Source organism: Solanum dulcamara, chromosome 10 (assembly GCF_947179165.1).
Source record: "Solanum dulcamara chromosome 10, daSolDulc1.2, whole genome shotgun sequence".
Classification (NCBI taxonomy): domain Eukaryota; kingdom Viridiplantae; phylum Streptophyta; class Magnoliopsida; order Solanales; family Solanaceae; genus Solanum; species Solanum dulcamara.
Window position 1 is genome coordinate 44694165 of NC_077246.1, and position 72089 is coordinate 44766253.

Consider the following 72089-nt stretch of genomic DNA (forward strand, 5'->3'; position numbering starts at 1 on the left):
ATAAATTCTCACTTATTTTGTTCTTGTTGATTAACCATATTTTGTTGGCTGATTTGGCTCCCAGAAACAGTGATATTGGAAAATGAATGAATTGAATTATTGGATATATATTTTTTCCACATATTTTGCTGGCCAAGTTGAAATATACTTAATACTTGAAAATTTGTTTCTCAGCATCTTCTTTAATAAATTACAGTTGTTGAAGTAACAATATTTTACAATTTCATAAATACTTTTCCAAAAAAAATTATTCAAGTAGGATCCGTAGTGTATTTGAAGCCAAGTCGTCTGCTTAAGGACATGGCCATGTGATTCACTCTTTCTTTCTCAGGAACTTCCTCTTTTTAATAATTCACAGAAGCATTCTCTTTCATTTTTTTTCTCTGTCTTCATCTTATCAACATCCATGGCATCATCTTCCTCTTTTCTGAGTAATTCACAAGACTGTCTTCCATGGAAGTATGATATCCTTGTAAGTTTTAGAGGAGAAGATTCTCGCAAAACATTTATGGGTCACTTGTATGAAGGTTTGAAAAACAGAGGAATATTCACCTTTCAAGATGATAAAAGGCTAGAGCATGACGATTTGATCCCAGAAGAACTCTTGAATGCTATCAAAGAGTCAGTCTCAAGTTACCCTCGTCATTTTCTCAAAGAATAATGCTACATTAAGGCGGTGCTTGAATAAACTAGTGAAGATCATGAAATGCAAGGACTAAAATGGACAAACAGTTATACCAGTCTTCTATGACATGGATCCATCACATGTTTGAAACCAAAGTGAGAGCTTAGAGGAAGCATTTGGCGAACATGAATTTAAATATAAGGATGATGTTGAGGGTGTTAAATATGACAAGATTCTAGATATATTAATTTGAATATATGGTAGGAAGATAATTCTTCATTCGTACAAAATGTCAAGGTAGTAACTTTGTAGGTGAAAGTTTGGTAAACCATAATTTGGTTTCACAAGTTAAACCTTGACATTTTCATACATAGTGATGTCATGAATGACATCAAGAAGAAGAATGCATTCCTATAAATAGGTGGATCTTGATTCATTTTTAACACACCTCTCACTTGCCTTCTCATCTTCTAAAGAATTTGATCTTCTTTCTCTCTTGTAGTATTTCACTTGTATTCTTTTGGAGTAAAATAAATATTGGCTGATTGTATCCATGGATTAAACAAAAGAAAATAAACTTTTACCGAACCTCGTAAATTCCTAGTGTTCTTTTTATTAATGTCTCATTTACTATTTATTAGCTATATTTAGATATAGCAGTTGTGATTTTATCACTCTCTATAAATTCGGTTCCACAACTCTTGGTATCAAAGTCAAGATTTTATCTGAGTGTGCTCTATGGTTACAGCACAATCCGAAATTCCACATCAAAAAAGATTTACTTTGATCTTTTACATTGTTAACTAACAAATAGTATTTGTAGAAAAAATGGAAGATAATAAAAATGATGATTCCACATCGAATGTCAATAATACGCCATCGTTGGCATCTTTGCTTATGATAAGAATTGTGTCAAATGAAAAATTTGCAATTGAAATTTTTGACGGGTTAGGACATTTTAGAATGTGGCAAGGTGAGGTCCTAAATGTTCTTTTCCAACAAGGGCTAGACATTGCCATAGAAGAAAAGAAGTCAGACGGTGTAAGAGAAAAAGATTAGAAGATTATCGATCGTGTTGCTTGCGGTATCATTCGATCTTACCTTGCAAAAGAAAAAAAGTATCTATACACAAAGGAAACTTCTATAAGTAAATTGTGGAATGCACTGGAGGATAAATTCTTAAAGAAAAATAGTCAAAATAAATTTTACATGAAAAAGAGACTGTTGCGCTTCACGTATATCACCGTAGAACAATGAATGATTGTATTGCCAACTTTAATAAGTTGGCGAAAGATTTACAGAATATGGACGTAACTTTTACTAATGGAGATATGGACTTAATGTTATTCCACAAGTAGGTGGAGACCTGGAGTTGTTAAGTTCACTTCCCAATGAGTTCGAGCACCTTGAAACTATTCTACTTCATGGGAATGATGAAGTATCTCTCAAAGAAGTTTGTTCTGCTTTGTATAGTTATGAACAAAGGAAGAGAGAAAAACAAAAAGGTGGAGAAGAAGAAGCATTGTTTTTGAGATATTATTCTCAAAATCAAACGAGAACAAAGAAAGAAAGATCCAAGTCAAGATCCAGACCCAGCAAAGATGAATGTGCCTTTGTCGAGAAAAAGGGCACCAGAAGAAAGACTATCCAAAGTTGAAAACTAAGGCCAAACCAAACAATGGAAAGTATGTCATGGATTCAAATGTAGTTGATTGTGATGACTCTGATTTCTTGTTGGTTACACTGGAGCCATCCAAATCATCTTATGTATGGTTGATGGACTCAGCTTGTAGCTATCATATTGTCCCAATCGGGACTAGTTTGTTGATTTACAAGAAAGAGAATGTGGAGTTATTCACACAGCAAATAATAATCCTCTTACCGCATATGGTGTTGGTTCAATCCGATTAAGAAATCAGGATTGATTGAGCAGAACATTAACAGATGTTCGATACATATCGGATTTGAAGAAAAATCTCATTTCTATAGGAGCCCTAGAGTCAAAGGTGTTCAAAATTATTACAGATAATGGGGTAATGAGAATATGCTCCAGTGCACTGGTGGTAATGAAGGCGATTCGAAGAAATAATAATATGTACCACTATCAACGTAGTACAATTATTGGAACAGCAGCAACAATATCCAGTGAGGACAAAGTGGCAGAAATGATTAGGCTATGGCATATGTTCTTGGGACTTACTGGAGGAAAATCATTAAAAACTTTATTAGATCAAGGGTTGTTGAAAGGAGTAAAAACTTGCAACTTGGAATTTTGTGAGCATTCTATCAAGGGAAAACAGACAAGAGTTAAATTTGGAACAGTTATCCATAATACTAAAGGTATTTTGGATTATGTTCACTCTGATGTTTAGGGTACTTCCAAAACACCTTCATTAGGTGGGAAACACTATTTTGTAACCTTTGTTGATGACTTTTCCTGAAGACTATGGGTGTATACGATGAAAACTAAAGATGTAGTTTTGAGAATTTTCTCAAATGGAAGACAATGACAGAGACTCAAAGTGACAGAAAGATCAAGTGTCTTTGTACAGAAAATAGTGGAGAATACAAAAGTGATATTTTTTAGAAAATTTGTGAATATAATGGCATCGTCAGACATTTCACCGTCAAAAATACACTACAACAGAATGGAGTGGCAGAACGCATAAATTGAACTTTATTAGAGAAAGTTCGGTGTATGTTGTCCAATGCTGTCTTGGGCAAAGAATTTTGGGATCAGGAAATAAAATATGCATTTTACCTCATTAACATTGTCACAACCCGATTTCTCAGGTCATGATGGCGCCTACTATGACCCTTCAATAGGCAAGCCAATCCATTATCTGGAACTGTAAGTAATGGGATGTCAGGATAGAAGACCAACTAATTAATCTAAATTAGTAAAGCAACAATAGGACCACACAATGAACAGGCGAAAATAACTAAATATATATATACAATAAAAGGATTCCTCCCAGAACCTGGAAGTCACATGTACAGAGTTGCTAATAAAAGAGTACAAGTCATAAAAGTGGACCACGAAAACAGAGTTATCTCAAAAAGAAAAAGACAGAAAAAATATATATGCAGAAGGATACGGGTAAATCCAGAAGCAGTGTGCTCACCCTCGTCTTCGATCATGACTACAGCTGGCTCAAATCAACACTGGAAGTTAGTACTCGGACCTGCATCACAAAAATAGATGCAGAATGTAGTATGAGTACTAAAACAACAGGTACCCAGTAGGCATCATAGGCCGACTGAGCAAGATAAGAAAAAGTAAAATGAAATGCGAATAAAAGATCATGACCAAGATAGGGCAAAAAGTAAATGTGGATATGTACACGAGCATACTAGCAAACAAAGAGAAAGAATTTAACTAACTCCATCGAGCTCCCATAAACCCAATAGTTACGCTCGTGCACAAATAAATAGTAACCACCGGTACGGAGTCCCATAATCCCAACAGATGCAAGATAGATTAAAGAAAATGAATGGAACTAAAAAGATTTCAATAATATCACCATTTCCCGGACTTGAACCGAACTATTTCCAAACTCTAACACCTCAACCCACAGCCGAGAGTAGATAAAGACTTAACCAAAAATTCATCAGAGAATCAAAAATTTTGTAACACCCCAATTTTCTTTTTATAGTTTTTTTAAAAGATTGCAAGGTGATTCATGTTATCTATGAAGTTCTACGTGAGTAGTGACGATTGAAAATAGATCTAGAGGGATTTGAAGGAGTTGGATGCCAAGTAATGAGTCGTGGTGATCAACCTACTTGCGTAAGCTATTGATTGGGATGTCTTACATAACAAAGCTACTTGAGTACACGTCGAGCTTAAGTAGCAAGCACTACATAGGTTCTTAAAGTGAGATGAGATTATGAACCCACGGAAGAGGGAAAAAGAGGCGTAGCACCTACTTGAAACAAGTAGGTGATGCACCTACTTAGACTAAGTAGGTGATGCACCTACTTGGACCAAGTAGGTGACACACCTACTTGGGGTGGATCCTACGCTGCCACATGGCAGCTTTAGATTGGGTGTATGGATGAGATGGCGCCCTAGGGGCTGGACATGTGTCACCCCTAGGGGATACCATGTGTCACACTTTAAGGGAGCATATATATACATGTTAAGATGACTAAGAAGTCATTTTTCAGCCTTAAACTTAGAAAGAATTGAGAGAAAAATCAAGAGAAAAGAGAAAGGGAGCTATGGGTTTGGCCAATTAAGGTAAGCCCTCCGATTTCATTCCATCAATTAATTGTCTAAAGTATTCTTTGGTTAAGTAGTGGTGTTTAACAATGTAAAATTTATAGTTGGGGCAGCGAGGAGGTTTTTGTTCTTGGTAGCAAACCCGGTTTTGGATATGACTGTCGTTAGTAAAATTAGTATAACTACTTGCATAAAGCTTCGTTTTGAGTGATTCAAGATGTTTTGGAAATATATTTCATAGGGATATAATTTTCATTTAGGCTCGAAAACCCAGTTTTGCTTTTAGCTTCTCAAAAAAGGGTGATGATGTATAGGGGAGGTGCTGCCCAGAGTTTATTTTGGAAATCCTACATGGACAGCTGTTGGTATTTTGGGCATATCGTTTTGTATAGAATTATTGTAGGTATGATTCGAAATTGTATGCGACCCTAAGACACATGTATATAACTTTCATTGAGGCCAAAAAGCCTACCTCCCCCATTTACCCCTTTGAAACTAAGCAACACTACAGGACAGTAGGCTGTCTAGAATTCCGGTTTGAATAGTTTGGGCTGATTTTTATTAATTTCATGTTTAGTTTCGATATGATGAGACTCTTAAACTTAAGTAGATATTTGATTGTATATTTAAGGTGTATATGTGCTTATACAAGCTAAGAGGAATTGTTTGATGAATTGGATTTTGGTTGGTCTATGGCGGAGAGGAATTGAGCTCCTCGAGTTGTGGTAGAACCTGTTGGATGCTAAAATGCCAAGGTTCATATATAAACTTGCACTTGGAATATTTTATTTTCTGAAATTTGAAGTATTTTGATGGGTTATTTCCTTGCTCCTTATTTTATATTTTGGTATGACTATTATCTCAAGTATTGCAAAACTTTTGCTATATCGCCCACTTGTACGAATTGCTTGATCATTTTGCATTTTGATGAGACTTTGTCCTTCTTATTATGGTGACTTGTCATTAATATTGGCATGCCTCCCGATTTGGATCTTGCCCATCTTGACTTTGGATTTACATTTTGTCTTGACGATGGGATTTTCGTTTATTTTTTAGTACGAGTGGAAAGCCACTTTCAACGTAGTTCTTGATTCTCTTGATATTGGGTGACGACCCTTGTTGATATGGGCTTTGGTCCTTCTTGATTTCTACACTTCGGTACATCTTGATATTGATTTTGCTTAGTGTGAAGGCATGACGTACCTATTGGGCGAAATTAATTATTTGACAACTCTTTCGAATTGAATTATAAGTTTCTTGATAATTGAGCCTTCGAATATTGATATTGATTTTAAAACACTTTAAGGTTTGTATTCAATACTTTGATATACTTGTTCACTTGGGCTTACTTTTACCTTATTAAGCCACCTGCCACGAACAAGGAAATTGAAAAATTTAATGGCTCCAAGCCCAAAGTTTTTACACCACTAAGCTTTATGCTTAGCGATAGTTGTTTTCTATCGTAGGTAATGTGTGGGACGATGTATGAAGATGGACATTTGGAGTAGATTTTTTGGAGCCCTTGTGAAGATCACATCTGCATATGCATCTAGTTTTTGTAAATATTTTGGAGAACTTGTACATGATACATGTGGCACTTATGTATGAAATTTTGAAGGCTTGTGAAAACAAAACTGTATGCTTGTAACTTGAACAGGGTGACTAGTTTTGCTATTTTGGAGTGTGCTTTTAACTCAAGTAATGCTTGTACTGCATTTATATTTTGGCTTGTCATTTTGCACAAAGAAAGATAATAGTTTTGTGATAATTACTAGTTTGCATTTTATGTGTTTTATGGACCCGCAATAGTGTTGAATTGGAACTAAAATTCCAAAACAAGTTTTCTAAAGGTGTTGACTATTTGTGATTTAAAAAAAACTATCTTTTATTTCGTAAGTGGCATCCTCTCAAAGGGGGTGCTACAAGTGTTGGTATCAAAGCCTAGGTGTATGATTCTAGGACTTTTATTGTGACTTATTGGTATACTGTTTGTTTTGTTACATGTTGTTTTTGTATATAGTGCATATACATCATGTACATGTCCCTAATGCAATGTGATCTTCCCTTATGAAGGAATTAAGTCGTGGCATCTTTTACTTCCAATAGACTTATGGAAGCAGCTCGTGAGGATTTAAATACCATTAATGCCCAACTTTACCTACAAGAAGGGGTTGGAGAACATTTGTTTAATTCTAATCCTCCTAGTACAAGGGGATCTGAAGCGGGAAGTGATCAGGGTACGAGAGTTGGGCCACACCCTCCAATGAGTCATGTGCCCCCACTGTTGATCCCCCTTTTCAATAAATGGCCAATTTCTTTCGTGTTGACTAGAAGGATGCCTTCCCCTGATGAAATGAACTTTGAGAAAATGAGAAAAATGGGTGGAGTTGAGTTTGAAGGCACTGTTGACCCTACAGATGCCTAGCAGTGGTTGAAACGGATTGAAAGAGTGTTCGAGCAGTTAGAGTATTTTGCTGCTACCAAATTTAAGTATATTGTCTCACTGTTACAAAAAGATGACTATGATTGGTGGGTAAGTGTACCGAATGACAGGGCAAAACCTCCTGTTCTTACTTGAAATGATTTTGTAAAAGAATTTCATAAGAAGTATGTCCCACCTGCTTATCATGATGCAAAGAAAAAGGAGTTCTTAAATTTAGAGAAAGAAAGTATGTCTATCGCTGAATATCAGCAGAAGTTTCTCAGGCTGTTCCACTATACTGGGGGTATTATTAATAACGAAAAAGATAAGTGCAGGTGATTCGAAGATGGTTTGAATGATTCTATCAGAAAATTTGTAGCGGTCCTACAACATAAAAACTTTTGTAAATTAGTTTCAGCTGCTCTTACTTGGGAAAGGATCGACAAGGAACAAGCCAGTAGAAATGAACTGAAGTTCAGGAAAGCTTATGCAGATTCGGGAGGTCCATCAAAAAGGGAGAGGTTTGACAGTTCCCAAGCTAATACTTTTTGCAAGTTAGCCCAATATAAGCAGAATAGATCAAGTTCCTTTACTGCCAGCACTCCAAGCTCTGGCCAAGGCAAGACTCGTATACCTACTTGTGCACAATATGGAAGGAATCACATTGGTATATGTAAAAGATCTTCTAGCACTTGTTTTAATTATAGGAGCTTTGATCATAAGGTGAGAAATTGTCCTAATCCTAACACCCACTTCTTCTCCGCATACAGAAGGCTCAGTTCAAAAACCTGTTACCACTTCCTCTCAAGGGAATAGAGGTGCAAGATCTAGGAACACACAAGCAATAGGTGCAGGTGCAGCCAATCCAGCTGGTGGGTCAAAAGCTACAGCACGAGCTTATGCAATGAGATAGAAGGATGACTAGGATGGAGCAGATGTGGTTGTTGGTAAATTTCCCTTATTCGACTTATGTGTTGTTACATTATTTGATCCTAGTTCTACACATTCATATGTTTGCTCATCATTGACTTTTCCTTAAAATGTGAAATCTGTGAGACTCGATTGTGGGGTGTTTGTCCAAAGTCCTTTGGGGCAATAAGTTGTTTGCAATCAAATCTATCAAGGTTATCCCTCTTCCCTGCTGATTTAATTAAAATGCCTTTCCAAGACTATGATGTCATTATCGGTATGGATTGGCTTTATAGATACCATGTGGTAGTTGATTGTAGTTCAAAGCATGTGACCTTTAGAGCTCTTCCACTTTCACACATCATTAATCAAGGTGAAAGATCATTGACGTCTAATATCATCTTCCCGGTAGTGGCAAGGAAGATGGTTAGACAAGGGTGTGAAGCATATCTTGCTCATATATTTGATATATGCCTAGAAGGTCCAAGCCTTGAGGATATACCTATGGTGTGTGAATTTCCTGATGTCTTTCCTGAAAATCTTTCTGGACTACCCCTAGAAAGGGAGGTTGAATTTCCCATAGAGGTTGTTCCTGGAACAACTCCTATCTCTATGACGCCTTATCGAATGGCTCCAAAAAAACTGAAAGAGTTTAAAAATCAATTGCAAGAACTCCTTAAGAAAGGTTTTGTTCTCCCGAGTGTTTCCCCTTAGGGAGCTCCTGTGCTATTTGTAAAGAAGAAAGATGGACTTTTAGGCTTTGTGTTGATAACCGGTAACTGAACAAAGTAACCATTAAGAATAAATACCCACTACCTAGGATTGATGATTTATTTGACCAGTTAAAAGGTGCTAGTTTGTTCTCAAAAATTAACTTAAGGTCTGGGTATTACCAACTGTGGATAAGGGAACATGATGTCCCTAAAACTACTTTTAGGACTCTGTATGGCCATTATGAATTTTTGGGTGATGCCATTTGGGTTGACGAATGCTCCCGCAGTATTTATGGATATGATGAATCGCATGTTTAAACCTTATCTTGATCAATTTGTAGTGGTTTTTATAGATGATATTTTTATATATTCCAAGAATAGTAAAGATCATAGAAAGCATCTTCGAATTTTTTTGCAAATTTTGCAAGAGAAGAACTTTATGCCAAGCTGTCTAAATGTGAATTTTGGCTCGGTGAAGTGGCCTTTCTGGGACATATTGTGTCGGCAGCAGGTGTGAAAGTGGATCCTAGTAAAATTCACGCTATTGTTGAATGGAAACCACCCAAAAGTCCAACTGAAGTAAAGAGTTTCTTGGGTTTAGCGGGATACTATAGAAGGTTTGTTAAGGACTTCTCCATTAAAGCCTCCCTTTTAACTAAACTCTTGAGGAAGGATGTCAAGTTTGTATGGGATGATAAATGTCAGGAGAGTTTTGAGAAGCTCAAATCCTTATTAACAAAAGCACCTATACTTACTCCACCAACTGAAGGGAAGAAAGATGTGATATATAGTGATGCCTCTCATTGTAGTTTGGTTTGTGTCTTGATGCAAGAAGGGAAAGTGGTTGCGTACACTTCCCGAAAAATTAAAACCACATGAGCTGAACTATCCTACTCATGACCTTGAGCTCGTTGCCATAGTGTTTGCCTTGAAAATTTAGAGGCATTACTTATATGGCAAAAAGTGTCACATATTTATTGATCACAAGAGTTTGAAGTACTTGGGTACACAGAAAGAGTTAAATTTGAGGCAACATAGATGGCTTGAACTCATTAAGGATTATGACTGCACGATCGATTCTTATCCAGGTAAAGCCAATGTGGTAGCAGATGCGCTAAGTCGTAAAGCCCTTGCTAGTTTATCGCTAAGCCACTTGCCTTCGTTTCTTAAATTAAGAGCCATGAATGCTTGTCTTGCATTTAACTCTGATGGCTCTATTGCGGTCGGTTTGCAAGTCAAATCAATTCTACTTGAATAGGTGAAAGAAGCACAGAAGTTAGATGAGAAGCTGGTGAAATTAATTAAAGAAGCTCAAATTGGAGAAAAGCTTGATTTTAAATTAAGGGAGGATGGTGTTCTACTTTATCAAAATAGGTTATGTGTCCCTAAAGATGACAATTTGAGAAAGAAAATTTTGAATAAAGCACATACTTCACCATATGCAATGCATCTTGGAGGTACTAAAATGTACCAAACCATTAAAGAACACTACTGGTGGAATGGTATGAAGAAGGACGTTGTGGAGTTTACTTCTATATGCTTAGTTTGTCAACAGATAAAGGTCAAGCATCAAGTCCCGAGTGGTTTATTACAACTTTTGTCGATACTGAGTGGAAATAGGAAAGAATAACTATGGACTTTGTTTTTGGGCTTCCACACACCCAAAGAAATCATGATCCAATCTGGGTTATAATTGATAGGCTAACCAAAAGTGCTTATTTCTTGCCATCTAGGTGGACTACCCACTTGAACGTCTAGCAGAATTGTATGTTGAGGAGATTGTGAGGTTACATGGAGTTTCTGTTTCTATTATATCTGACCGAGACCCAAGGTTTACATCTAGATTCTGGACTAGATTGCAAAGACGCTTTGGGCACTAGGTTGGACTTTAGTACATATTTCCATCCTCAAACAAACGGTTAATCCGAGAGGGTGATTCCAATCTTAGAAGATATGCTTCGAGCTTGCATTATGGAATTTGAAGGTAGTTGGGACAGACGCCTAGCCTTGATAGAATTTACTTATAAATAAATATGCATAAATACATTGAAATTCATTAATTAAAAATGATCCTTTAACCAACCCACCATGAATTTCAAGAACCTTTAAAGAGATAAATAGATAAATTACTTGCAATCCATCAATTCATACATATGAAATCATGTTGCATCAAAATAGACCAATAATCATTAGTTTAACCATGATTCATGCTATTAAGAATAAATAAGAATTACCCATAAGAAAATATTACTTGAAATCAAGAGATTTAATTAAAAGAGTTTTTGGACTACATGGGTGGAAGAACCCATGGATAAATACCCACATAACTTAGAGTAAAACTTAAAGAAAATAAACATAATTTATCATATAATTAAAATACTTTAGGCATGAGAGTGGAAGGAATACTCTCATTGAAGCCTTACATACCTGGAATCTGAAGCGTTACTCAGAATCGAAGGACTTAATGAAAACTCTTGAATCCTAGCCTTTTCTCCTCACCGGAGTGTTTTGTGTACTAGCCAGAGTATATGAATCACTAAAATAGTATTTCTACACTATTAAGAACTAAAATTATATTTTGAGAATGAGTAAAGGAGTGAATAGAGAGAAGAGTTGCTTGAGATAGCTTGATGAACAAAATGATGAAATAAGGTGGGTATTTATAGGTGTGAAGGGGGGACCTAACAATAATTAAAATAATTATAAAGAAAATTTTGAAAATTTAATGGAAGATTGTGATGTCATGGGTGATGTCAAATAGAGGACTATTGATGTCATGAATGATGTCAAATGGATCTAGATCTTTCCATGGTTGGTGAGATGAATCTTCTTTTAACGGAATACCCTTTTTCGGTGCTGTGTTTAAACAAGATAACTTCCTCATTAGGATTTAGAGTCTTATATGAATTGTTTCTCTAGAAATTTAGTTTCATGTCGTTTAAGAATCAACCAATTTGAAGTAACCTACAGTGAGATATAATATTTCTTCTACAAACACTCTATTTCGTCATAACACCCTATCTTACAACAATTAATTTATTTGACCTTCTTAACCTCTAAAAATTAAAATATAGTCTTCACCAAAGGTGTAGGTAATGATGTTGGGGTTATTCAGAAATTTGAATCACCTAATTTGGACCACTATATGAAAAGTTATGCCCAAAATACTGAAGTTGTATCATTTTCATCGAGAATTGGAACATCATATACAACGTTTTTAGGGGGTGTTACATTATGACACTAAAATTATCGAATTCAGAGACAGACCAATTTCAGAGTCTAAAACGGAAATTATGGGACCCATGACCAAAATTCCAAAATTGACCCCAAAATAGGTTCTAAACATTTTTCCAAGCTCACAAATCAATTTGATAAACAGTATAAGGTTGGGAGACGACGCGAAACGAGCATGCAATGGAAATTCATGAAATTTGAACTAAAAGATGAAAAACCACCAACTTTGACCAACTATTTCTCATAAACGACACCCCCACGACCCAAACTAAACATACCACAATGATCCTTATGAAAAATCTAACAATCTAGCCTTACATATCACTAAAAATGAAGCTAAATTGGCCAAGTTACAATTCTCCAAAGTTCTATAAATATTCATTCTGAAAATCACTAAATTAGTAGCTAATTATGAATTCTTACCTCATACGAAGCTTTCCCTCGAGTTTCCGATCTCACCACTAGATTCCCCACTAAATTTTATTGAATTTGGACCTTTGAATCGCCTAAATTGAGCTTGAAACAGAGCAGAAATTGATGTTGGAAATAAAGCACTATGGTTGAGTTCGAGTTTCTGGTCTTACTTAAAAGAACAGGTAGTTGCTCTTCACGATCATGGGGACACGTGTCGCGATTCTGACTAGCTCCCAGAAAGACCATTGCGATCACGAGGGTAAGGTCTCGCGATTGCGAAGACAATAGGATCAAACCCTAGTCAACTCTTCATCGCGATCGCGATGGAGGCGTCACGAACCCGATGAAGAAAGCCACTTGCACTAGATATCAGCTAAAATTTGAGTTTTCACAAGTTCAGATACTCCGACAGGGTGCTCGATATTCGTTTGGAATTTTGTTCGCACAAATAAGATATGCTACCCTACCAAATTCGATATTCTAGACTCAATAGCACAGTTAAAATTTTCATATGAGGTCGTTATGACTAAAAATGGGTCTATACCCAATGGTCATTTTGATCCAAATTCAACAATGGGACTCGAGATTTGACCGAAAGCCTCAAAAAGCAAACAAATGGTCATTTTAGACTAAACTCGACATTCCAGAACTAACCACACTATCAAAACATTTATCTGAGTGCGTTTTCTAAGAATGTTGACCAAAGTCAACCATAGGCCAAATTTCGAAGGCAAAAGTGTCAAATGGTCCTAAACTCATATCGATTGCCTCTGTACTCTTGCTGACTATGTTACTAACCTAATTTGGCTATTCCAGAGCTGATGGAATCGTTAGAATTCCGTTCTGAGGTCATTTTATTGAAGTTATGATCATAGTCAACTTTTTAAGTTATAAAAGCTCCAAAATAGAGAAACGGGCCTAAAATCCAAATGAAGGACCAGGCGATCAAACAGTTAGGTCCAGCAAATCATAAATGACTTAGTTTCACTACAAAAATGATCTAAACAATGAAATAAATGCTTAAATTCAAAAATAACTTGGAGGGTCATTACAACATCCACTATTAAAAAAAATTCATCCGCTAAAGTAAGAGTCAAGAAGTACCAGAAGGCTCAAATAAGTCAGGGAACTGTGCCCGCATCTCATGCTCGGTCTCCCAGGTAGCCTCCTAGACTGGACGATACCTCTAATGGACCTTAACCACAGAAATGGCTCTAGAACGCAACTGTCTAACATTTCTGGCCAAAATAGCAACTGGCTCTTCAATATAGCTCAAACGATTATCCAAGTTAACCACGTCATACTGAAGCACATAGGACTCATCTGGAATATAACGGCGCAGCATCAAAATATGAAAAACAAGATGAATAGATGAAAAGGTCGGTTTCAAAGCTAACTCATATGCAACCTTGCCAACTGTCCTCAATATCTCAAAAGGACTAATATACCTAGGGCTAAGCTTGCCCCGCCTCCCAAATCTCATCACGTCCTTTATGGGTGATACACGGAGGAATACTTTGTCACCAACAACAAACCTCAACGGTCGACGCCTATAATCCGCATAACTCTAGTGTCTGCTCTGAGCTGTCCTGAGCCTATCCTGAATCACCCTTACATGATCTAAGGCCTCCTGCATCAAGTCTATACTGCGTGGCTTAGGCTCCGTAGACTCAAACCAACCAACTGAAGAGCGATAACTCTTACCATATAAGGCCTCAAACAGGGCCATCTAAATACTAGAGTGGTAGTTGTTGTTGTATGCAAACTCTGCCTAAGGCAAAAATTGATCCCAATGACCCCTAAAATCTATAACACAAGCCCGTAACAAATCCTCGAGAACCTGAATTATGTGCTCTAACTGACCATCAGTCTACAGGTGAAAAGTTATGCTAAGGTCGACATGGTGTCACGACCCAATTCCTTAGATCATGATGGCACCTACCATAATCCACCAGTAGATAAGCCAACCCGTCAACACGGAACTTCAAGTAATGAATTTGAGGGCAGAAACTAAATAATAGTGGTGAATTATAAAGATAAGCAAAAAGAATAAGCGGAAGTACAAAACTTGATATAAACAACTAAAGATCCTTTCCAGAACATAGAAGTCACAAGTACAGAGCTGCTACAAAATAAAAGATGAGTACAAGTCCCAAAAGTGGACCGGGCATATATATACAACAACTGGCTAGTCTCAAAAGGCAAAAGATAGGTCATCCATACTGAAGGAGACAAAAGTGATCCATAAATGCCAATTGTTCACCCTAGTCTCCGAATCTGACTGCAACAAGCTCAATCTATTCGCGGCGGTAGCTAATGCTTGGTCGTACATCATGAAAGTAAATGCAGAGTGTAGTATGAGTACCAAGACAACAGGTACCCAGTAGGCATCATAGGCCAACTAAGTAGAAAAGGTAAAAATAATATAAAAAAGAGGAATAAGCCTAAATAGGAGTCAACATAAGCATCTAAAGTGAAAAGAGTACTATCTACGAGAGCTACAACTAACTATACCCAACTGGGACCTATAAGCCCAGCTGGAACACTCATGCGCAAGTTAAATAAAAACTAAAATGAACCCCCATAAGCCTGCCGAGTACACAGAATAGCTACAACTACCAAGGCTAGGAACCAAGAATCTGCGATATCAGAAGCCGAAGTACTGTATCATTTCCAAACCCAGAATCTCTAAGAGTCAATCGATCTAGGGGTGAGTTAGGGGTCGAGGCTGGGACGGGGACCCAGATGCTCACTCGAATGTTCAAAGTGGCCAAGCAATAGAGGTCGAGGCTGAGTACCCGGATGCTCCCGCTAATTCAGAACGGAGGCCAGGACTTGGTACTCAGATGCTCACAGATAATTTATCCTATGATACCAAACATTCTACTTCCCAACTAGAATACAACAGTACCAAAAATCTTTTCCCAAATGAGTAAACCGATATGCCGCCAAAACCAAAACTGGAGCCAAAGTCAATGATCATGAAATCTAGTGTGGCCCACGCATCACAAAAGTCATGATTATATCGATTTATGGATGAGGATATTTTTAAGAGCAAGGGTAATGCCTAACTAAGGACAAACTTCAGGCACTAGCCCGCTACACCATTCTACAAGGATTCAAGTCCATTGGAGAGACGCCGGGGCATCTAGAGCAAGTTTACCTGCTATACTAAGGCCAACATACTCCGCAGTATCAAAACATGCTCATTCAACTCTCTTTATAATACTAATAAATAACGACAAGATACATATACTTCTAAATATCCAAAACCCGATAACAAGCCTAAAGCATGATTTCTAACACCAAAAATATACAATCAAACTACCCAACCTAAATTCAAACTATTTCGACATGCTTTCACACATTCTAGCTCAATCTAAAGAAAGGTACCGTAGCCTACCTGTAGGCTAAACACGAGAGCTTCAAATCACTGTGCTGGAGCTTTTTCCTTTTGAATGACCTCGGAACACTGCCATGCTGTCAAAAACAGAACAACAACATCGATACGGTCGTTTAGACACTAATTTCATAATTTTTGGAGATGAACCAATTTTAGAGTCTAAAACAGAAAATATGAGACCCACATACAGAATTATGGATTTGACTCCCAAAATAGGTTCTAAACGTCACCTCAAACTCACAAATAAGATTTATAACAAAATTTGGGGTGGAAAAATAACGCAAGACGATCAAACAATCAATTCTCACATTTTCAACTAAGAAAAAAAATAAGGCAGCCTCTTTACGCGTTAATTTCTCAAAAATAAAAATCTCTCAATCAAAAAAAAATTACACCATGACGTTCCTTGCAAAAAACCGAATAATCTAGCCTTAAGAATCACTCAAAACAGTGTTATATTGACCAAGATACACTCTTCTAAAATTCCACAAAATTTCATTTCGAAAATGACTAAATCAGTAACTAAAAATACATTTTTACCTCAAACGAAGCTTCCCATCGCATTTCTGAGATACCACGAGATTCCTCACAAAATTCTCTTGAATTTAGACCCTTGAATCACCAAAATTGGGTTTATATAGGTCAAAAAATAATTACTCAAAGTTCTTCAAAAACTCAATCCGAAAATGGACACAGCTGCAAATAAAATCATAATATTTACCAGAATCAAATGCTCTAAATCAGTTTTCAATCTCTCCAATGCGTTTTCCACGAAATATCTCACAAGTTTACCTTTTGAATCACCCAATTTGGAGTCATAATGCTCAAGTTATGGGGTTTTAAAGTTAGAGAAAAAACCCAAAAAAAAAACAAAAGGGGCTGCTTCTACTGCATTTTTTTTCAGATTTTGGATAATCCAAAATCTCCAATGGGGTGCTCGAAATTCGTTCAGAATCCGATAAAAATAAACCAGAAATGCTACCCTACTAAATTCGACGTTCTAGACTCAATGGCACATTCAAAATTCCCATACAAGATTATTTTAATAGAAAGTGGGTTCCACACACAAGAGTTACTTTAAGCCACATTCCACAACGGGCCTCAATATTAGTCTGAAAGCCTCAAAAGGCGAACGAAGGATCGTTCTAGACAAAAATCGATATTTCAGAACTAACCGCACTGTCAGAATTTTTATTTGAGCACGTTTTCCAAGAACGTTGACCAAAGTCAACCATAGGTTAACTTTCAGAGTCAAAAGCGCCAAATGGCCCCAAACTTGTATTGATTGTCTTGATAGTCATTCCACTAGTGCTACTAGTCTAATTTGGTCATTCCGGAGTTGATGAAACCATCAGAATTTGAATTTGAGATCTTGTTGACCCATAACTCAAAAATTCGCAACTAAACCAACTTAGGCCTTCAAAATACCAAAACGGACTCGGGACCTCTAAAAATTCAACCAACACTTCTTCTAAATCAAAAACCATCTCTCGAATCCAAAGGATTTGTCGGAATTCCATTCCTAGTATCGGAACTCCAAAAGTTGACCAAAGTCAAATCTTGGCTTAAAATTCCTCAATTTCTCAACTCAAGGCCTCAAAACTGTATTACAACTCCAAACTTGATTTCGTAAAGTCTCCCAATCCAATTTCGACATTCAGAGCTGCTGGAATCGAGGAATTCCATTCCGAGACCTGCAACTCCGATTGACCCCAAATACCATTTTTTTAATACTTAAAACTTATGAAGACTCAAAATTTACAAGGACTTAGCTTTTTATAGGAATTTCTAAAAATCAACATCCGGTACCGATCAAAAATGATTCGGGGCAACTAATGGGAGGGGTAAAATGGTCATTTTACAAAAAATCCAAAAATGACCTTTAGGGTCATTACAACACGGGTACCCAGCTCTTCCTGAAAAGTCCTCCAAAAGCTAGTAAACTGTGAGCCCCAATCTGAGATGATAGAAACAGGCACACCGTGAAGGCGAATTATCTCCCGAATGTAAATATGGACACTGTAGGAAGTATGAATGGGAAGGAAGTGCACTGACTTGGTCAATCGATCCACGATGACCCAAATGCTATCAAGACCACGAGAAGTGTGAGGCAACCCCACAATGAAATCCATGGTGATCCACTCCCATTTCTACTTGGGAATAGGTAATCTCTAAAGCTCGCCAGCAGGCCTCAAGTGCTCAGCATTAACCTGCTGATAACTCAAACAACGCGACACATAATCTACAATATCTCTCCTCATGCTGCTCCACTATTAGTGTTACCTCAAAGCATAATACATCATAGCGGTGCCCAGATGCATAGAATATCTGGAGTCATAGGCCTCACTCAAGATCATTTGAACCAAACCCCAACTCTTAAAACACAAAGACGACCACCAAACTTCAAAACCCCATCTAAGTCTAAGATAGCCAGACTGGTGTCACCTCCCAAAACTCGATCTCGCAGTGCAACTAACTCCCCATCCTCAAACTGACGGCTACCAATCCGATCTAATAGAGATGACTAAGCTCCCACATAAGCTAACACACACCGGGGAATAGAAATATCACGTCAAATTATCCAATTAGCTACGGACTGGATGTCTAGAGCTAAGGGTCACTCCATAGTAGAAAAGAAGGCTAGATTACTCATACTCACCGCCCTCCGACTCAAGGCGTTCGCTACTACATTTGCCATGCTTGGATGGTAGAGAATAGAGAGGTCATACTCTTTCAGGAGCTCAATCCAGCGGCCCTACCTCAAATTAAGATCCTTCTGGCTCTTAATGTACTAAAGGCTCCTATGATCAGTGTAGATCCCACATCGAACTTAATAGTAGTGCCTCTAAATCTTAAGCATAAAAAATATTATTGCCAACTCTATGTCATAAGTGGGTAGTTGCACTTGTGCAGCTTAAGCTGCCTCGATGCATAAGCAATAAATGGACCTACTGCATTAGCACACAACCCAAATCAACACTGGATGCATCAAAACAAATGATGAATGCCTCGCCCTCAACTAGATGAGTCAATATAGGAGTGGTGGTCGGCAAATCTGTTACACCCCACATCTTTGAACTCGGAAGGTCCCTTAAGTTATTTAGAAGCTAGTATGTGAGCCACTTAAGTTATGACCCTATTAAACAACTCTAAGGAAAGAGGATAGTCATACCTCGTGAGAAGGAAGGTTGGAAATAGAGTTATACTAATATGGAAAGAGTTGGAGGCTAAGGACTCGAGTTACCTACGTAAGCTACTAACTTGGAAGTCTTACATACTTAAGCTATTGGAGTACGTACCAAGCTTGCGAAGCATGGATTACATAGGCTCTTAAAATGAGATGAGATTACGAACTCACAAGGAAAAGGAGAAGATGACATGTGGCAGCCAATAAGGAGGTGCCACGTGGCAGCACCTCAAGCAAGTAGGTGATCCACCTACTTGAGGGTCAAGTAGGTGACCCACCTACTTGAAGGTAGACCCCACTGCCACATGGCAGCACCCCATTGGCCGCATAGTTGAGGTGGCCTAATAAGGGCCTGACACGTGTCACCCTTAGGGGCTGACATGTGTCACCTTATATATATATATGTATATATGACTCTTCATTTGTTCAATTATCCAAAAACATCATCCTAGCATGGAGAAAAAAATGTGAGAGAGAGAGATAGAGAGGCAGCCGTGCTTTTTGAAGTTTGAAGGTAAGTTTCTCACTTTTCTTCCGTGAATTAATTATCTACGGTATTCCTCAATTATGTGGAGGTGTATTTATGTATATTACAATGCCTACGGAACCATATATTCAGTTCTTTACTTGGAAAACTAAGAGAAAATGCTAGGGCATAGACCCATTTTTAGAGGGGACAGTTGTTAGTAATATTGGTATAACTTCTTGTGTATAGCTTAGTTTCGGGTGATTCAATATGTTTTGTAAATATATTTCATAGGTATATAACTTTTATTTAGACTTTCAAATCCATTTCTGCTTTTAGCTTCACGAAAAAGGGTGATGAAGTGTAGAGGAGGGGTAATTCAAAATATTTTCATACAAAATTGTTGTAGGGGTAATTCAAATTTTTTTGCGACCTTGATACACATGTCTATAACTTTCATTGAGGCCACAAATCATTTTTCCTTCAATTACCCCTTCGAAACTAAGCAACAATATAAGACGGTAGGCTGTCCAGAATTCACGTTTTGATAGGTTTGGCGAGTTTTGGCCAATTTTGGGAAAGGTAAGGTTGTTTATTTCAATTTGAATCTTATGGTGTTGTTATATGGTGTATTACACCCCTTGTATGCTACTGAAAGTTTAAAAATGTCATAGAAATGCTCGACGTTTGAAATAAACTAAATTGGAATTGCTATAGTTAAATTGTCGTCGAAGGATAGTGTTGTTCGTGTGAGGTGCTGTTGCAGGGGTTTGATGTGTTGTTTCAGGGCCTAAATATGTTCTAATGTGGGTTAGGGTGCTGCTTGTTGAATCCACACGACCCCTCGTTGCGTATAATGAAAGGCGTTACAAAATAAAGGCTAGACGCCCTATTGTGCTACCGTATTTTTGAATAAGTCATTTGGAGTTTATGTTGTATATTGTTGGTGTGAATCGCTGCAGGTTGTTGTTGTTGGTTGGCTGTAGGTCTTAGGGACCTAATTGGAAATTTGGATAGGGCACATTATAGGGGAGGTGCTGCCCAATTTTCGTCGACGCCTTAGCGAATAACAAAACTAGTCGGGGAAACGACTAAGGAAATAGATTCCATTAATACTAAGACGTAATCTAGGGTGTTGGAAAGTAAAAAGGGGTTGATATTCATACTACTTTCATGTTGAATAGGTTCAAAGGACGGCGAGGCAAGCAGGATAAGGAATAATTCAGATAAGGTATGTGAAGCTTTCTCTTGGCATGTTGTTGACATAGTGCGTAAAGCTATCTTTCTTTCCTGTTGGCATGTCATAGACTTAGGTGGTTTGTGGATGAAATGTGGGAATAATTCCATTCCCTGAACTCCAAGTATGCCTCCTAATCCCCATCCACCATTTGATAATAGAACCCCTATAAAGATTGAGTATTGCCTGTTAAGGCTTCTACGTGTTAAAGAGTAGTTTATGAAAAGCTATCTCTCCTTTCTCTTGATATGTACTTGGCATGAAAATGAGTTTATGATGCCATGGTTGTTCATCGAGCCCTAGAATGGGACGGGTACAAAATATCCACATAAAGGAAAGTACAGACTATATATAGTTTATTCTCTTTCTTCTTCTGGCATGTCTTAGTTGTAGGTTAAACATGATATGAGTTCCGGGATAACTCCATTCTTAGAATCTCTTATTTACGTCTGAATATCGGACTTTTATAATAATTGAACTATTTCCCTGAAAACTTCTCTATGCTAAAGAGATAACAAATGTACAGGGTCCAAGTCTTCAGATTATATGTTAACAAATGTTTCTGGTTCCATAAGCGATTTGGCTTTACTTTAGTACATGTCTAGGAGCCCCGAGATTATAATTGATATTGCCCATAATGGCATTTAGAAGTCACTCGAGATGACTACACTACTACTCGAGTCCTCCGACAAAATTTTAATCTTCTTATACGGTCAAGTCTCTAATAATGATTTAAATTGCATATAGTTACTCACTACTCTACTCGTGTATATTGTAACATTTCTTTCCCTGAGTCCCGGGCCAGGATATATTCTCATGCACAGTTCACTGCATTATTCCCTGAGTCCCTCAATAGAGGGCCAGGATACGTGTATAGATATATGATGATGTGTTGTAATAAGGTGGTGATGGCACTGGGGCCATGATGGTTTTACAGAGGTGATTCACCGGACCCCCGAAAGGGCCGGCTATATGATATGATTCAAACATGCATGTTTTTGTAATTCACAAAGTACAGGTACAAGTTTCTGAATTGATATCTTATCCCCTGTTTCTCTATTTCGAATATACCTCCAGTGTATTATGTTACATTTTACATACTCAGTACATATGTCGTACTGACCCCCTTTCCCAGGGGGCTGCGTTCATGCCCACAGGTACAGATACAGATTTTGGGAGTTCGTCAGCTTAGGATTCCATGCAACTCAGTTGGAAGAGGCTCCATTGTATCGGGGCCTAGTTTTTGATATTGTCCACGGATGTATAAAAATTATTTTATCCATTCAGGGGTACGCCGGGGGCCCTGTCCCGCCATATGTTGTCATTTATATGTTTAGAGGTCTGCAGACATGTATATGTGGGTTGTATATGTCAGTTTGGTTCAGCTGGGTCTATATGATATATTGTACATGTTGTTATATTATGGCAGCCTTGTCGGCTTGCGTGCCCTGTCAAGTTGTGAGACAAACAAAAAGGGCTACAGGTATGTGTAAATGTTATCGCCCAGTGGGGCTCTGTTACATGATATTATTTTATTTACAGTTCAATGTGACCACAGCTGATAGATATGTGTACAAGGGATCCAGGTCGGACCCCAGTCATGACCTATGGAGTTGGGTCGTGACAAAATCCTTGAGACTCAAAAGCCTCCTCTCACACTCCTCCAACCACAGAAATGGGACATAGTCAACCGAGTCAGAGGTGCCACTATAGTAGAAAATTCCTCACCAAAATACTTGTAGTACCCTGCTAATCCGATGAAGCTACGAATCTCAATCGTAGAGATGGGCCTGGCCCAATCATGAATAGTCTCAAACTTCATCGAAACCACCATAATGCCATCCTTGGATACCACGTGCCCAAAGAATGCTATGGACCCAAGCCAAAACTCACACTTTGAGAACTTGGCATAAAGTCGCTGATATCTCAAAGTCTGGAGCACTCCTCTTAAATGTTGCTCATGCTCCTCCCAGCTCTGCAAGTATACCAGAATATTATCTATGAAGACTATGATAAATGAGTCCAAGTACGGCCTAAATACTCGGGTTATCAAGTCTATGAATGTGACTGGGGAGTTAGTCAACCCAAAAGATATCACCAAGAACTTATAGTGGCTATAACGATTCTTGAATGCGGTCTTAGGGACGTCCGCTACCCTAATCCTAAACTGGTGGTAGCCAAATCTCAAATCAATCTTAGAAAACACCACGGCACCCTGAAGCTGGTCGAATAGGTCATCAATCCTAGGCATGGGGTAACGATTCTTCACCGTCACCTTGTTCAACTACATATAATCGATGCACATCCGCATAGTACCGTCCTTCTTCTTAACGAACAGGACTGGAGCACCCTAAGACAATACACTAGGCTGAATGAATCCCTTATCTAAGAGATCCTGAAGCTGAACACTAAGCTCCTTGAGCTCTATGAGGTCCATACGATATGATGGGATGGAAATAGGATGAGTACCCGGCTCTACATCAATAGCAAAGTTAATATCACAGTCAGGAGGGAGGCTAGGCAGATCGATAGGAAATACATCAGCAAACTCTCGAATGGTAGGTACTGAATCAACTATAGAGTCCTCCCTACTCACATCTCTAACATAAAAAAAGTATGCCAAACACCCGCTAGCTACTAACCTCTAGGCCCAAACAAAAGATATCACCCTAACCGGCGTGCGATTATAAGAGCCCTACCAGACTACCATCGAAATACTAGGCATGCCTAAGGTAATGGTCTTGGCATAGAAATCCAAGACCACACAGTGAGGGGATAACCATTCCATGCCCAGAATTAAATCAAAATCCACCATATCAAGTAAAATAAGATCAACTCTAGTATCACGCTCCTGAATAGTCATCACACAAGATCTAAAGACCATCACACTACTAAAGAATCACTTACCGAGGTCAAAACATGCAGGCTCCGATCTCATACTCAGCCAAGGGCCACAATAAATAGATATATAAGAATATATGGATCCTGGATCAAATAATGTGGATACGGGCTGATGGCATAATAAAATCGTACATGTGATACATCATCCGAGGCCTCAGCCTCTACTCTAGCTAAAATTGCATAAAAATAGGTATGGGCTCCTTTACCCTGCGTATCAACTGTGCCTCTTGACCTACCTCCCTGGGGACCTCTCCTTGAACCCTGATGACCACCTCTATGGTCCTGGCCCTGGCTTACACCTCTAACTAGAGGTGTTGATGCTGGCGTAGGTCTACCTGACTGTGGAGCTAGTAAGGCTAGCCTACCCTGAGGGAACTTGAAGGACCAATGATCTAGTTCCCCACACTCATAGCATCCCTGGTGATATCGGCTGAAAGTTGGAGGTCGGCCACCCCACCCTGAAGAACCCATATGCGAACCACCTCGGCCTAACTCGAATCGACACTAAAACTAATCTAACGGTGCTGATCACCCTTTGAAGTTGAAGAAAGGCATGAAAGGGGCAGTTGGACTAACCCGACTAAAATCTCTGGTGAGATCTATCATAGGACTTACAGGGTTTAAAGAGGTGCCCATCATGGCTATCCTCTTGTCTAGCTCTCTTGCCACTGCCCCCTTAGGCCTCGCGATGGAGCTTCTTGAGCGTGCGGTTATGGTCTACCACCTCCAAAAATGAGCAGCTCACTGAGACTAAACACTGAGTCTCAATCCATAGCTAGATCCCCAATCCCCTAACAAAGCATCAAACTCTCTCCTTTTTAGTAGGTAATATCATAGCAGCATGCTTGGAGAGCTCATGGAATCGGGCCTCATACTCAGATACTGTCATGGAACCCTACTCTAACCATGAAAACTAATCCCAAAGTTGATCTCTGATGCTCCTGGGATAAACCGAGCCAAGAAGGCCTCTAAAATCTAAACTTATATGATTGGTGGGAAACCAGTTGACCTGGTCTCTAGGTAGGTATGCCACCACTGCCTGGCGAGACCATCTAACAGATAATCAGTGAAGTCATCCCCTCTCAACTCTACTAAACCCAAGGTCTGTAGCCGCTCACAGCAAGTAAGTAGAAACTCATAGGCATCCTCACCCACAACCCTAAAATATCTCAACAGTGATAGTCTAACGAACACCCCGAGCATCTTCTACTCCTAGAGTGGCATGACACCCTCCAAATTATCAGGCTGAGCGGTCGTTGCCTATGGCTACTGAACAACTGATGTCGTTGGTGCAGGCTGGTCTTGTGGTACTTGAGCGGTGGGAAATGGGGCCTGTTGCATACCTCCAATGGCAACTAAAATCTGGGTGAACATTACTTGTAAGCTTGGATCTGCAGCTGGCTCGGGCCGTGGCTGGGATGGTCCCGAGCCCACCGACTACTGATGTATTGGTGCTACTGGTAGCTCTACCTCCAGCTCCAGAGTCTTCTCTCGGTCCCAGGCTGGTGTTACAGCCCTAGCACGACCCTGTGGTCTCCCTCTACCTCCATCACGCATGCGAGCCATCCTATAAAAGAGTGGAACAAGTGAGATTTCCATAAACCAACAAGACACACACTGCAAGACAGGGATACAAAAGAGACACATTCCTAAAGACATCCTACAGCCTCCCGAGGATAAATTACGGATGTCTCCGCATCGATCCGCAGGACTCTACTAGATGTTAGTGTTGTACAAGTGAAATCGGTGAACCTGTGGCTCTGATACCAACTTTTCATGACCCGATTTATCAGTTCATAATGTCACCTACTATGACCTACCAGTAGGCAAGCCGACCCATATCCCTAAAATATAAGTAATGGGATGTCAGGGTATAAGACCAACTAATCAATCTAAACCAGTAAAGCAACAATAGGAGCATACAATAAATGGGCAGAAGCAACTATATATATATATATATATATACACAACAAAAGTATCCCTCCTAGAACCTAGAAGTCATAAGTACAGAGCTGTTAATAAAAGAGTACAAGTCTCAAAAGTGGATCATGAAAATAGAGCGGTCTTAAAGACAAGAAAAATATATGTTCAGAAGGAGACAGATAAATCCAGAACGCAGTATGCTTACCCTCATCGCTGATCACGACCGTATCTAGCTCAAATTAATACCAGTAGGTAGTACTCAGACCTGCATCATGAAACAAATACAAATTGTAGTATGAATACCAAAACAACAGGTACCCAATAGGCATCATAGGCCGACTGAGCAAGCTAAGAAAAAGGAAACTGAAATGCGAGTAAAATATCACTACCTAAATAGGGCAAAAAGTAAATGTGGACTATACACGAATGTACTAGCAAACAAAGAGAAAGAATCTAACTAACTCCGTTGGGCTCCCATAAACTCGACGGGTATGCTCATGTATAAATAAAGAGTAACCACCTGCACGGACTCTCGTATGCCCGACAGATGCAAGAATAGATGAAAGAAAATGAACAGAACCATATTGATTTCAATAATATCACCATTTCCCAGACTTGAACCGAATCATTTCCAAACTCTAACACCTCAACCCAAAGTCGAGAGTAGATGAAGACATAATCAAAAATTCATCAGGGAATTAGGAATTTAACCCCGTGCAAGCTGGACCACGGACTGCAATCAGGTAATTATCGCTAATGAGTCGACATGAGTAGTCTAGACCAAGGAATTTAACCGGGTAACTGTAGCCAAAGGTCTAGCACGAGTAAGCTAGAATGCGGACTTTAACTAGATAACTATAGCTAGGAAGCCTGGACACAAGTAAGATGGACTACGGACTTTAACCAGGTATATGTAGCTAAAGAGCTGAACATAAGTAAGCTGGACCACAGATTTTAATCGAGTATCTGTTGCTAAGGGATTAGACCAAATTAAAATCAGCGACCAACCATGCATCACAGGGAGTACGCCCAGACCGAGTGTCATCAATGCACTGCTCCAGCCCGAACCAAATATAACCCGAATCAATGAGAAAACATTCAAAAATTAAGAACCGAGAGATATAGGACTATCAGACTAAGTTACTACCTAGGTAAGGCTCAAACTGAGTTACTGCCCAGCTAAGGCTCAGGGCATTATAGAGGTAAGGTCACAAGCTGAGTTACTGTCTATCTAAGGCTCAGACTATCAGACTCCGGTCTACTATATCAGTCTACAGGGAGCTAACCAACGAAAAATGACGTTAGATAAGTTCTAAGGACCAACGACACCAAAATTGCGCAAGTCTAAGGCAACACTAGTCTAAGCATAGACTAAGGTCAAACATGCTTGTAAACATATAAACTACAGGCACAGTATTCATCACAGGATAGGAACAACCAAAACCACAAGAGTCAAACTTACATAGTCCAACAATTTCCCAAACCCCTAAAAACTCATACAAATCAATAAACAATTGCCAAAACATGCTCAGTCTTATGAGGGGAAAAATAGTAGCCTACCGGTAAGTCGACCACGCACGCTCTAACTCACAAAATTAGAGGTTTTTCCTTTTGAGCAGCCTCTAAATGTTGCCACGCTATCAACAATAGAATTAAAATGTTAATACGATCGTTATGACACTAAAATTATCGAATTCGAAGACAGACCAATTTTGGGGTCTAAAATGGGAAATGTGCGACCCGCATCCAGAATTCTTGAATTGACCCCAAAAATAGGTTTTAAACGTCTCCTCAAGCTCACAAATAAACTTGATAAATAGTACGGGGTTGGGAGACGACGCAAAACGAGCATGCTACGGAAATTTATAAAATTCGAAATAAAAGATGAAAATGGCAGCAACTTTGATTAGATATTTCTCACAAACAACACCCTCACTACCCAAACCAAATATACTACGATGATCCTTACAAAAACAAACACCACAATCTAGCCTCAAAAATCACTAAAAATAGAGCTAAAATAGCCAAGTTACAATTCTCAAAAGTTCAACAAATACTTACTCCAAAAATAACTAAATCAGTAGAAAATTATGAATTCTTACCTTACATGAAGTTTCCCCTCAAGTTTCTGAGCTCACCACTGGATTCCTCACAAAATTCTCTTAAATTTGGACCTTTGAATCGCCTAAATTGAGCTTGAAACTGAGGAGAAATCGATGTTGGAAATAAAGAATTATGGCTGAGTTCGAGTTTCTGTGACCAGGCAGTTTCTCTTTGCGATCACGGGGACACGTGTCGCGATCGCAACTAGCTTCCTAAAATACCATCGCGATCGTGAGGGTAAGGTCTTGAGATCGCAAAGACCAACTGGGTCAAACCCTAATCAACTTTTCATCGCGATTGCAATGGCTTCTTTGAGAATGCGATGAAGAAAGCCACCTGCACCAGATATCAACTAAAAGTTGAGTTTTCACCAAGTTCAGATACTCTAATGGGGTTCTCAAAATTTGTTTGGAATCTCGTGTGCACAAATGAGATATACTACCCTACCAAATTTGATATTTTAAACTCAATGACGCAGTCGAAATTTTCATATGAGTCGTTATGACTGAAAGTGGGTCCCACAACCTAGGGCCATTTTGAGCCAACTTCCATAACGGGTCTCGGGATTAGGTCGAAAGCCTCGAAAAGTAAACGAAGGGTCGTTTTAGAACAAACTCGATATTTTAGAACTAACCATGCTATATAAATTTTTATACGAGTGCGTTTTCCAAGAATATTTACTAAAGTCAACTATAGGGTAAATTTCAAAGGCAAAAGCACCAAATGGTCCTAAAATCATACTGATTGCCTCGGTACTCATGCCAACTATGCCAGTAACTTAATTTGGCCATTCTAGAGCTCTTGGAGCCATCAAAATTTTGTTCTGAGGTTATTTTCCTGAAGTTATGACCGAAGTCAACTTTTTAAGTTATAAAAGCTTCAAAATAGGAAAACTGGCCTAAAACCCAAATGAATGACTAGGCGACCAAACATTCAGTGCCAGCAAGTCATAAATGACTTGGGGTCACAACAGGAATGCTCTAAATGATGAAATGAATGCTTAAATTCAAAATATGACCTGGAGGGTCAGTACAATCGTCTACCATCTGGTGTTATTAGTGGCAAGACACTATTAGAAAAATGGTATGGAAAACCTACTAAAGATTATGGTTCTTTATATGTATTTTGCTCAATTACATATTATCATGTAAAAGAGTCAAAATTAGATCCAAGAGCAAAGAAAGATCTACTTATGGGGATTACTTCTGGAGTTAAGGGATACCATTTATGGTGTCCAGAAATAAGAAAAATTATTTTCAGCAAGGACGTTACCTTTGATGGATCTTCCTTAACAAATAACGTAATGATTGAAGATTTCAAACAAACTGATGGTGCTTCAAAGCAGGTGGAGTTTGAGGGGAAAATAATCTTCCCAACACAAAGAAAAAATGAGGAAACAACAGAAGATTTTCCTCTGGAAGAAGAGCCAGTTGAGGGGGAGATTCTATCTCAAGAACCTCAACCACAACTTGAATCAATAGCAACCAGCAAGCTAAAGAGAACAATAAGAAAACCTATTTGACTCATATATATGGTTGCTTGTGCAGACTCAATTGCAACTGATGGAATTCCTACCACTTATAAAGATGCAGTCCAAAGTTCAGAAGAAGATAAGTGGAGGATAGCCATCAATGAATAAATGCAGTCCCTTCATCAGAATCACACATAAAAACTGGCCAATCTTTTAGAGGGAAAGAAAGCAATTGGGTATATACAAAGAAAGAAGAATTTCCTAACCAAGAAGATGTTCGCTATAAAGCAAGATTGGTGGCCAAAGGATATGCTCAAAAAGAAGGAATTGATTACAATGAGGTACTTTCTCCAGTCGTAAATTACTCCTCCATTAGAGTTTTGTTGACTTTAGTAGCACAGTTGAATTTGGAACTAGTTCAGTTGGATGTAAAAACTGTGTTTTTACATAGAGACTTGGAAGAGGAAATCTACATGACTCAGCCGAAAGGATTCAAAGTTGATGAAAATAAAATATGGTGTGCAAACTTGAAAAATTATTGTATTGATTAAAATAATCATCTAGGCAATGGTATAAATGATTTGACAAGTTTATGTTGCAGCAAAAGTATAGAAGAAGCAAATACGATCATTGTGTGTATTTGCGCAAGCTTGAAGACGGATCATTTATATATCTCCTCTTGTATGTTGATGATATGTTGATAGCTTCTAAAAGTCAAGAGGAAATTGAGAAGCTGAAAACTCAACTAAGAAAGGAGTTCTAGATGAAGGATTTGGGTGAGGCAAAGAAAAAAATTGGCATGAAGATTAAAAGAGATAGACATTCACAGAAACTCTTTTTATCTCAAAAGGAATATTTGAAGAGGGTACTAAACTAATTTGGTATGAATGAAAAAATGAAGTCGGTTAGCACTCTGCTTGCTCCTCACTTTAAGCTTAGTGATGTTATATTATCACAAACTGAAGTTGAACAAGAATATATGTTCGTAGTACCATATGTGAATGCTGTTAGTAGCTTGATGTATCCAATGGTTTACACAAGACTAGATATTTTACATAATGTGGGAGTTGTAAGCAGGTGTATGCATAATCATGGAAAGGAACATTGGCAAGCTATAAAATGGATTTTATGGTATATTCATAATATTGTAGATATTAGTTTATTTTTTGAGCAGAAAGATAGTCAATATCTTGTTGGATAGTGTGACTCAGATTATGCAGGTGATTTGGACTAACGAAGATCAACCACTGATTATGTTTTCACTATTGCAAATGCACCAATTAGTTGGAAGTCTACATTGCAGTCAACAGTTGCTTTGTCTACCACTGAGGCAGAGTACATGGCGATTACAGAGGCTGCGAAGAAGGCAATTTGGCTTCAAGGATTGCTTAGAGAGCTTGGTATTGAACAAGAAGGTATCACAATATTTTGTGATAGTCAAAGTTCTATTTATTTAGCAAAGAACCAAGTTTATTATGCAAGGACGAAGTACATTGACATCCAATATCTTTTGTACGAGACATCATAGAAGAAGGTGGAGTCATAGTACAGAAAATTTGGACTACAGATAACCCTGCAGATATGTTTACAAAAGTGATGACTGCGATCAAGTTTCACCATTGTTTGAAATTGATCAGCATTGTTGAACATTAAAGATTGAGGTTGAAGACACAATCAAAAGTTGTTGAGAGAAAGTTGAAAATCGAGAATCTTGCCAAGGTGGATATTTGTTAAATATGATAATATTCTAGATGAATTAATTTGAATATATGGTAGGAAGATAATTCTTCATTGGTACAAAAAGTCAAGGTAATAACTTTGTAGGTGAATGTTTGGTAAATCATAATTTGGTTTCGCAAGTTAAACCTTGACATTTTGACATATAGTGATGTTATGAATGACATCAAGAAGAAATAGTTATGTCATGGAAGAAGAATTCATTCCTATAAATAGGTGGCTTTTGATTCATTTGTAATACACCTCTCACTTGCCTTCCCATCTTCAAAGGCATTTGATCTTCTTTCTCTCTTGTAGTATTTCACTTGTATTCTTTTGTAGTAAAATAAATATTGGTTGATTGTGTCCGAGGATTAAGCAAAAGAAAATAAACTTTTGCCGAACCTCATAAATTTGTGGTGTTGTTTTTATTATTTTCTCATTTACTATTTATTAGCTACATTTAGATATAGCAGTTGTGATTTTATCACTCTCTACGTATTCGGATTTTACAATAGAGAAAACATAAAAGGTGCAAGGATGGAAAACCTCCTTAACTGCTGCTGCAAATCTAAAAGGATATGATATCCATGACAAGTGAGTATAATAAGATATTTATACTCACTAATATCATGAAATACACTTATAATAGTTGACTTTCTTATGCTTATCCACAATTACTCTTCTTATGTAGGGTTGAATTAGAGAACATTCATCAAATTGCTAACCAAATTTTGTCCGAATTATGCAAGACTTTTCAGTATCTTATTTTCAAGATGTTGTGGGAATAGATACTCACTTAGAGGAAGTAAAATCCCAACTAAAGAGGAAAATCAATGATGTTTTGATTGTGGGGATCTGGGGCATGGGAGGAATTGGTAAAATGACAATAGCAAGGACAATATTTGATACACTCTCATATAAATTTGATGTTGCTTGTATCATTGTGGATGTTAAAGAAAACAAACGTGGAATGCATTATTTGAAAAATATCCTTCTTCTTAGTTATTAAGAAAAATATCTTATTACATGAATAATAAGGAGGACGGAAAGCCATGATAGCCTGTAGACTTCGTTTTAAGAAGGTTTTAGTTGTGCTTGATGACATAAATCATAGAGACCATTTGGATTACCTAGCAGGGAATCTTAATTGGTATGGAAATGGCTGTAAAATTATTGCAACAATTAGAGACAAGCATTTGACTGGGAAGAATGATGTAGTGTATAAAGTGAAATTCTTGCGAGGGAGTAAAATTATTGCAACAACTAGATACAACATGCTTCTTACGAGGGAGAAAAAAAATTGAAATCATGCCAATTCTTGAGAGTTGTGATTTTGGAGTTGATATTGGATTGAGTGTCCTAATTGACAAATCTCTCGTGTTCATATATGACTATGCTACAATTCAAGTGCATGACTTAATACAAGATATATGTAAATATATAGTGAAAATGCAAAAGAATCCAGATGAACATAGCAGACTATGGGATGCTCAAGATTTTGAAGACGTGATGGTCAACAATACATTAAGTAGGCTAAAGAATAAACTAATATTCAATTTCTAGTTTCATATATCAAAATTCATTTAACTTGTGTTATTAAGTCATGAATTAGTTTAGTAGCCGCTTAATACATTTGATTCAACTTTCATTCTTTGAATTAACCTAAAATTTGTACGATATGTTATACAAAATAACTCAATTAGTGATTTTTTTAAGCTAGCATTTCCTAGTTATTTACCCTGAGTAACCTTTTATTAATATAAAAAACGCAAATGGGAAATACAAGTCAAGGGGCCAAAACTAACCTTACCAATCTCTTTGTCCATAATTCACTTGATCATTAATTATTTTTTATTTAAAAGATGACAATTATTGGTAATGTTCTAATTACAATTTTGTTCTATCACAACACGGAAATCTTTTGACTTGACTCTAAAGAATTTCTCAAAAAATGTATTATTATAAAATAAAATTAATTGCACAGAGTATTTCTCTTTAGCGACATATATCTTAAGAAAGACCTAACCAATATTGTACCTTAATCTTTTTCAATAGTGCTAGCTGTTCAAAAACTTTAGATGCAATAATCATCTATCTATCTATATCTATATATATATCTATTTATATCTATCTATTTAAATTATTATAAAAGCAAGAATATAAATGTTGATTGATCAAACTATCCATTAAAATTTGATTTCCTTATTTGCCTTTTTAACTTAAAATTTTCTTCTAAAAAAATACTAATGAGTATAAATATAATTTTGTATTAGGACTAAACAAAACATATTTCTATTAGGACTAAGTTCATTGTAAGATTGAAGAGGAGCCTTGGAGTAACTGGTAAAATTGTTGTCATGTGACCAGGAGGTCACGGGTTCAAGTCTTGGAAACAACCTCTGGCAGAAATGCAAGGTAAGGCTGCGTACAATAGACCCTTGTGGTCGGGCCCTTCCCTGGACCCTGCGCATAGCGGGAGCTTTAGTGCACCGGGCTGCCCTAAGTTCATTGTAAGATACATATTATCCTATTAATACTAGAAGCTTAACATTAAATTTATTTCTAGAAAATTATGAGTAGGGAATTTCTACACGTTTAATAATATTGATCGACCAAAATATTCATTAATTATTGAACGACTTTTATATCCTTAAGGAGTAAGTATTTATTAATTATAACTTTAATTAATTTTAAAGTCCTACATATTTGCATAATAATTAAGCTGAGGGTCTTTCGGAAACAGTCATCATACCTTGGTAGGAATAAGGACTGCGTACATGTTATCCTTCCCAGACCCCACGTTGTAGAATTTCACTGGGCTGTTGTTGTTGTTGTTGTAATTAAATAACAATTATTTAAATAAAATAGTAAATGACAATTTTGTGTAATGTAGAGAAATAGTAAATGATAATTTTATCTATTATAGAGTCTTTCAATAAAGATAATGTTCAATCAACAATTCAATGAGATACAACCTTCTGTCATTAACCTTTTTTCCAAAATTCAAGATGATTCGAGATCCAACTCCTGAACCCCGAGTCAGATTGGGGTGGGATCTCAATTTGAGTGTCGGATCTAGAGTAAGAAATTGAGGTAAGATTTTGGGGTGTCAGGGTGGGTCCCGAATTAAGTGTCAGGGTGGAGTTTCGTGTCGGGTGTCGGAGTTGGGTTTTAGATTGACAATAGAGGTTGGGTCTCAGGTCAAGTATCGGAGTGGGTCCTTAATTGATCATTGGGGCCGAGTGTCGGGATCAGATCTCGATTTAAAAGTTAGATCGCATGGTCCAGTCCTGATTCGAAAGTTGGGTCCCGAATCAAAAGTTGAGTCGGGTCCTATGTCAAATGTTGGAATCGGGTCCTAGGTTAGATTCGGGGTCAGATTCTTGTTCATAACTCAGATCCAGAGTATGATGTCGGGGTTGGATCTCGAGTCTAAAGTTCGGCCGGTTCAAGAATCGAAAGTTGGGTCGATCTCGTGTCAGATGTTAGGGTAGGATAGGATTAGATCTCAATTTGAAAGTTGGATCCAGGATCGAATCTCAGGTCGGAAGTCTAGTCCTGATCTGGGATTCATATCGGGTCCTAGATCGGAAGTTGGTATCAGAAGGCCGGTCCTAAATCAGAGTCGGGTGTGAGGTTTCGATGTCAGATGTCGGGATCGAGTTTTGAGTCGGGTTCAAAGTTGAATATCGATATCGGATCTCGAGTCATAAGTTGAGTCTTGGGTCGAGTCTTGGAACAAGTGTTGGATGGGAAAATCGTTCGAGATTCATGGTCAAGTCTTGGTTCCAAAGTAGAGTCCCGATTCAGGTGTCGGGTGTCGAGATCGAATGTCGGCGTTGAGTCCCGAGTCAGGTGTCGGATGTCGGAATGGACTCCGAATAAGTCATCAGAGTTCTTTTTGTATGATAATTGATATGGAGTAACGTGCAAAGCATATTCATAGACACTAGTATTATTATAAATACGAATATAAATGTTAATTGATCAAAATATCCACTAAAAGTTGATTTACTTATTTGCCCTTTTAAGTTAAAATTTCTTCCATCTAAAAAATTACTAATGGGTAAAAAATATAATATTTTACTAGAACTAAACAAAATATATTTCTATTAGGACTAAATTTATTGTAGGATATATATTATCCTATTAAAACTAGGAGCTTAATATTAAATCTATTTTAAGTAAACTATAAGTAGAGAATTTCTACATGTTTAATAATATTGGTCAATTAAAATATTCATTAAATATTGAACGACTTTTATATCCTCAAGGAGTAAATATTTAATATTTATAACTTTAATTAATTTCAAAGTCCTACATATTTGCATAATAATTAAATAATAATTATTTTTAAAAAACAGTAAATGACAGTTTTGTCAATTGTAGAAAAATAGTAAATGATAATTTTATCTATTATAGAATCTTTCAATAAAGGCAATGTTCAATAACAATTCAATAAGATACAACCTTCCGTCATTAACCTTTTTACCTAAATTCAAGATGATCAAGATCCAGCTCCTTGATCCCAGGTCGGATTGGGGTCGAATACTCAATTTGAATGTCGAATCTAGAGTAAGAAATTGAGATAAGATTCAGGAGTGTCAGGATTGGGTCCTGAGTTAGGTGTTAGGGTGGAGTTTTGTGTCGGGTGTCGGAGTCGGGTTTCAGATCGAGAGTGAAGGTCGGGTGCCAAGTCAAGTTCCAAAATGGGTCCTTAATTGATTGTCGGGATCAAGTGTCGGGATCAGATTCTAGATCAAAAGTCGGATTTTGTAGTCAGGTCTTGATTTAAAAGTCGGGTACAAAATCAAAAGTTGGAGTTGGGTCCTATGTCGAAAGTTGAGACCGGGTCTTAGGTCAGATTCGGGGTAAGATCTCGGTTCGCAAGTCATATCCAAGGTCTGATGTCGGGTTAGATCTCGAGTCGAAAGTTGGATCGAGTGAAGAGTCAAAAGTTGAGATCGATCTCGTGTCGAATGTTATGGTCGGGTGGGGTCAGATCCTAGTTCAAAAGTTGATTGCAGGGTCTATTCTCAAGTCAGAAGTCGGGTCCCAATCTGGGATTCATATCGGGTCCCAGTTTGGGAGTTGGTGTCGGAAGTGTGGTTTTGAATCAGTGTCAGGTGTCGAGGTCGGATGTTGGAGTCGAGTTTTGAGTCGGGTTCAGATTCAAATATCAAGACCAAAGTGGGGTCTCAGGTTGAGTCCTGGAACAAGTGTTGAATTGAAAAATGGATCGGGAGTCAGGGTAAAGTCTTGGTTCAAAAGTAGATTCTCGATTCAATTGTCAGGTGTTGATGTCGGATTTCGAGGTCGAATCCCGATTCGGGTGTCGAGATGGGATTCCAGATTAGTCATCAGAGTTTTTTTTTGTATGATAATTGATAGGGAGTAACTTGCAAAGCACGATCATAGACACTAGTACTATATTAAAAGCATGAACATCCTTAGTAATGTTGATTGAACGTTTTGCTCTTCATTAAAAGATTCTGTTTTAGATAAAATTATTTTTTCACATTTTTCTTCAATTAATATATCATTATTTTAATGATATTAAATATTGACTATAATAAACGAATAAAAATTAAATGGAGAAGACTTTTTTTGTTATAGTTAAATTTTAAATTCCTGGAGAAGACTTTTTTTGTTATAGTTAAATTTTAAATTCCGAAGAGAATTTATCCCAACAAAAATAGATTTTGTTATAGTTAAATTTTAAATTCCGAAGAGAATTTATCCCAACAAAAATAGATTTGATAGTTATAAATCAATTAAATGTAATAGGAGTCCTAACGAAACTATCTTATGTTTAGCAAAACAAATACTGCCGAAGGAATATTATTTTGGCACGAATTTGCCTTTTTTGGAAAATAAAAATTCATTAAACATGCCCTAGTTTTTGAAAAATAGAAACCTGCGTTTATTTTTGGCAAGGTAAGAGCCTGTTTGGATGGGCTTAAAAAGTAAATTTTATGTATGAAGTGTTTTTAGAACCTTGAAGTGCTGAAAGATATTTTTATAAATAAGCAATTGAGTGTTTGGATAAAAGTGCTTATGTTGAAAATAAGTGTTTGAATTTTAGGGTTAAAAGAATAAAAAGGGTAGTTTGGAAATTTAGTTAAAATATAAGGGATATAAAAGTAATTTTCATGGTCAAACAAAATGGCTTTAAGCACTTAGGAAAAAAAAGTTAGAAATCCCAACTTTTTATTTTTGACTGACTTTAAGAACTTTATGGCTTAAAGTTAACATTAGGCAAATACGTTCAAAAGCTAAAAAGAAGCTTTAAGTTGGTTTTGACCAACTTAAAGCAACTTAAAGCCCGTCCAAACGGGCTCTAAATATGTTGTAGGAGTCCTAACAAAAGTCAAAAGTGCTAACAAAAACTGCCTCATTTTCTTAAAATAAAAATACCATTTTATTCTTGGCAAACTAAACACTGGAAATTATTGTTTTGGCAAAACAGAAAACTCCCTTAATTCTTTACAAAGCAAAAATTGTCTAGGAGTTTTCTTTTGGCCCATGAGAATCCTTTTTATTATAATATAGAATATGTCCTAATACAAATCATATAGGAGTCCTTTTTTTTTATCATGAATGCACTTCTATAAAAAGAGTTGTTTTGTTGTTCTGGTGATTAAAACATAGACAAAAACGTTATTTATTATTTTCTTTTAATTATTGATTAATTATTTTTATAATATTTAAAATTAAAAAATCTTAAAATATATGGTGAGAAGTGTATATGAAAGATTAAGATCTCCTAATACACACATGAAAGTTGTAGTTATACTTTTCCGTTATTGGGAGAATTTTTCCTTTTTGATTAGGAGTCTTTTTTGGGTTATAATTACAACGCTAAAGATTATTGATGCCGAAGTCAACTAATTATATGTGTTTAAATTTTTTATGGTAAAATGAATCCTTGTCATATTTTAACACAAGAACATTGAAGTTTTAAAGCCATATGAATTTTACCAGGGCAAGAACTATTTTATCCTCGTATTTGTTATATATAAAGTCTATTGCTAATTAAAACTAATACATATTTTTTTTGATTTTCAGCTCTATTCAGCATATTACTTTTTTCTTGCACCAAGATAATCTACCTGTCTTTGAATAGGGTCAGAACTCTAGCTCCATAAATAGTAGATGAATCAATTCATAGAAAAGAGATTTGTGATTGAATATGTTTTCTAATTGCCAATTGACAAATATCTTGACATGTCATCTTTTGAATTCATTAATGTTCATGAAAATTTAAACAAGAATTTCCAGTTGATAAATTATATATTAATTAGGGATAGTATATATATCTCAAATCTATATTATAGTTAATTAATATATTTTTCTCACTTTCATCTATCATTTATTTTTTTTGTTTTATCTATTTTTATTTTTTTGAGTTGGTGTTTCTGCAATGTAATATCACATATTTAGTATTAATTTTTGTGCAGGTTGGTATAAGGGTTTGATGTATGTCTGGGTGTTCTATTTTACTTAATACAGGTGGTAGATGAACGTTCGGCCCGACTTTGAGGAATTTTTGTGTAAAGGTTAGGTTTAATCATGTTATTTTAAATCTCAATTATCATATTGTTTTGTAGTAGTTTCTATTTTGTTACTATCTATTATTTTTGTTATTCGTAACATATTCAACTACTGCGTCAAAGTAATAACATTCATTTCGTAGACATCAAAATTTTGTATCTCTACAAGGCGAGTTCTATTTTAATTAGGGTTTCTTGGAGACTACTTTATCCTAAATTCTAATTCATATCTATATAAAGGGTATTATATTTCCTTGAAAAGACATCTCGAAAATTCCACAAATTCATGGAATATTCATAAAGAGATCAAAATATGTCAAACTCTTCTTGATAATCAAATCAAATACTTCAAGAAGATCCACAAATCATTTCATGGAGATCAAATTTAAATCATCCTAGCTAGTTCGAGAAATATGCCATTAATGGCCCCCGAATCACGATGAAGATAAAATCCAAGTCATCCTAGTTCGAGAAATATGCCACCAACGGTCCTCGAATCATGGATAAATCTTAGGAGAGAAGAATCAAGGGATATACATATTTGTATCCACAATGTTTATCAATAAGATTATGTTTCTTCATATTTTATTTGTGATTGCAATTTATTTTCACACTTTAAAATTTGTTGCAAACAAACTGGCACGCCCAGTGGGACTAGAATTTGCCCTTCATCTCTTCTCTCACAAATCAAATATGTAAATTTGAAGGCACAAAATCCAAAGATGGAAGAAGAGTACTTCAAGCCTCGTCTTTGAACTTTATCAAGTCTGCACTCCAATAAGACATAAAGTAGATGGCATTTGTAGACATCAAAATTTTGTAGGACTCCACAAGATGAGTCTTATTTCAGTTAGGATTTCTTGGAGGCTACTCTACCCTAAACCTTAATCCATGTCTATATAAAGGGTATTATATTCTCTTGAAAAGGCATCTCAAAAATTCCATAAATTTATGGAATATTCATAAAAAGATCATAATATGTCAAACTCTTCTTGATAATCAAATACTTCAAGAAGATCCACAAAGTTCAAATCATCCTGACTAGTTCGAGAAATATACCACTAACAGCCCTCGAATCACGATGAAGATCAAATTCAAATCATCCTAATTCGAGAAATAAGCCACTAACACCCTCGAATCAAGGAGAAATCCAGAGAGAAGAATCGGGGAATAAACAAATTTATACCCACACCTTGTATCAATAAAATTATATTTCTTCAGATTTTATATATGGTTGATTTAATTTTTATTTACTTAAAATTTGTTGCAAATAAATTGGCACGCCCAGTGGGACCATATTTGCCCTTCATCTCTTCTCACAAATTTGAAGCCATAAAATCGCAAATATGGAAGAATGAGTATTTCAAGCCTGGTCTTTGAGCTTCATCAAATCTACACTCCGACAAGCCATGAAGAAGGAGGCATTTGTAGACATCAAAATTTTGTAGGACTCTACAAGACGAGTCCTATTTCAAGTAAGGTTTCTTAGAGGCTACTCTACTCTAAACCCTAATTCATATCTATATAAATTGTATTATATTGCCTTGAAAAGGTATTTCGAATATCCCATAAATTCTTGGTTATTCACAAAGAGATCATGAAGACATCATATATTGTTTACCTCAAAGAGGTAATCTCGAATATCCTATAAATTCTTGGGTATTCATAAAGAGATCATGAAGAAATCATAAATTGTCTTCTTCAAAGAAGTAATCTCGAATATCCCACAAACTCATGATTATTTATAAAGAGATCAAGATATTGAATCTCCCACAAATTCTTAAGTATTCATAAAGAGATCGAAATCTCAAAAATTCCACAAAATCATGGAATATTCATAAAGAGATCAAAATATGTCAAACTCTTCTTGATAATCAAATACTTCAAGAAGATCCACAAATTCTTTCATGGTGATCAAGTTCAAATCATCCTAGCTAGTTCGAGAAATACGCTACTAACGACCCTCGAATCACGATGGAGATCAAATTCAAATCATCCTACTTCAAAAATTACACCAGTAATGGCTCTCTAATCAAGGAGAAAATCCAGAGAGAAGAATCAAGGAAACAAACAAATTTGTACCCACATATTTTATCAATAAAATTATGTTTCTTCATATTTTATTTGTGATTGCAATTTATTTTTGATCACTTTAAAATTTGTTGCAAACAGTCATATCGAGTTTGGATTTCATAGATAATTTTGAATCCACTTTGTCTACAACCAAGGAAGTTATAAGTAATGCAACTTTCGTCGACCAACGCTTGCGTGGAAGCTTCTCTCTAAGGCGGAACGCTCCCCTACCGATGTATTTTTATATCTCACAGCTTCGGCGCCCCATTCATCTTCGGTCAAGAGCACTCGATCAGTGATCTATTACGCACTCTTTCAAGGGTGGGTGCTTCTAGGCAAACCTCATGGCTGTCTCTGCACCCCTACCTCCTTCATCACTGAGCGGTCATTTAGAGGTCTCAGGTGGTGATCCTGTTTTGACGATGAAATTTATCCCCCATCGTGTCACTAGCCGACCTTGACTTTGTTGGGCAGCTTTATAACAAAAATCAAACTAATAAATAATATGGTAGAAAGAAATACATAAATCTTTCTACCATACTATCTATCAATTAGAATACTGTCGATTCTAGTCTACTCATTTCATTTACAACATGAAATTGGAATCATTTTCATTTTATTTCATCAATTTTGGATAAGAACTCAATAGTCAAGTTTGTGTATGTCACTTTGATTTTTTTTATTTATTCAATTAAATAAAACTTTTGGGGCTGCAATTTTCTCTGTGTCGGAAAACTAGCTTCACTTCTGGCAAAACTTCGGGAGGGAGTGCTACTGCTTCCTTAATTCATCAATTCCCTTCTATGAAAGGGATCTAATTCGGTTGCTTGAGTACAAACCTTTTTGAGCTTTGGATTGATCCAAAACAACTTTTTTGGCTAGATATAAATCGATATGCTGAAATTTAAATAAAAAATAAATAAAAAGAGGAGCCCATTAGATACAAAGAATGAATCGTAATAGAAATAGATTTCATTATTCCTGAAGAATGAGGAGGAAAGGGATTCACCAAAAAAGTTCTTTTGTTCTTATATATAAGATTGTGATTGGATTAACACAGCCCAACCAATTCCCCAAAAATATAAATTTGTAGCAAATTCGAATTAGTATTAACTAATCCCAACATAAAAGTACTAGAAAAAAACTCATATAAGCAAAAAATCTCAAATAGTCTTGATCATCAGACATATAATTATCACTGTACAAGAACCATAACTCGAATGGGGCATGGATGTTCTTATTTGGACATCTTGCTTGGGCTACTGAATTTATGTTTTTAATTTCTTGGCGTGGATATTGATAGAAATTGAAAATAACATGAATTTCACACAAATCTGTGATTTGAGATGTTATCTATAAATCGAATATTTTATAAGACAGAAGTAATTCACCATCATTCAGTTAGGATCAATCTAAACCATCACATTATGTAACGATTCAACATGCCAACAAAAATTCAACAATCTCTTAACCAACCCCAAGGAACTATTCATACGTTGTTGAACAGAAATAAGAAATGTTAGTCATTGATAATTTTCTCAGCAATCAATTGTTCTCGAATGGGGCCATTTAAGAATGTAAAATATCAGTGTGATAAAAAAATCAATTAAAAAAGATCCTCCAATTCCAATTAGGAATTCATTGATAAATTAAGATCCCCTACACGATTAGTTACAAACACTTTTTGACAAGCATTTTCCGCAACAGATCATGTAAACCAAAATCCTACTAATAGATAGGAAGACAACCCTCCCAAAAAATATAAATTCATATCAAATTCAAACTAGTAACTAATGCCAACATGAAAGAACTGAAAAAACTCACGTACGCAAAAACTTAGAATGCTTATAATGTGGTTCCTTAATATCGAATGCTTGTTGCGTTAGGATCGAGTTTGGAAGTGACATCGGCTCTTAGCTTGAAAAGCTCTCTTCCCATCCCACAACATAGTGTAGAATCTGAGTACTTTCATCGAGCACTCTATAGGATCAAGTCATAACCTAAGCCGACTTTTGTAACTTATAATTTTAAACATATTATAATAAAAACATAGACATTAAGCATACAACAAACATATACTTATGTAACTTATAATTTTAAACATATTATAATAAAATTTTCCTCCTTCCAAGTAAAAATTTAACAGCCAATCTGAATATACTGCAGAACAAATGCAAATGATAAACTAGAAATTACTAGTAGAGCAAACTTATATTCACATGGGAAAAGATACCATAGAGCTTGAAGTTTAAACTACTACTGTAGAAAACCTAACTTAGACGACTTAACAGTAACCAGGAAAAAAAAAAGAGAACTAAAATAACTAATATACAAGACCAACTTATCGCTAACGAAGAAAGAACAAAAGGCCGGAGTCATGGACCACGAAATTTACAGTGTGCCAACTGGATCCATACAACAAACCCAGTATAGTACACAAAACACGTCTAGGGACTAAGGCTGCTCGTAAATACCTTTCTATTGATATACATGAACACAGCTAAGTTCCAATACAATCACTAGTTTCCACCAATTCATTCATCTGCGTCGTACATGAGCTTTGCTATCACTCTGTATCCTATCTGCATACATTGGCAGTCGAATGATCTCATGAATCTCATTCAACAACACTTCTTCAGTGATGTTGTCAGTAATACTTCTCATCACCTGAATTTTTGTACAGGAACCATAATTAGTCTAATAGGAACATAATCTATCCAAAAAGATGAGAAACTATGGAAAAGGTTATAATAAACCACAAGTCCACATATCAACGAAGCAACTGAATAAATTTAGTATGTGTCATTATAGAAACACCTTTCTGTACGTGTTGTAATCATTCGGAGTTCCTTTATCGACTCTGGTCCTCATCCATAACCATTTTTGGTTATTGGTATCAAAAGAGCACTCTATTATTTTACCAGAGTAAGCTGACGGATCAGAACCATCTGAAACATGAAAGAACCCAACATTTCAGGATATGCACCAAAGGCAAAATACCAAGATAAGCAGGGGAAAAAAAAAAAAAGTTCATGGAATACAAATAAAACACAAGAGAACTGCTTAAATATGCAAGACTATAGGACAACAGATTAGACATTTGGCTGGATATCCCTTAACCTCATCACTGAAATCAGTAACTCACCAACTCCAAGCAACAATGACCAACCATTGGAAAGACCATCTCAAAGAGCAAGAGAAGAAACAAAATTGTTGAAATCAAGTCAAAAGCTTGAGAGGTGCATGTCCTAGTCTGACTAGGATGATCTTGTTAATCAGAATTTTACACATACAAACTAAAGAGACACACTAAATTTGGATTATCTTGTTCACAGCCACGTGTGACAAGGAATTTCTGTGCTTCCATGGTTACGTTCCTGAAATTGCCAAAAAATTCTACTGCCCCTTGATTCATTTAGAACTTATTGTGACAATCCAAATAATCCAAACTAACACGTCCGACCTTTTTAACTTTAGCAACTGATCCAATTTCAAGTTGTGGAAAATCCATGTTCTATTTACTAAGCCTTAGTAATAGCAAGAATATGTATCCTTTTTTTTTGGTTGGTGTTTGGGGGGGGGGGGGGGGGGGTAAGAAGTATACACTGCCTTGAGTTTTTAGTCACAGCAAGAAGTACCTCTAGAATTTTTTATCCATATTCTTACTACTCCATCAGTTCCTTTTTACTTACCCCTGATACTAAAAATAGATTTTCCCTTTTAACTTGTTAAAAATAAAGAGATTTATTATTTTCTTCCAATATTATCCTTATCATTGAGTAACTACCTAAGGTACTAGTAGTCAAACTTAGATTTCCAAAGCATAATTAATAATGTTAATTTAGTAAAATAGACCCCGGAAGTGCTAAATCAACATGGGCCCAGTAAATAGGAACGGAAGGGAGTACTACTTAGCACCTTACAAGCACCAAAAAGGAATCTTGGCAGTTGCAAGAGTGTGAAATAGCCTCCTTAACTTTTTAGATCATTCTCGAATTAAGGCTAATTGCATCAAATAATAGCATTGCATCTAGTTCCCCACAAGACAATTTAATAAGAAATCACATCCATCCAGGTCAGTAAAGTATACAAGACGGCAATAAAAACTTAACGAGTTCACAGTTCCAAAAAGAAACAGCTTAACGAGTATGGATGTGGATGATATTAGTCTCTTATATTCCCAACTAAAGGAAACACTCCTGCAATGATACCACAAGTATATACAACAACAACGACCCAGTGAAATCCCACAACGTGGGGTCTGGGGAGGGTAAAGTGTACGCACACCTGACTCCTACCAAGGTAGGACGGTTGTTTCCGAAAGTCCCTCGACTCAGTAAAATCAAAAAAGAAGTCAGATAAGAATGAAAAGTTCAAAGCGATATAGAAAAGCAAGTAACGAAAGCAACCAGATAAGATAGAGCAGTCAAAGTACAGAAAGTAATGAAAGTAGTAAATAATAATAGACATCAGACTACAAGGAATTATAGTGCGCTAATACGCCTACTAATAAGGAAGAATAACGAGACTATGAACTAGCCTTCTACCCTAATATAACTGTGGATTTCTGACCTGGGAAAACAACTTTACTCCCCTCCATCAGTTTCTTCTTCCCTCGTTCATGTAGATAAAGCAATTCACGATCGTCGACCACCTGCCATATGATCAGAGATAATCACACTTTATTCCAATAGGAGAGCATGAAACATGATCCAATTCACAAAGGCTATTCTGCCTTGTTGTAGGATGAGACCATCAAATCAAAAACCTTAAGCTATTAGAGAAAACACACTTTTGTTAACTTACTTATCTCAACACCCCCTCACGTGCAGATTTTTGATTCTTTTTCATGGGCCAAGCATGTGGAAACTCTTTTTGATAATGGGTAACAGTGAGACTAGAACTAAGGACCATTGCCTGCTTTAATATTATGTTAAGTGTGTGATCATCTAGTCTAAAAGCTTAAGCTGTTAGTTTTGTTAACTTAACTATCTCTCCACACTTAAAGCATAGAAACAAATGATATTGACAGGTAAGGTGTAGGGGCGTAACAATAATAAGAAACCAAAAGGATAAGGAAGGAAAAGGAACGGCTCTATTCACTAGGAGAGCAGAATACAACCTCAAAAAGAAAGTCAACCGAGTTCATTTCAGGGTATTTCCACTTCAAGAGACCCTCATGCGTGCGAGGAACATAAGGATCATCCCAACCCTAACACGGAAAGAAAACAGTGGCTCAGTATCCAGAACCTAAATTCATCTGTATGATTTATGCATCTCCGTCACTGTAAGCCATAAACATGTATTTGCAATAACATGTAAGTGGATGTGCTACTAACTCTACTTTTCTGCAACATAACAGTAAACATAGATAAGGGTTGGAAACCACTTCCACAGAAAGTTTTCCAACATAGCAATCAAAACATACATGCCATATAACTTGGAAAAATCTTAAGTGATGTAAGAAAATTGACTCCTTGGGAGAAAATCCAATACAACACTAGAACAAGAAGCAATTCAGTACAGTCACTCTTAAGCACCTGAAAGATAAGACCATCAGCTTCATGTGAAAGCTTTGGGATAAATTCTTTGAGAAGTTTTGTGACAGTAGAGAGCAGAAAAAAATCCTTTCTCCTCACCTGATAAACATTGAGAGATCAGCAGTCACTTTAGGTTGAACAAATGGTACTAGAAAATAACTATAATTAATCTCATGACAATATATTCCAATTTTGACGAAAAATACCCTGAAAGGCTCCAACTCATATCTATAGTAAGGGTTTCGACTCTGGTATATATGTTGACGTTCATAATTCCTTGGCCCAATCACTTCTTTGTCGATCATTCTCCACCGTTCGTAAAAGGGTCGCTGTAAAATTATAGAACAGAGAATGAGCAACATCAATATACAGATAATATTCGAAGAGAACCAAAAGACCCCTAAGCGTATGGCGAACAGTACTATTTCAAGAAGAAAAGAAAAGTGGTTTCTTATAAGAATCCAACCTCAATGACAGACACATGGTTCAGGGCCATCATATCATATATTAGGTATCTCCTTTCCTGCTTGTGTGTGTCAGGCAAAGTATCAATTACCATCTCTCCATCAAGTAAAGTGAAGTGGTGGGTCTTTTCGGCTAAACCCTGGGAGAATACAATAGTTCATATGAAAAATCATATAACAGATAATTTCCAACAGTGAGACATATAAGGGGGAAAAAAGATCAGAACATCCTAATAGCAAACTGGATATTAGCATACTTCATTAGTGTGTCTGCATGGAAATCTCATCTGAACCCTCCGGAAATTGAAATGCCTATCAATTAGAAAACAACCATCCATCGTGATCAGCATCATATACCGTGTCCCATCAGCCTTCCATGTGGCATAGTAGTAACGCTGCCTTAATAACTGCAAGTTGTCCCTGCACATCATGACAAAGATTACCTTGGATGAATCTTAATTTATGAGTTTTCACCTTCCTGGCTTTGTGTTGGATGCTACCATGGTTTTGTTAGGCAGCTAGCAAGCTTAATAAATAAACAATTATTTTCTCTGAGAATACACTAATATCCATGTCCGAGTCGATATGAGGTTCAAGTACGAAGATACAATAAGGTAATATATTATCCATGAGTAAAACTTGTATAAGGGATCTAAAAATAATTCATTAACTACTCAGAACACTTGTTGGAAAAGCTATCATGCAGCAACAACAACAGCCCAATGAAATCCCACTATGTAGGGTCTGGGGAAGGTATAGCGTACGCAGACCTTAACACCACCTCGTTCGTGGAGATAGAGAGGCTGTTTCCGAAAGAATGCAGCACAAAAAATATTAGCAGAACAAACAAAACAAACAAAACAAAACAAAACAAAACAAACTTATTTCATGCGGTGCAAGCATGATATAGTTAGAGAATACTCATTCCGCCATGTGTAACCTTTAAAGTTCGAACCATGTTTGCTGCACAGACAAAATAGGCACACTGCTGCACCGTGCAAGTTGCCCAGAGAAATCAGGGACTAGTTCGGTTCAATGTTCGTCACCCATGTAAAGAATGTGAAATGAAAAGATGGAAGAAAATGGTCTCTGAAGATTCAAAACCTTCCGTGAAGGTCAACGGGTTTTTAAAAGATTAGGCAGATGTGCCTTTCTGCTTATTTGGCAGGGCACAAGAATCAAGAAGTATTTCATTCCGATCATTTGAACAGCCCAAAAACATGGAAGTTCATGAACCACCAAAAACCCTCTTCTGATAAGTAGTTACTTTATTTTCAAGATCAGATCTAACTAAAACACAACTATAAAATGTGGGTTAAGAGAATATAAGCTATTGTGAGGAGATTCCAAAGAAAGCTTAGTTGCAACATTTGCAGAAATACAGGTAAAAATATTTGGGAGAAAGTGCATGACTTCTGCAGTAACAAATGATGGCCAAGGGACAATTTCAGGGTTGGGAGACAAATACACTAATGAAGTTTAGGCAAAGATTCCTAATGGCTGATTAAAAGAAGCAGAATAAATGGCAACAGTAAGAAATCAAGAGGTAGAAAAAAGAAACGTTTGAGCAGTTCCCAGCAGGAGAAGAAAATAAAATAACGGATTTCATCCTCAGCACCAAATGATATTGTAAGAGCTCAAGCATGAAGAAGACTACATTTCCCTACGAAAATTATAACTAGCACTGAACCTATCATTCAAAAGTCTATGATGAATCCAACTGCAATTAGAACAACCGAAAACATACATGATGGGCAAAAATCCAAGGAGATGGCAGAGTCCATTTTCCATCATAAGCCAAAATCCAACTATAATAGCCTATTTAGGCACTTAGTAAGTGCTGAAACAATACTCAACTATTTTTTGAAACTGATTTTTTTTTTGAAACTGAATAGCACTCAACTATTTGTCTCATAGCAAGAAAAGAGAAATATAGAAATAAGCACTTTATGCAAAAATAACTACCAAATTTTATTTTATACCAAGTAGGCTGTTATTTGCTAATCACATTCACCACCTTAAACTGAACTACTGAAGAAAGCAGGAACTAGATACCTGAAGAGGATAAAGAAATCACTTCACAAGTGATTTTACATGTTACATGCCACTGTAACAAACTTTGCAGTAGAACAAACTTCACCCATCTCTAAGAAAAAAGATCACTGGACCCATATTCACTAACAAGCTTCAAATCAACCATTAAGCATATTATTGTTCACTTATTGAATCATGGTGGTGGATTGTTATGTTGACTTGTTGTATTTGATGTGTAATTTAGCATTTTAAATAAATTAGCAACACAATTTAAACAAGTCAATCAAGATTAAATATATTTCCAAATCAACATGTTTCCTGCTTTTAATTAATCCAACTCAATGGTGTCAAGGATAACTCATTCTTCGGCAACATAGATATTTCAGACATTGATGTCTTCAAGCTTATATTTAACAGCAATATCACACGAAGCAAATTTTGGAATTCACACTCAGATATGCAGTTTTCAACTTGATAAGCCAACTGGAAGTCCTCAACTAATTAAGGACACCTAAACCAAATATCTGTTCAAACAGATATAAAGTTTGAAATCACATACTGGCCAGAAATGTATCGTTATTGCATCACATCCACATGATGAAAGAAGTCTGAAACATAACATCCATTTCCGTGTGTTAAAGACTAATTAACACATTACATCACACAGCACCAGCTTTTTGAAAATGGTAACAGTACATAAATTTCAGCACGAAGGCAGTGCAGGAGCCATATTTACAAGTCTCACAAAGCTACACAGTATCCCAGTTCTACTGTCACACAGCAACAGCTTCTACTGTCATCTCTACATATCAAGGAAATGCAGATAAATGTCATGTATCAGCTTATGCAGAACCTTTTCCCCTTTTTGATAAATTACCTTTATGCAGTTTCTATTCTGATTTAGGTGAGACCAAGTGTGATAATTTCCTTGTTCGTCTCAATTTGTGGGTGAAAAGAGGCTTCTTGTATGCATGGTTAAGCATGAATTGCTAGATCTAAGGTTACGCCTGACTAGACCAAAAAAATATAATGAAGCTAAAGTTCCCTGAATAAGGACTGGAACCAAACCTGTCAAGCGAGACTGGATGTGAGCCAGGAAATTGTGGGCCTCTACCCTGAAAGGCAAATACACCAAAAGGATTTATGAGTTAGAATTGAAACAGCAGACACATCCATATTTTGCAGTAAGTAGTCTACATAATCCACAACTGCACATTACAAAGTGAGTCCACAGCAAGATCAGAAAATAAAAAGTAACGGGCATAAACAATACAAGAAATCATATATACACTCCCATGCAACAATTAGAAAGATACCAAACGAAGCAACTGTAAAATTCCTACCCCTGGGGTCATTTTCAGTGCTTGATAACAGAACTGTCGTAAATAATTTTGCTGATCTTGTGGGATTGCATCCCCCAAAATGTCGTCATTTGACATTACTACTTGTGCTTCACGATTGTCCTGAGAAGGGAGAAAATGAGTTATGAGGAAATTATAAAAGCACTGTCGAATAAATAAACCTTAGTACACTGCAAAAGTATAGACACCAAAACCATAACATGTTGGTATAAAGATGTAATCTCAAGCATCCATAACCTTGATTATGTTATCATGCTGAATCTATACTCTAGTACCTACACCATTCGAATAGATTACTAAATTGAGTTTTCTAGGACTGTTTTAGACAATTGTTTGGAATGTGAAAAGTGGAACAGTTAGTTGGTAAGATGCCAAACAGTTTGAAGTAATAGAAGTTTTTATTAGTTTGAATGATGGGGCCAGAGACTTCTCATTTAACGAAGGATCATATTTTTGGACAGACCAAATGAAAAGCAACATAAGGTTTACTGGCATGGAGTAGTAGATTAGGCGACATCAAGCAAGAACTAGTTATTCTTCTTAAAGAAAAACATGATTTCACAAACAAGACCCCTCCTGTCACTGCAGTACAATCCTCATGACCCCCCATTCTCAACCCTCCATCTGCAATGCCTCTTGTCTTTGTTTTACACACACACACCCTCCCCCTCGGACGCACTGCCCTTCTTCCCTCTGTTTGCCCTACCCACACCTTGTTTTCTACACCACCATGCCCACCTTTCTCTCTCAACTCTCTGACTCTCTCAGTCAAGTTTGTTTTTTGGCAATACAAACTTTCTAACAGCAAAAGGTGAATCAAATAGAACAATAAAAAGATATAGTTGAACGTCTGCATACACTCGCTCTCTATGAAGATGCAGTCCTACAAATTAATCATTCAGTCACCATTTTGATGAAAAGTCCAATCATCAAAACCTTGAAAAGCAGTGAAGGAGTGATGATAGAATATAACAAAACACCAAATGCTTTTTCCCCAGCAAAAGATAAGAGAAAAAGGAGGACGAACCTCGTTTATCTTTCTAGAAGGTCAGCAAATATGATACCATTAGCATGTGTATATATTTAATTTTTCATGCCAAACACTCTTTATCAAGCTGGAAAATATTATGCTTGCTCCAAGTCTAAGAAAGTTAGATCTCTTCTAGCACTGTTTAGCCACCTTAGTCATGTTTTTAAGAAAAACTAGATTTTTTCTTGGGTGTCTTTAATTGGTGGAGGACCAAACACGATGAAATAGGTTGTCGAAGGAGGTAAAAACGCTCAAATGCAAATAAGAAAAGAAATATGGCAAAGTACAGAGTTCTCAGGATTTATAGGAGAAATTCTTTCAGTCAAGAAAGAACAATCCAGGAAACCTTTATCATCACATTTAGGTCCAAAGGTCGGACATATATATACACATACATATATATAGAAAGAGGAAGATATGACCCAATATTCTTCAGCATTAAATTTTGGCTACTTATTTCACCCCAAATCTGCAACTCCATAAAGGGCTGGTGGGTGGGAAAGGACAGATAAGGGAGCACAAGAGATCATTTTTTAATTATCATTCCAGAATTGAAATGAAATTAAGTCTTATAAAGCAAATTATATAAAGGATTCATATCCTCACCTGAAACTAGTTTGGGATTGAAGCATAGTTGACCCAGAGTCTAAGGAAAAGAAGTCCTCACTCTGAGAATAACATATCAACATTTTATGGTACAAATTTCATCGAAACAAAAACAAAGGCAAACTGAATATTAAGACCAGACATGGAAAACGTCTCATGGCTGCCGAAAGGAGACTCGCATAAGGTGGCTCAAGTTATATAGCCTCGACAGGCATGAGGCTTTAATGACCAGCCCTTCCTAGTTCATGTAATCTATGACTAGGAATCATGACTTTATAAAGTTGTGGAAATCCTTGCATCCCAAGTATTACAAGGTCGTTACTCGAGAGTTTCTCATTTACAAGCTCCATTGGCAAAACAACTTGGGAATGTCATAAATTGGTAATTTTCACAATCAAGCTAGATGTTGCACTCAAAATCAAGTTTCACTAATTCCTCACAATAGAAGTATCAGAAAGTGATAGGTTTCTCATTCTAATGTCGAGAGCCACTAGAATGGTACCACTTTAGTATTCACATTCAATCAAATTCAACACCGCACTAGAGGAAACTGAAGGCTTAAGCTTTCATCAGAGAAGGAAAAACGAAACATTTCAACCATGAATAAAATGCCAACAATATCAAAGAGGAAGGTTCTCTGGCAGAAATACATACAGTCAAAGGATCCGCAGGACCTCCATCGTCATCGTCATCCGGCATAGCATCGCCATTCAAATCAAGCTCAGAAGATCTTTTCCACTCAGGTGTTGGAGGACAAACAATCATTTCAGGTTTTTTCTCATGATAGAAGGCATATAGGGCATCGATATAATCTGGCTTATAGATCCCAGGAGGACGAGCATCAGAAAAAATTTTAATTGCCTGCATATAAACACTCTGATTATTCATACTCAAAGATATGTGGTCAAAATTGAAGCAAGAAGGATGTAGCATCACAAAATTACCGACCTGACTGACAGATATTGGCAGCGTACGCATAAGATAATGAATGATCATAAACCCAGTGCGATTATGCCCATGTGTGCAATGGACAAGAATATACTTCTTTGCATGTTTCTGACGGGCAAGAAATTGTGAAACCTGATACAGGCAATAAATATTAGTATCAAATTCCTTTCAATAGCATATAGCATTCAGTGAGGATGTGATAAAGTCAGCCTTTATTTTCTTCTTTTTTTTTGAAGAAGAGTTGGCCTTTATTTTCTTAAAGCCTTGAAAAGAACAAAAATCATATGACAGCATGCTTCTCATCAATGCTGAGTCCTAATACTAAGAAAACCTAACTAGAAGTTAACAGAACACCTTTCGTATACTCTGAGAAAGTACAGTACTTTTTAATCTGAGACAAATTATGACAAAATACAGTTTCCAATGTAAATACAGTATTCCCCGCAACTTTTCGCATCAGAAAAAAAACACCTTAAAATGGATGTTCAAGTTCATAATGCTTTGTTTCCCTTTCCAAAAATCAGGTGATTCTTGGGTAGCGTTTGGCCCCAAGTAGTTTTTGGGAAAAACTTGAAAAATATTTGGGAACTTGTGTTTGTCCATACAATTTGCCATTACTTGGCAAATATTTTTGGATAAATCCCCAAGTTCCCAAGTTCCCAAGTTCTAAAAAAAAGTAGAACTTGGGAACTTGGGAATTTATAAAAATTTAAAAACAACCCCAAACGTTTATATTTTATAAAAACACCAATCATTTATTAATTCCAACTAAATATTTATCTACCAATTTACTCCATTAATATGATCAACCAATACCATTAATCCCTCTTAAATAAAATGGTATTGGTTAAAATGGTATTGGCCCCAAGTAGTTTTTGGAAAGAATAATTTGTTTTAAATTCGATTAATGTATTGTATATAATGTTATTTTGTTGTTGTTGATTGTTATTAATTATGTTACAAAGTTTTTTTTAACGTAACATATTCATTATAAAATGATAACACAAACTTATGGGTATTTTTAATAATTTTTAGAACTTACAGGTACAAAATAATATTTTTTGAATTTTCACCAAAACTTGAAAAAACTTGGGGTCAAACGCATGGAGCAATTTCACCAAAATTTCTCCCAAAAATAACTTGCCAAGAATATTTGGGAACTTGGGGCCAAATGGGGGCTTGGTCCAATTGAAACATCTTCTTTATGGGGTTGAGGGGGGAGGGGCAGGTAAGCCGTGACATCTGATTTGAATTGGGACAACTCAAGGAGATGCAGGATCCAATGATGTTGCTTTCTCTATTAATAAGATAGGATAGTCCTAGTGCACTAGCTCCCATAATGTATGGGGTCCAGGGAAAGACGGACCACAACTTTTACCGTTGTTTCAAGGCTCCCCCAACATCTTATGTGAATTGGGACAATCCAAAAAGGATATGCAGGATCCAACAATGTTCCCTTTTCCTGTTAATAAGAGAGTATAGCCCTGGTGCATTAAGTTTTCACTATTCAGGGTCCAGAGAGGGGGACCATATTCGATCTACTGATCTACTATACACAACATTACATTGCATTTCTGCAAGAGCTATTTTCACAGCTTGAACACATGATGACCTAATAACATGATGACAACTTTACTGTTACACCAAGGCTTCCCTTGAAGGAATGGAGTAGTTTCTATTTTTGATAAGAATAGAGTACGTTCATAATATAATATAAATATACACGTAACATCTCCCCTAGCATTCACAAAATAGCTTTTTCTCTTTTTTATTCCTAGAAGATTACAAACAAACTAGTGATCAACTATGTTTTCCACTTGATTGACAAACAACACACGTTAATAATTGTACCAAGTGTAACATATGACGATATCTCTGTAACAGCGTAGATCTAAACATGGATGGATAAAGGTAAGAAAACAAACTTGTAGTACTTTTACATGGTAAGTAAAGCAAGCTCATTCTCAGGTACAGACTTCAACTAAAAGTACAACCAACATATATAAAATTACCTCATAGACAAATAAATTTACAGACTCATTGTCAGGTGCAGAACCACGGCCTCTGCATTGAATCTGATACACGTGAAAGAGTAAAAATCAGGACAACCACCATATCTCAAAGAGAAAAATTACTGCCCCGCCACCTATTCTCCTCCATGACTTTATTACCATGTACCAACCTTTACATGCTTGATGCCTTCTTTCCTCCAATCTGACAATGAATAGTATCGAGCTGTATTGGTGAGGTCAATCACCATACCAAGCTGAAATAACATGCAGTGAGTCAGTTGTAGTTTAGAAGATCTTGTCTTGTCAAGGTAACCCAAATGAATTAAGAGGTCAGAACAAACACGGCATCCAATTATTGTGAAAGTAACCCAAATAAATTAAGAGGACAATTAACAAGGCATCTAATGATTCTAGTATACTAAGTGGCAAAACAAAATAGAATATAAGCCTCGGCTTTGACATAAAACATCTCCAAGACAGCGATATAAAACATCTCTAAGACCATAATTCATATGCAGCAGCTTGTTTAACTGCTTCAACTTGTTATTTAAGTCAAAATTAGAATCTAGAAGATATATACATCAAATAAAAGCACTACCAACAACGAAACAAGAAAAGCTTCAAACAACAAAAAAATCTGCCTCATGAAAACAATCAGAGTCAAACATTTTTATTGTTGAAGGTTACTTCATTGAAAATCCAGAAACAAGATAGTGCTGTAAAGGTATATACAGAGGGAGCAGATCATCACTGCTGTGAGGAATCAAATATTTCAAAGATAAAATCCACGTCAAGTGAACGAATAAGGAACCAAATTCAGGTTAACACACTCACTTTTCTTCCTAAAACTCTCTGTTGGTGGAGGACTTGCCTAAACGAGTATCTTTTGCCGGGAAGAACACAATCGTTGAAAGTTTCATCCAGTGGAACCTTTGAAGGAATAATACAACCTATCTCCTGTCCAAATGCAGGACAATCCAACCAACCTGCATAAGCAATCCAAAAGATAAATGATGTAAACAAACCATGAGCAGCAAGGAAGGGGAAGGAAAGAAACAAGAACCTGTGTTGAGATAATAGTTGAAGAAGACACAGTAAAGTTATGTGCAACCTAGAGTTACACTTAGATGACAAGAACAAAAAGAAAGATGGACTACACAGAGGGAAGCAGGAACCTATTGCTACTTCAACAATTCACACACACACACACACAGCAAAAGAGATAAGTGACACACAATAGAGAGAGATAGTGAGTGTGCACAAAAAAAAACCTGGAGGAAGTCTGCTGCTAGGCTTCTGTCTCTTTGTCTGAAAGATCTCATCCCGCATTCGTGGTTGAGATGGATATGTTGGCCTATCATCTGGATGTTGTCTTTTAAGTCTTTGAATCCTTTCCTCCCGCTCCTAAAACAAACAGCATTTAGAAAGAGGGCATGCAAACTAGAAAATAATTTTTTTGATAGGTAAGAGATAGGAACTAGAAAAATATAAATTAAAAAGAAAATGAAGTCTCCACAATAATAAGATTCACAAGAACATACCCCTATCTATGGGCACTTACTCCCATGTCCCCTATCCCTTTCCACTATCTAAGAAAGAAGAAACAAAGAAGCAAGTTCTATTTCTTTTACTTTCTCCCCCTTTTGACGGAAACGAGATTGGCAAGAGGAGGTACGGAGTGTGGAACCAAAAATAGTTCAAATTAGGTCAGTCAGATAGCTGACTTGGAGATAACCAGATTACCAACAACAATGCTGAATTTCCCACTGTTCAACAACCTACGGGACTTACTCTTCCCCTTCCATTTGATGAGCCCAAACTGCCTGATGCCTAAAAAGGGGAAAAAAAAAAGGGGGGGGGGGGGGGGTTAACGAGGAAAACTAAAATAAGTAAATATGCGTTCTTCAAGTAAAATAAGCCAATATGCGTTCTTGGAGTAACCATTTTGCTGTAAATAACTCTTTAGATTTATTAGATATTTAGATGTTGTAAGCTCCTTAAGCAATTAAGGGGATTTCAACTATCAGGATACTTACTTTTTTGTAATCAATTACATCCTCTGGATTTTGATTTAATGAAAGTTTAGTTTACTTGATAAAAAAAATAGAGACATTGTACAGAGCTTTCTACTGGTTATTTATTACTCTGCCTAAGACAAGCAGCAAAGAAACAACCAATATAAAAGAGACATGTATCAAACAAAGAGCAAAAAAGAAATATCCGACAAAGGAGCAAGTTCAAGTATTAGTACAGCTCAATAGTTGATAAAGCGAGCAGTATGAACAGAGACGTACGCGACGTGAAATCTCTACAGCACTGTAATCTGCACGCTCATCACTATGTAATATAATAGGTTCTTGTGGTTCATCTTCTAATTGTTGTCCAAAAATCTCATCGTCATCCTCTGGCTGTGGCAAGGCATTCAGATCCATGCTGGTGTTTCAAGTCTCAACACAAAGCATATGTCAAGATGCCTGTAAGCAATTTATATTTCTGTTCCTACAACAAACAAGAGTGGACATCGAATTGTTCAGACCAAAAATAAGCTAATAATCTTATATGACAACTGAAAAGGCTGAATTTATTCAAATTTCAATGCATCATCCAAATGTTAAAACTTAATGAACCAAACAAACATCATAAATTTGGATATTAATGAAATACAAAACCTAACACTAAAGGAAACAATGCTGAAGTCTAGATGATATGAAACAGAATAATAGTTGACCGAATGATAGAATACAACCCTTTTTTTGATAATGAATGATAGAATACAACCCCCTTTTAGGGCTAGATAGCTAGAGAGCAAAGAAACATATCAACCCAAAAAACTCATAGTGATCTCCAGAGTGCCATTATTTGGGTTTCATTTGGCGTCACCAAAACACAAAATCGTCAATTTTGAAGGAGAGAGAGAATAATTGTTTATGAATGACCATAGTCATGAAGCAAGAAGGCAAATAAGGGGTAACTATCTCTACTTTAGCAGAAACCATCCATGACAGAGTTAGTGTAAGTGTAATTTCAGAACTTGAGGAGATGAGCGGACCTGGAACGATGCAGAAAGGGTACATGAATTTAACCCTTTGAGACATTATGTACATTATACACGATTATGGGTTTACTTTTATGCTCCCATCCAAAGTTTGCAATTACAAGCTAACTTTGTTTGCTTTAGGCATTGATGCATAGAAACTTTTTTAAAAAAAAAAACAAAAATAACTTGAAATATTAAGAAAGGTGAAGATATTTGTCATCTGAATTAAAAAGAGGACATTAATCATATGATCAAAGGAAAAGAGTGAAGAGTTTGTTGCACAAGATACAATTAATATAAAGGACTGCAGAGTTAAAGCTACTAATACTTAGGTTAGAGTAGACTGTTTACTTCACACACACACACCCCTTAAAGTGTGATTCTTTGTCAGGCAAAATACTTTATGCATCGAATTATTGTCCAAAGGGTAAAGAGAAGAAGAAGAGTGAATTATTATTAGTTACCTTTTTGAGCTTGGAAACAGGGTCAAGCATATCAATAACCTCTTTATCAGGATTTAATCCATAATGCTTAGACACATCAATCTGTTTAAATTCATTCAAAGCAAGGGCGGCTCAACCCTAATTCCACTAGTGGCTTTAGGCCCCAAAAAATAAGGGCCTCCAAAGAACCAAAAATCCCCCAAATTCAGTTCGCTCAAATACGAAAACATACCGAAGATGCACAAAAAGGAAATAAATTCTACCGATTAAACGAAGAACCAAAAGAACTGAGCACACAAAAGATGAAGGAGATACATACCTACATACATAAAAGAGAACCAGATCTGATGAAACGCGATGTAAAATGTTAAATTTAATTGTGAGAAGCACGCAATAGCACACTTGCAAGAAACCCTATGTAGAAGATAAAAAAATTACCTATACTTTTTATCTCTTAATTTATCTAATTCCCTTTCAATTAAATCAACTTATTTTAATATTAACTTTTTAAAATTGTCTTCAATTCTTTAAAATGTTTAATTAAACACTTCAAACTCAAACTAAATAAATTATCAAATAATCTATATTTATATCTATCTATCTATATTATTATAAAAGCACGAATATAAATGTTGATTTACCAAAATATCCAACTAAAAGTTAATTTACTTATTTGTCATTTAAGTTAAATTTCATCTATCTAAAAAAAATACTAATGAATATAGATGTAATCTTGTACTAGGACTAAATAAAACATATTTCTATTAGAATTAAGTTTATTGTAGGATACATATTATCCTATTAATATTAGGAGCTTAACATTAAATCTATTTCAAGTAAACTATGAGTAAGGAATTTCTACGCGTTTAATAATATTGGTCAATCAAAATATTCATTAAACATTGAATGACTTTTATATCCTTAATGAGTAAATATTTAATAGTTATACCTTTAATTAATTTCAAAATCCTACATATTTGCATAATAATTAAATAATAACTATTTAAAGAAAATAGTAAATGATATTTTTTTCTATTATAGAAAAATAGTAAATGGTAATTTTATCTATTATAGATTCTTTCAATAAAGGCAATGTTCAATCAATAATTTAATAAGATACAACTATCATGCCCCGGAAGGGTACCCTAGGCGTGACCGGCACTCGAAGGCCATTTCTGACCCCCGAGCGAACCACCTAGTCCAATCACACGTTCATTCAATCATATTCTCTTAGCGGAAAACTCAATTAAGGATATATTGTTCATAAATTAGGGCCAAAGGCCAAACAATCATCAACTCGACAAGAAATTTTAAAAAGGGCTACTCAAAAGAAGAATTCAACATTTCTACACTCCGGTCTATGAAGCCTCTATCTACAATTTAGAAGGTGCCCATGACAAGCCCATGGCTACCAACAATCAAAATAAAGCAAGTGACATCAGAACTATACAAGAAGAGCTCAACATCCTCCAGAACTAAGAGGACTCACCGCTAGCTGGGAGGGGGTGGGATCTTCAACAGAGCGCCGGTTGATGATCTCTGGTACCTGTCTCTGCATCATGAAAGGATGCAGGCCAAATGGCGTCAGTACGTGGAATGTACTGGTATGTAAAATAGCCAAAGGGAAGGACATAAAGGGAACATCAATTCTATCAGAACTAAACTCAAGAGAAATAACAACTCAATCAAGTGTCCTAGATCTAAACAAGAATACAGTTTAGACGGGACCAATCACATACCATTCAACTCAATCCGACTCAGAGTACTATCAAGACTTATGTGGGAGTTTCTCTTATCCGGCAACCATCACTTATGAGCCAGTGACAGTACAACAAACCGACGTTGTTGCCGCGTCCGTTCATGCTTTGCCAGGGCATGAATGAGTCAACCAATCATGGATTCAATCCAACCAAGTCCTATAATGTCAGGACAAACATTTTGGGGAAACATCTGACTTTAATGGTTCAATCCCCTCCTACGTTTGGCGACGTAGTTATTGGGTTAGAGTATGGATTTTACTCTTACCCAATTCGATGCTCGATACTCCTCCCAAGACTCAATGCTCATAAAACTCCATCCAATCGACTCAATCAAATCATATCGACAAGTCTCATTTAAACCTTGTCAACTCATCCACTCTATCTCAATCAATCATCTCTAAATCATATCTTTCAAGAGAAATTTAAAGGCACATTTATAGCAACATGTAAACATAACCAATCATTTCCTCTATCCATTTAATCAATCTTTGAATCTCATCACAACTCCAAGGCTTTAAATCAATAAATCAAGATAAGCATCATTTTTAAGAAAATAGCATCCTTTATCATAATCCACATAGCTAAGAAAATCAATAAAACATATTTAACAACTCATCTTCATCAACTCATACTCACACAAAGACTCTTTTTGGAAGTTCTTGACTAAACCTCATCAACATAGCAAGAATTACTCTAATAAACAACAAAACTCATTTGAACACAACCCTAGCAAGAAACTCCATTTCTATGGGCATTTATCCTCAAAGAAGGTATAGGGCACATGGGTCGACTCAACCCATGTTTTAGATAGCCTTACGTACCTTAGTGAAGACTTGAAGAAAACTTTGTGGTTGGGTCTTCAATGGAGAACTCAAATCTTGAAGCTCTTGGAACACTTCTTGTTGAAAATGAGGAAGAAGAAGAAGAAGAGAGAGAGAGAGAGAGAGACTCCTAGGGCTTTTAGAGAGAGAGTGGGGGCTGAAAAATGTATCTCCAAATGCTCAAGGAGGATACATATATAATTTGGGACAAATTCCCAAATTGCCCTTTCTCAAAAGTTCTGAAAAATAGGCAAAAATGCACCTGGCGTGATAGTGGCGCATCGCGCCATTACAGCGCCAGGCTGATTATGCCTAAAACCTGCACACCTCGTAGTGGCGTGGCGTGCCACGCCAGAATTTATTTTCATTTCCCTGAGATCGTGGAGAAGACATGTCCAGTCCAATGAATGACTAAACTATTGAGGCATGTTTCTGGCGCGATAGTGGCGCGTCGCGCCCTTACAACGCCAAGGCTATTGTTCCTGGGTTCTGGAAATTTAGCCTGAAAAACCCTGCACAACTTTTAGTGGCGCGTCGCGCCAAGGACCAAACTACTGAGGCATGTTCCTGGCGCGATAGTGGCGCGTCACGCCCTTACAGCGCCAAGGCCATTTCCCCAGCAGTTGCAACCCAGGCCCAAAAATGAAATTCATGTCGTGCTAGTTCGTCTTAGGATCGTCATATCTTTTGACTCCAATCTCCAAAATTTACCTTCTTGGTGGCGTTGGAAAGACGACTCGATGACCTTTAATTTGATAGGTTGTGGGCCACCCAGATTGTCATCTTTCAAAAGATAGGGTTGTTAGAAGTCGACCCCTTATACGAACTCATCCCAAGACTTAGCCACGACGAATCTCTTGGATTTAATTTGGACCTAGGGGCCCCTTGTGACCCCACATCGCCTCCAATATCCTTAAATTTCTCGGGGACTCATCCTAGCTCATGCGTACGCCCCTCAATACTCGGGTTCGACCCTACCCGTATACAAGAAGGGTCCGAATCTTAGGGAAAATGTTTGAGGGGTGTTACAACAACCTTCCATCATTAACATTTTTTCCTAAATTCAAGATGATTCGAGACTTAACTCCTCGATCCCAGGTCAGATCGGGGTCGGACCTCAATTTGAGTATTAGATCTCGAGTCAGAAATCGAGGTAAGATTCTGGGGTGTCAGGATTGAATTCTGATTTAGGTGTTAGAATAGAATTTCATTTCGGGTGTCGACAAATTTCAAATCGAGAGTCGAGGTTGGGTCTAGGTCAAGTATCGGAATGAATCCTTAATCGATCATCGGGATTGAATATCGGGATTAGATTCCGATTTGAAAGTCAGATCTCATGGTTGGGTCTTAATACGGAAGTCGGGTCTCGAATCAAAAATTGGAATCAGGTCTTATGTCGGAAGTCGGGATTGGGTCCTAGGATAGATTTGGGGTCAAATCCTAATTCACAAGTCATATCTAGGGTTTGATGTCGGAGTTGAATCGCAAGTCGAAAGTCAGGCCGAATTAGGAGTCAGAAGTCGAGGTCGATCTTGTGTCAGATGTTAGAGTCAGGTGGAGTCAGATCCCGATTCGAATATGAGGTGCAGAGTTGAATCTTAGGTCAAAAATCGGGTTTCGATCCGAGATTTGGATTAGATTCTAAGTCAAGAGTTGGTGTCGAAAGTGCGGTTCCGAATCAGTGTTGGGTGTCAGATGTCAAGGTCAAATGACGAGGTCAAATTTCGAATCAGGTCTAAAATTGAATATTAAGATCGAATCTCTTAGAAGTCGGGTCTCGGGTTGAGTCCTAGAATAAGTATTGGATCAAAAAATGGGTTGAGAGTCAGAGTCGAGTCTTAGTTCGGAAGTAGAGTCCCAACTCAGGTGTTGGTATTGAGGTCGAATGTCGGAGTCGAGTTTCAAGTGGGGTGTCGGGATGCGGCTCCGAATTAGTCATCTGAGTTCTTTTTTGTATGATAATTAATAGGGAGTAACATACAGAGCACGTTAATAAACACTAGTATTATTATAAAAGCACGAACATAAATGTTGGTTGACCAAAATATCCACTAAAAGTTGATTTACTTATGGGTATAAATGTAATTTTGTACTAGAACTAAACAAAATATATTTCTATTAGTATAAGTTTATTGTAGGATACATATTATCCATTAATACTAGAAGCTTAACGTTAAATCTATTTCAAGTAAACTATGAGTAGGAAATTTCTACAAGTTTAATAATATTGGTCGACTAAAATATCCATTAAATATTGAACGACTTTTATATCCTTAAGGAGTAAGCATTTAATAGTTATAATTTTAATTAATTTCAAAGTCCAACATATTTGCATAATAATTAAATAACAATTATTTAAAGAAAATAGTATATGACAATTTTGTCTATTGTAGAAAAATAGTAAAAGATAATTTTATCTATTGATAATTTTATCTATTATAGAGTCTTTCAATAAAGGCAATGTTCAATCAACAATTCAATGATATACAACCTTCCGTCATTAATTTTTTTCCTAATTTCAAGATGATTCGAGACCCAACTCTTAAATTCTGGATCGGATCGGGGTCGATCTCAATTTGAGTGTCGGATCCCGAGTCAGAAATCGAGGTAAGATTCTGGGCTATCAGAGTTGGGTCCCGAGTTAGGTATCAGAGTGGGGTTTTGTGTCGAATCTCAAAGTCAGGTTTCATATCGAGAGTCGAGGTCGGGTCCTAAATCAAGTATCAAAGTGAGTCTTTAATCGATGGTCAAGGTCAAGTATAGGGATCAGATCCCGATTCGAAAGTCGAATCTTATGATCGGATCTTGATTCGAAAGTCGAGTCTCGAATCAAAAGTTAGAGTCGGGTCCTATGTCGAAAGTCGGGATCGATTCGAAGGTCAAATTCGAGATCAGATCACGGTTCGCAAGTCAAATTCGGAGTCTGATGTCTAAGTCGGATCTCAAATCGGAAGTCAGGTAAAGTCAGGAGTCAAAAGTCGGGGTCAGTCTCGTGTTAGGTGTTGGGGTCGGTTGGGGTCAAATCTCAGTTCAAAAGTCGGATGCAGGGTCAAATCTCAGGTCGGAAGTTGGGTCTCAATTCAGAATTAGGATCGGGTTCTAGGTCGAGAGTTGGTGTCAGAAGTGGGGTCCCAAATCAATGTCGGGTGTCGGGTGTCAAGTGTCAAGGTCGGATATCGGGGTCGAGTTTCAAGTTGGATCCAGAGTCGAATATCGAGATTGAATCTCTAGTTAGAAGTCGGGTCTCAAATCAAGTCTTGGAACAAGTATTGGATTGGAAAATAGGTCAGGAGTCAAGGTCAAGTCTTGGTTCGAAAGTAGAGCCCAATTCAGGTGTCGGGTGTCAAGATCGAATGTCAGAGTCGGGATGTGACTTCGAATTAGTCATCAGACTTCGTTTTTGTATGACAATTGATAGGGAGTAACGTGCAAAGCTTGTTCACAGACACTTTAATAGTTATAACTGTTATGTCGTTGAAAAGAGGGTTTAAAATTGATTTACACTTTTTAGTAAAATCAACTTAAAAAGGAATCATCGCTTAAATTTTTGAAAAAAATTAAAAAAAAGGGGGTAATGTTCAAATTTCTATTTCAAAAAGGTATTAGCACTTGAAATAGCAGCTAACGCGCAGTTATCCGATGATTTGAAAGATATTTGACTAATTTGAAAAAACTTCTTATATATATAATAAAGATAATTAAATCTATTTGAACAAGAAATCAACTCGAGATTTTAAAAATAGAAATATATTTTACCAAAAATGATCAAGTAAAAAGTAAAAGTTATTTTGAAAAAATTATTTGAAGAAAAGTGAATAAACTCAACATCTTTTAAGAAATTAGGAGATTTAAACTTGACTAAATATAGTTGAGTAGATAAAAAATACTTGAAACTATTTCTAAGAGAGAAAAACTTAGGGAATGTTTTAAACAAAGTAAATGGTATTAGATCAAAAGCTTGACCAAATAAATATAGGAAAACCATAAAAATCTAAAATTCATCCTTATAAAAGAAATTAGTTCCTCTTTTTGGGGATTTAATTAAACTAGTCTAGTATACGTACTTTGCATGTTGTTTAACTCCAATCAATATTGAATTAATAAGATATTTAATTAATATGAGTTAGAAAGTTCAAGCATTTTTTACTACAAAATGCAATTATCTAAATAACTTGTACAACATTTTTTAATAAGTCAATTTTTATCTGATAATCATTTATGCGATGTAATAAATAAAAATCATAATTGACAATCTTTTACTTTGCAATTGACGGTTAAGAATATATGAACGTCTAGTTCTCCATAATTTCAAGAACAAATAACGATTTGTAAGCTTACCAATATTTTATATGAGATACTGTAAATAAAAACTACAAATAATAATGTTTTGATTTGCAATTATCTATCAAGAATATACAAGCAAGTTTTACCTTGTTAGAGCTAGTCAAAATTATCAAGAGTTTCAATAATAATGTAGAACACTTGCTTCTTTCATAGTATTCATCCATTTTTCCTTATTCTAGATCTTTTTAGTTTTAAAATTCTACATAAATAATATTAATTGGAGAAAAATCTTAAATCAATTTTGATAAAAGGTTCCTAAACCAAAGTGAGTCTTAACCCTAAGCTAAGAAAAAAAATACAAAACAAACAGTACTATAGTGATAATTTTCGTCACAATTTTGTCTATTGTATGATCTTTTAATGAAGGGTAAAAAGTTAAACATCATTATTAAGGACCTTCATGCTTTTATTGTAGTATAAATTGTTAGGTATCAAAGAAAATATTCCTTAAATAATTGTTATAAATAATTATAATTATAATTATAAATTAATGGTATCAAACATTAATTTTAACTTTTTATACAATTATTATAATTATTATAAATAATTGTGTTATATTGTCATGCTAATACAAAATGCAACCTTATTGTTTAGAGGGTGTTTTCATACATTAATACCAAATAATTTTATAGTTAAGTGTACGTGCTTTGCAATATTAATTAATGATTTTTTCTTTATAATTTGTTTGTTCTACTTTTCTTTTTAGTTCCTTTACAGAAAAATTTAAGATTTTAATCAATCAATATTTATATTTGTATTTATAGCATGTATATCCCCGTAATAAATTAAAAAATCTTGTTACCATTTATAAAAGAAAGAATAACACTTGATCTCTCTATTATTTGTAAATTTTGATTGTTGTTCTTATAAAAGAAGTTGAGTCTGAACAGAAAAAGGTTTTACTAATTTACATTTAAATTTTAATTACTCCTTGATTAAGGGATGAAATTGAGTCCTATTCTATCCAATATTATAGCTATATTCCATATTAAATTTCATTATGGAGGAAATATTTAACTTTAAAGGTCAAAAAAATGGTGAAAATTTTGGAAATATTTTGTTCTCTTTTAAAAACCTTGATATCGGAATAAATTTGATATTCAATGATTCTTAATCTTTATTCGATTCCAATTCATATTCTTAATTTTTTGTAAAAAATGCATATCCTTTTAGAATTATATTTCTAAGTCCGACTGGATTTAGAATTCTGGTCTACACAAATAACATTAGTACAAGTTTTAAACTATTATTATATTTAATATAGAATTATAATTTTGAATGACATAAAAATTGTTCAACATTTGGAGGATATTTTTGTCAAAAACACTAATATAAAACTTATATAAAAACAATAATTCCTTATATGCATACAAACCTAGTATTCAAAAAGAACCTATCCATTTTAAATTTAGTTGTGTTCTCTCCATCTTAAGTTATGAGAAAATTCATGAATAATTACTTGTATGAGTCCATTATAATAACAAAAAATAATCTAGAGGTAGTATTAATATGCAAAAATTATCGCGTGTTTGGCTAGGTAGAACTTACAAGTTTTCTACATATAATAACAATATATTTTTTACTCTTTTCCAACGTACATAAAATAATTTACTAAAACTTTTTAAATATAAATATATAAATAAGTGTAATCCATTAAAACTAAAAACTACACTATTTAGATTTTTTATTTAAACAAAAGGGAAAAATGATTTTCAATTTTCAAACTCCTCATTTCATTACTTCCATAGCCGTCTCCCTTTTTGTACTTGGCCTCATTAGATAATAATATTTATTTTATTGACTTTTATATTTACAATTCTTCTATAGTTGGACAACTTTAACAGTAAAATTGTGAATACATCAGCCCACACACCTATCCAATCTACTTCGACCACTTACTTATGATATAAAAGATTTATCTAATCATAAACTCACCAAAAAAAAGTTTCAACTATTAGTAATGTTATGTCGAAAAATGGATTAGAGTTTAAAATTAATTTCATCTTTATAAGAAAAAATTAATTTTAGTAAAAGAAGAGTCGCCACTTAATTTTTTAAAGAAATTAAGAAAACTTAATTTAAAAGACCCTAACAGATTTAAGTCTTAAAAATTCAGAGAAAAAGGTACGAGGTTCATATTACTATTTTAAGAAGGTTTTAGCACTTAAAATAGCCGCTAACATGCGGTTGTCCAACGATTTGAAAATTATTTGACTAACTTTGGGAAAATGTGTTTTAACAATAATTAAAGTATTAAACAATTTTGAGAAAAATATAAATTTTAAAATATTTAAGATAGTTTATAAGAATGATTGACTTAGTAAAATGATTAAATAAAGGAAAAATGATGAAACAAAAATGGGATCTCTTTAGGGGATTTAATTAAGTTAAATTAAATAATTAATATTAGAACTAACACAGGATAAATAAATATCATCAATTAATTAAATAATAGCAAAAGGCAAACGAAATAATAAATAAACTACCCCAAATATATACAAACGAAAGTATTTAAAAATAGGGTAGAAATATTTATGTACTCATATTCTTCGGATCAGCGCCGGCTTATTAATCGAAAGAAAAAAATATAGTATTTTGTCGTTTTCTGCTCGGGTCGATTTCCATCATTTCCGAAGGGCCTAACTACCCCTACCCCTCCTATGTTCATTTGTTATTATAATCCTAAAATGATCTAAAAGAAATAAAAACTAACGTCCTAAAGCGTGTCTATCGACCCAACTTAATGTCCAAGACGCATTGGATATACTATTAAGGTAGGTTTTAGACCAAAGAAAATATAGGCGTCCTAATTAGACACAATGTCAAACAAAACAAATAAGACTACATTTAGCACGTAAAATCTCAAATAAGCCTCTACATTAATTAATTAACATACTTGAAAACACAGATAAATTGTTAAGGTCATAATAATTATATGTGTACATACAATCAAACGTAGGTATATAAAAACTTGAATAACATAGATGACAAATTTCATTATTTTAGATATATGAAGGCAATATTAATTACAAAGGGCGATTGTAATAAAAGAAGGCATGCTTGATAATTTAGTTATTTACTAGCAATAATCTTAAAATCTTATTAACATGATTTAGTTAAGAGTATGATGAAAATTTATTAAAATACTATAAATATGGTTTCTAAATGAAATGAAAATTTATTAAAATGTAGACATGGCCTCAAAATGGAATAATACAATAAATATTTGTTAGAATCTTATAGACATGATTTTTATACATAATATCATGATAAATATTTATTGAAATTTTATAGGCATAGTTTGGATATAAAAATAATTATTAAAATTCTATTGGTTTGATTCCTAAATAAAATATCAAAGAAAATCTTTCAAGCTAGGGATTATTTCATATTGAAACTACCTAATAATATTTTGTCAATATTTATTACATCCATATAACGAGCTTAAAAAATATTTAGCAAGGCCCATAATATTATAAATACTTAAATATTCATTAAGTCCTATAGACATGATTTGCTATATGATATTTAACATAAAATCTTATGCACATGATTTCCAAATGACTAGCATATTAAAAATATTAATTAAAATATTTAAACATGATATAATTAAAATTGTAAATCCTATGAACATGATGTCTACACAAAATGGCATTTAAATCTAAATATGATTATTACCACATTCAAAATTATTTAGTAGATCCTACATATATAATGTCTAAATAGTTAATATGATAAAGCTATTATTTAAAACTATATTCATGATTTTAGGCTTAAAATACAAGTTATAATGTAGAAATATCATCAAAGTAATTATTTAATGAGATTTTTCATAAACAAATATAAGACATAAAATAGACAAATTATTTTTTAAACATATATGATGATAAATAATATTTAACAAATTATTCTTAGATCATTTTTTTTTATTAAAGCAAACCTCTTGTAAAAAAATAAAATTTTCATATCGTGAATAAATGAACCTAAGCATGTGGAAATGAGTAGTATAACTAAATTCACATATATTTCAAGCACACATAAATTTAAGATGAACTAAAAATAAATCACTAAAACAAGTAGCAAGTATATTCCCTCTCCATGTATTCTTCCCCTTTTTATTATATACAAAGTTTATTATTACACGCCAAAATAATCAAGAGAGAATAATATACAAATAGAAATAATAAAACAAGAAACTAAAAAAAACCATCTGGATCCTGTTCCAAATGAACTCTTCATGTCTTGAACTTTGAAATCTGAACCCTGCTAAACCATAAAGACAATGCAAGCAATATACAAATAATATAAAAGTATAACATGATCATATGATTTTACTTCAATAAAGTAAACAAACAAGGCAAGAACATTTTTTTAAAAAAATAATAAGCTAACATATAAAGAAAAGGTTGAAACTAACCTGAATACTTTAGTTAGGAAAATAAGTATAAAAATGTGAACCGTGAAGACAAGCTAGAAACCAGAATATCAAAGTATGCTAGAAACTCTTTTGTTTTTATTGGAGGTGTTAAGAATATGAAGTAGAAATATTTTCTTTTCTTTTCTTTCTTTGTTTTTTGCTCTTTTGCTCTTGTGTTTCTTCTGTCTGTCTTATACTGATAACTCATGAGTGAAGGGCAATGAAGTCAACCAAGACAACTGGCCAGATTTCAAATTCAAACCAAATAAGTCATAAATTATTTCAAAGAAAATGGCAAGGTTTTCAAGATTTTGTCAAAACCAAATCAATCCACCTTTTCTTTTTTAGATTTGATTCCGAATTTTATTCAAAAAAGGATGTTTCAAAAGTCAAAAGTTATGGCCAGAGGGACCCACCAATAATAATTATAATAAAAATATAATCTATTACAGGCAACAATAAAGTAATTTTTAACAAGAATAATTTAGAATCCAAAGAAATCAGGTTTAGAGTTTGTTCAAAATTTAAGGATATCAATTGTATATGCTATGAACAGAAAAATTGATCAAGAAATATTACATATTGCCATGATCACGGAATCAAGAAGTCAATTAATAAATTGAATCATATCATAATCAAGCCAAATACATCAGTCACTTTAATTTAAAAGAATTGCAAAATCAATTAAGAGAATAAACTAGTCCAAAAATTAACGAATAATCAATTTTGTATTGAACTACTGGAAATATCAAAGTATTAGTAGATCTTATTCAGTTTTAAGGCAATTCATATGACGACGGAATTTTAATAAGCTAACTAATTTTAATTGAACCAAAATAAATCAGAGATTCCAACAAATTCAAGTTAAGACAGCAAACTTGACAATGAAGATGATGCTTTTACAGAATAATATAGAGCAATTAAGTGTCAACGACATAATACCACACGTGAACTGATTTTCTGAATAACAACAAACAAAATTAATTAAAAACATATGAAATAATTCAAAGATTTAAAACAAAGAAAGCATAAGAAATGAAAACGATCGAACCTAGACGGATCTTGACAGATCCGTCTTTAACGAGCTGACATCTTGTTCATCGTTGGGCGACGACTATTTGCAGGTCGTTGCTGGACTGCTCGCCGGAGTTTGCTACTGCTGTTTGCAGCTACTTCTGCTGCGCGTCGAGCTGCCGATCGTCAACGGTCTACTGTCCGCCGTCGCTGCTGCTGTTTGGAGCAGCGTTTAGGAGAAGAAAAGAAGTGCTTAGCTGCTGCGTTTTGCTCTTCACCGGTGGTTCTTTTCGGCGACGAGAAGAGATAGAGGGAGAAGAGAATGACGAGGAGAGAAGCGGCGGAGAGAGGGTGAGGGAGCACGAGATTTTGTTGGTTTCTCCGGCGAAGAAGGAGACAACGATGGAAGAGTAAAAATGGAGGAGGCGGTGGTGGTCTTTTCTCTTCTTTTGAGAAGAAGATCAATAGAGAGAGTCATAAAGATTAGGGACCAAAATAGAAAAAAAAAACAAATTAGTTTTTTTAGGGTTTTTGAGTTTGGATAAGATCAAATCGTGGCCATCGATTTAAGAAGTAACGGATGGTTGAGATTAAATCTGGGATTTTAAAATTATATCACTACTTGTGTATATACTATGTATTTATGTATATATATATATGACGTACGTATGTATATAATACGCACTAAAATAGATGCATAATTAACACCGTTAAATAAAATATACGATAAACTTAATTAAATAATAATTTTAATGCACGTGTATAAAACGTATTAAAATAGACATGTAATATGAATAAGTAAATTACAAAAATAAATTTAGTTAACAAATATTTTTATATAAAGGAAATACACACATATATACACATATATTAAATAGACATGTAAAAATATTCGAACGTATAAAGCTCGTTATTTTAAAAATAATAATAAAGATAATAGTTATAATATTAATAAATAGAAAAAATATTATAAATTACGAATGTCAAATATATGGCTTATTGGGTAAAACTAAATATAAATTTATTTTTTTAATAAAGAAATAATTTAAAAAGAATACTTATTTATTAAGATAACAATCCAAAAAGTAGTTAAGGGTTGGTCAAAATTGGGTGTCAACAGCTGTCCCTTTCTTTGAATAGGGTCGATGAAAGAGATTCTGGTCAAAGAAAATTGACAAATCCAATTTTGACCATCATATTTTCCTTTTACGAAAGGAGGTCTGGTACGGACTTTTAGAAAATTATGGTCAAACTCTAGTATCGAGTCTCCTACATATCTTAGGTCACATGAGAATTTAGGCCACTTGTAGTTCGAGATGCTATATTTGGCGCACGAATTTGAAAGAATTCAGATCTATCACGGAGTCGAATTATGGAGAAACCAGAAAACTTGGGAACTAGATGAGGAGGTTTGTCGGAGTACAGTCGAGTTTTTAAAATCGAGCTCGCCTACATATCTTTAAACTTAGAAATCAGACTGCTTGTAGTTCGACTCAATCGGTTGAAAAGACAATCTCTTATGATAAGATAACCTTCGGTTAGGAGGAGTGACAAGTGAATCGAGTATGAAAAAGAGACTTGCAACCTCTTAGCCATGAATGTGGTGCACTTCACACCCATAACTAAGAACTTACACGAGCGTAATTTCCAAAGCTCTTGGTGTATTATCACTCAGATTGA

The 72089-nt window shown here is 35.7% G+C and overlaps 1 protein-coding gene and 1 long non-coding RNA gene across 4 annotated transcripts; one reads left to right on the forward strand and one right to left on the reverse strand.

Moving 5' to 3' along the window:
* Window positions 1-38000: 38000 nt before the first annotated feature.
* On the forward strand, window positions 38001-40968 carry LOC129871460 (uncharacterized). The gene is made up of 3 exons (XR_008762257.1): window positions 38001-38079; window positions 38413-38511; window positions 40678-40968. It is a non-coding gene; the product is annotated as an uncharacterized LOC129871460 (long non-coding RNA).
* Window positions 40969-42736: 1768 nt separating this feature from the next.
* Window positions 42737-58479, reverse strand: LOC129870044 (uncharacterized). Of its 3 annotated transcripts, none has more exons than XM_055944622.1 (18): window positions 58373-58479; window positions 56868-57072; window positions 55845-55977; window positions 55408-55559; window positions 54744-54827; window positions 54574-54636; window positions 52562-52693; window positions 52268-52474; window positions 49960-50079; window positions 49685-49731; window positions 46840-47002; window positions 46585-46722; window positions 46325-46447; window positions 46119-46217; window positions 45701-45790; window positions 45151-45232; window positions 43396-43526; window positions 42737-43245 (listed from the first exon to the last, which is right to left on the reverse strand). In XM_055944622.1, the coding sequence occupies exons 2-18, from the start codon at window positions 57003-57005 to the stop codon at window positions 43117-43119; spliced, it is 2031 nt and encodes a 676-aa protein (XP_055800597.1). In that variant the 5' UTR covers window positions 57006-57072; window positions 58373-58479; the 3' UTR covers window positions 42737-43116. The 3 variants fall into 3 exon arrangements, with proteins under 3 accessions (XP_055800597.1, XP_055800599.1, XP_055800598.1); XM_055944624.1 differs by having other exon boundaries at window positions 56868-57066; window positions 58373-58462; XM_055944623.1 differs by lacking the exon at window positions 58373-58479 and adding an exon at window positions 58075-58315.
* Window positions 58480-72089: the final 13610 nt, after the last annotated feature.

What these genes read in the sequence shown, in the direction of transcription:
- LOC129870044 (XM_055944622.1), bottom strand. Translation starts at nt 57,005, where the DNA reads ATGGATCTGAATGCCTTGCCACAGCCAGAGGATGACGATGAGATTTTT. An exon ending in TAGCAGCAGACTTCCTCCAG is followed by an intron (nt 55,560 to 55,844) that starts GTTTTTTTTTGT and finishes TTGCTTATGCAG; the next exon opens with GTTGGTTGGATTGTCCTGCA. An exon ending in CTGATGGTCTTATCTTTCAG is followed by an intron (nt 45,791 to 46,118) that starts GTGCTTAAGAGT and finishes TTTCCGTGTTAG; the next exon opens with GGTTGGGATGATCCTTATGT.